Genomic DNA, 72089 nt, shown 5'->3' on the forward strand with positions numbered 1-72089 from the left:
TCAAAACTAAAAGATATCCTGAGGTTATTTCTGGATTAGTTTTACTTTCCGGTGGGTAAAGTTTCATTCGCTAAAGTCTCCATTTGGATTCCTATTCCTAAAACTTTTGGTATCATCAAAATTTAAGTTACAATGTTCCTAACATAATACTTCCTCCAGGGGTCAGTTAAGGGGAGTAAAAGGAATTGAAGGACGATCATCACCTCTGGACTATCAATCTTCGGGTTTAGAATCTGGTCGACGACCCTTCTTTCCCACTCTGACCTCTTCCCATTGCTTAGCTAGATTGGTTTCACTAGCATTCGTGTAATCAATTGATTGATTCATTGCTTCCTCGTATGTATTGGGCGGATGTAAAATCATGTCTTGGCATAATTCACCCGCTATCAGTGAGGAATTGAACATATTGATTGGTATTTTGTCATCTATCAACTTTACTTCGCCCACTTCATTTTTCCATCGGTCTAGGTATTGCGACAACGGTTTTCCATCTCTCTAAAAGACACCATTCAAATGGGTGAAGTGTCTCCAGGTTCATTTTGAGGTCGTGAAACATCTGGTTAAATGTCAAGAGAATTCAATGAAACTTCCAATCAAACATGGTTCCAACATCTTGAACCATTCCTCCATACGACCGGTCAGGGTGGAGAAAGATGCCCTATAGATTATGGCATCTGAAACTCCCATCATTAGCATATTACCTTAGTATGAGTTGACATATTCCTCAGGGCCTATTTTGCTACTGTAATTTCGACTACCAGGTACACGCAAATCATTCATATAGACCTCTCGCATGATTTGGGCCATGAGTGGGGTAGTTATTAAGAGATCTACTGGCTCTACAGGTTGTGAAGTATGATGTAACACTCCCGATTTTAGGCATAATTTAAAACCGTTTAAGCTTAAGAAAGAGATAACAACTAAAAATTAATCATAAAAGAAAGCGGAAGCTAATCTCATAAAACCGGCAAGTGCTATGCCACACCTACAACTATAGATGCACATGCTAAGTCTAACCAAATCATCAATAACCAAAGTCATAGTATTCAAGGCACACAGGCCACAAGTCTAACTAAGGAAGTCGTAAAAGAGCTATGCTATCTAATCCATCTTCTAGCGCACTCGGGGGACTACTCATCACCTGAAAACACAAGGGTAGCACCCGTCAGCGAATAACGCTGGTAACCCACCAATACACGTTAAGTATCATATAATATAGGTATATAGAAAAGCATTTGAGACTTTGGAGTACAATATACAATCCTTTAAAAGTGATGAGGGAACAACATAAGACTCAACAACAATTCACTCTCAATCAAAGACCAATTCCAATGGATTACTCAATAATCAACAAGGACGACAAAAGCAACATGCTCAACAACAAGATATATCAACGATAATCAATCAAGAGACAATCATAAGTGTAACACTCCTAAATTTTAAGATATTTAAAACTTGTAAAATAAAGGTGAATCTAACATTTAAATCCCAAACAGAGCATAATCTATTCATAAGTGTCAGGGTGTTATGCCACACCTAGGTTTGAGAACCTAGGTGCACATGCTAAACTAATCAAGCATGGTCAATCCATAATTCGATATCCAATTACAACCCAAGGCACGCAGGCCATCACTACGCTAGAACTAACTAAACTAAGTCCACGACTCTGACTAACGCGCTCCGTAGCTAATGCCCATCACCTAAAAAACATTCGGTGTAACAACCGTCAGCGAATAATGCTGGTAACTCACTCCAATGCGTTAAGTACAATATAGGTAGATATAAGAAACTCATTTTGAGACTGGAATACATATATACTTACGAGACTCTAATTTAAATCCAAGATCAAGACTCAAGACACATTAACAGACTCGACAGAATAGAATAATCATAAGGACTAACATGCATCCTAAGAACGCAATACAAGACATAACATGTAGATGAGCATACAAATAACAATTAGAGGCAGCGAAGGCATTCAAGACAATCAATTAGCAAGTAGTCATCAAAGCACACAATTCATCCTCCAACCTTATACCAAGTTCCAACCTTGTAGCTCCCCTCCGTGCTTATATCAGTTCCAACCTATACCTCCAGGCCACTCTTATATCACCACCCCTTATCCCTCCGGGTAACTACATGCCCCCACCGACAAACCACCTATCAACTACCAACATATCAAGATGGTGCCACAGTGTCATTCACATGATCCGCACCTCCAATGCCAATATCAAGGGGTTAGCGCATATAGCTCTAACATGACACCGCAGCACTTATAACATGACCCATGCTCAACGGCAAGCAAGTCTAAGGTGGGTTTGTGCCTTCAGCACAGAAAACGCTATGGCATGTACCTTTAGTACAATGACCGGGCACAAGTGGTCTCAATCTCCAACAATTCATTTCCACCAATCACAATCTCATCATCATCATCATTCACACCGGCCATTGCGCAATGACCACGATACTCATCTCCATTCAATCAATCAACACATAATCAAATAACAATCAAGAATTCAAGACACAACAACACCGACGCGTATTACACATAAATTCCTAGAACGATACCTAAAACACCAAACGAGACTCGTACACGACAAACGGGGTACAACGGGACACGGAGAAACATCAAACGGGGAAAATCACCACGAACCACACCCCCTTTCTAGCGGGTAAGTGGCGGGTGGGTGACACCCGTCGGCGGCCACTTGTCATTCCAGCGGGTGGTCGGCGGGTAGAGCTGTCAATGTGGGCTGGCGGGGCGGGGCCCGCCAAAGCCTGCCTTTTGGCGGGGCGGGCTAAAAAGCCCGCCAAGAATACGGGCCTAGGTAGGGGCAGCCCGCCCCGCCCCCCCTTAGGCCCGCGGGCCCCGCCAAAGCCCGCCAGTTTTTTTTTTTTTTAATCATGTGTGATGTCCCTAAAATCTAAACTCTAATGTGATTATGTTAATAACTTAATTGCTATCTACTTAAAACACTTATTCATAAGAAAATAACATAAATTCGTTCATCACAACATGACAACAATAACACCAATAGGGATAAGTATAATTATCGAAAAACCGATAATCGATAACCAACCGACCGATAATTTCAGTTAACGGTTATAAGCGAAAAAAATTGATTATTCGACTATTCGGTTATTTATCAATTACGAAGCTGTAATAACCGCGATCACCGAATAACCGACACTATAATTTATATTATTATATTATATATATTAATTATATATATATATATATATATATATATATATATATATATATATATATATATATATATATATATATATATTAGTTACTTTACAGTAACTAATATATATACTAGTTACTTACAGTAACTAATATATATATTAGTTACTGTAAGTAACTAATATATATATTAGTTACTGTAAAGTAACTAATATATATATATATATATATATATATATATATATATATATATATATATATATATATATATATATATATATAATATAAAACTTAAAAAAAAAAAAAAAAAGGGCTGGCGGGTAGCCCGCCAAGTCCGCGGGTTAGGCGGGGCGGGTAAAAAAGTCCGTTTTTAAAACGGGCTTCAAAAACATGAGCCCACCCTGCTCTTTTAGCGGGCGGGGCGGGAAAGCCCGGCGGGCTAAACCCATTTTGACGGCTCTATCGGCGGGTAGACCACCGCCCGCCGGCTGCCCGCTGTAACAGTGCTTTCGGGCAGCGGGTAGGTGGCGGGTAGTTAAATCCCCCCCCCCAACCTACCCCCACTGGTACACAGGAAACTTTTCGGTCCCGGGATCCCTCGTGGAACCTGAAATCATGTCCAGACACATTCAAACGCATATTGACAACACCACGGATTCAATTAACGGAATTAAACCAAGAATTTATACCAAACACGTTCTAACACGATTCCTAAACATGCCAAGACCCAACATTAATCATATAACGGTTCGGGAGCATCCGGAACCTCAAGAACATCAAGATATCTATATGCAAAGTTCTAAATACAAGTCCTAGGCTAGACTCAACACCCGATCATGCATAATCCCACCCAAATATACCAAGAACATCATAATACGAAATTCACGATATAAACCCTAGGGCTCTAGACATAATTAAAATACGAGATCATACATATTTTCAATCACAATATTAAGAACATCAAGATTATCAAATAAGCACAATATAAATCCTATGCAAGGGCTCTATCAAGACTCAATCACCGAATTACACATACGATTATCAAAGGAGCCAATAAATAAGATATAGCGAGGAAAATAGGTTTTGTTAAGACATGGATTACCTCTTAGCCCTAATCAATATCTTTAGCTACTAAGGTTCTTCTCTAAGATTTCCCTCTAGTGGATTCCTCTATGTTTGGTGGCAGGGGCATTCCTCTGTAGGTTTCCCTTCGGGAATATCTTGTGTGATAGAATTAACTGTGGTAGGGTTTCTAAATGCTTCCTAAGTCCCTATATATAGATTTAGGAGTCCTAACTAGGACCTAAATGGTAAAGGTCCACTTTTCCTATTCCTTATAAAATTAAGGACTTGGTTAAAGATAAGGGTCCATGGTCCATTGTGGACCACACTAATTAATTAATGGGGGATTCTTGTCTAATTAAATCCCTCTTAACTATATGGTAATATAATTAATTAAATAATTAATCCGGATACGGAGGCCATAACACGGGGTGTTACACCCTTCCCCCCTTACAAAGAGCTTCGTCCCCGAAGCTCGGGTACAGATTACTCTTTTCGCTCCTAGGTGTCATGCAAATTGGTCTTCTAATTAAGGAAATGTGGCCCAAGATTGCCATTTAACGTGTGTAGTGTGGGGTTTGATTAGGTTGGTGGTATGTGAGGTTTGAGATTTCGAGTATACCTTAGTTTCCCGCTCCTGAGCTTGAAGCTCCATGTGTGCCCAACATGGTCTCGATCGTAGCCACCCTCCTGTCCAATGAGCTCATCGCGAGAATCAAGGACGAGAATCCGTCATCCATCATCCGATTCTGCCTTGTGAGCTGCGCGAGAATGTACTCATTGATGGACCTCTCATCGCGGTCCTCCAAGTTTCCCCTTCCCTGTGTGGGTTCAGGCTAGCTAGGCTCGCTTTCTTCTTCCTACTCCTCCTGCTCCTCGCTTTCTTGCATTGCCCGTCTTATTTTTCTTGTTTGAGATCTCCAACTGATCTACCAACACTCGCCGTTCTTCAGGGGATTTCAGGCAAACCTCCTCGAGGGTGATGTACTATCCCACTCCGACATGGTAGATGTCATTGCGGCGGAGGTTTTGGGTGTTGAAAACCATCCCGCTCATGGGTCTGGCCTCAGTCCGGCTTATGTCCACTCCCTTCTTTTCCATGATCTTGCTTAGGATCATCCCATAGGATAGACTAAGCGGTGGTTGCTAAATTTACAAAATTCCATGTGCTTCAACATAAGGGCGGGCAGATTGAACTTGATCTTATGCTTAAGGAAATAGGCAAAGGTGCATTCCAAGCTCCCCACATCGTTGCTCATGTTGTTAGTGGGCAACAAGCTGTCGAACACAATCATAACTTGCAGTTTCTGTTCGACGATTAGCAACTTCTTGATTGGCCTTGTGGCCGAAGTAAAACCGCCTTCTCTTCTCAATAAATACCTGAGATAGTCTGCGTACCCCGTGTCTCGGGTACTGACCCATGCTTTTCGGTCATAGTCTGACACACCCGTGGTGGTCAATTTCAGGAGTTTAGCCAAACGGCCCTCGGAGAACACTATCTCCTTGCCTCGGACCTTGGAGGTGATCTCCAACTTGTCCCCCCGTTTGGTAGCCACCAAATGGAAATAGAACTCCTTTACCAATTCAGGATACGTATCCCCTTTAATCGTGAGATAGGTATCCAAAAGGCGTTGGAATCTAAGCATATCAACCAACTCCGGAGAGAATTGGTCGGGTCAAGCGCTTTACCTCTGATCACCGTGTAGTCGGCATCGTTCCACTCCGGGACTAGGGTACCGGTGGGCTTCTTCGGCATTGTTTGGAGTGGTTACGGATGGGGCGGTTTTCCGGTGACTCTACGGCGGGAGTTCCGGCGAGCTTGGCGGCGGTGCGATGCGGCGTGGGCGTTTACGGCGGGGTTCCAGGTGTCACGTCGTCTGGAGGGCGGCGGCGATGTGGCGCTTGTCCGAGGTTGCGACGAATGGGGTGGCGGACTCTCGCGGTCGGTCGTGGCGCGATGGTGGGGGCGTTGCTCCGTCCAGGCGGCCGGCTGTACGGCAAGAGGTGGTGGCAGCGAGCGGTTGGTCGGGCGGTGTGCGGGGCGCGACTGGGTGGTCGACGAGCTATGGGAACTTCGACTGGAGTGGCATATATATTATTTTAAATATTAATAAGAGTAATGCATATCTAATTTTAAATTAATTAAATGCATATATATTATTTTTTGTTGTAGCTACTAATTTATTTAATTTAATAAGAGTAATAAATTGGCGTACATACTTTTCATCAACAATAATGAAATCATTGATTTTTTTTTAAATTAATTTTCGTTGTTGAGACCAATTGTTTTGAGAGTTTGTCAGTGACAATTGTTACAATACTGTCAATAGAGGATGATAATAAATAATTCAAAATATATAGTTACAATAGATATTGTTATAATGATATAGTAAAAATTAACTTACAAATTTCTTTAGAAGTTTTCATGCATGATAAAATTCTAATGCGTAAACTTGTTCAATTGGAACCAGTGAGATGTCAACATTGTCAATTTTTTGAAAAATGGTCCTACTATTTTAGAGCAATCATTATTGCATGGACCATTGCCCACACAATTGTGTGGATCATAAATAAAAAGTACATTTTTAATATACTAAGTGTACATGATGAAATGCGATTCTATTCCAATCAGTTACAGAGAGAGAGACTAATACTATAGATAAACGCTACACGTAAAAGTCTCCTGACTAATAGACTATTCTAAGCTGACTAGTCTAACACCACATATTAAATAACTTATTACAAGAGGAATATAACATAATATTAAACATATTATTCACACACCCCCTCAAGCACAAGGTGGGTGTGCTACCACATTGAGCTTGTCACGAAGAAGCTGGAAGCGCGGACCTGGCAGCGGCTTGGTGAAAATATCTGCAAGTTGATCCTTAGTGGACACAAAATTAATAACAAAATCTCCAGATGCGACTTTGTCTCGTACGAAATGATAATCTATCTCCACGTGCTTTGTTCGGGCATGAAAAACTGGATTAGCACAGAGATACGTGGCGCCCAGATTATCACACCACAGAGTAGACGGCTGACCAGAGTGCAAACCCAGTTCCTGTAAAAGAGACACAACCCACGTAACCTCTGTGGAAACATCTGCAAGGGCTTTATACTCTGCTTCAGTAGACGATCTAGCAATTGTCCGCTGTTTCCTGGATAACCATGAGATGAGATTGGTACCAAGGAACACAGCATAACCACTTGTACTCTTTCTGTCAACTGGACACCCAGCCCAATCCGAATCTGAGAAGGCATGAAGAGCAGTCGATGTAGACGGAGACAAACGCAAACCATAGTCCTGAGTATCTTTAACATAACGGAGAACTCGCTTCAGAAGACCCCAGTGATCGTCTGTCGGTGAGAGCATGAACTGACACAGCCTATTAACTGCATATGATAAGTCGGGCCGTGTGATTGTTAAATATTGCAAAGCCCCCACAATACGACGATACTGAGTCGGATTTTCATACGGTTGATAAGAAAGAGAGACAGCTTGAGTGACCGCGGCAGGTGTGATCAACGGCTTACAGCCACTTATACCCGCACGTGTGAGAATATCACCCATGTAACGACGTTGTGATAGTAGCATTCCTCCTTTTACCTTCACTGTTTCAATACCCAAAAAGAATCCAGGTGTCCCTAAGTCTCGAATCTTGAATGTCGTGGATAACTGCTTGAGAAGAGTGTCAATAAGCGCATAATCATTCCCTAGCATGATTATATCATCCACATACACTAATAAAAAAACCCGAGCTGTACCAGTGGTATAGTGAAAAAGTGATACATCCGTTTTGGATGCTAAAAAACCTGTAGAGAGTAAGAAGTCATGCAACCTCTTGAACCAGGCCCGAGGTGCCTGCTTGAGGCCATATAAGAGCGCTGGAGATGGCAAACATAATCCGGGTGCGTGGGATCCTCATACTCAGGTGGCTGCTTCATGTAAACAGTTTCAGCAAGATGCCCATTCAGAAAAGCATTATGAACATCAAGCTGCCGTAAAGTCCAGTTATATGACACAGCAAGAGAAAACAACAACCGGACTGTAGTCGGCTTAACAACGGGACTGAAAGTGTCGAAAAAATCTTCACCGGCGACCTGATTAAACCCCTTGGCAACAATCCTTTCCTTATATCTCTCAACGGACCCATCTGCATTGCGTTTAGTTCTAAATACCCATTTGCACCCAATTATGTTCATATGTGATTCTGCTGGGACTAGCTGCCAAGTATTATTGTGAAGGAGTGCATTAAACTCCTGGTCCATGGCATCACGCCAATGTGGGTGTCCAACGGCTTGAGAGTAGCACGTTGGATCTATAGTGGCACTTAGAGCATGAAATTCTTCATCCGAACCTTGTGTCATACGTCGTAGGCGCATAGTAAGTGGCACGAGTGGAGCCGCTGGCTTTCTTCGGCGACCCCTTGCCGGTGGCCTGATAGCCAAGGGTGCGGGTTCACTAGCCAAGGGTGCGGGTTCACTAGCCAAGGGTATGGGTTTCGGCTCAACAGATGGTGCAACCACAATCGGTGGTATAGGTTGCGGTACTAAGGGGCCAGCTGCCCAAGGTGCCAAGGGTGCAACTTGTTGCGGTGCGTGCTGCACAACTTTATCTGAAAAAGGAAAAGTAGTTTCGCCAAACCGGACATGACGACAGATGTAGATTTTTCCAGTTGTTAAGTCCATTCATCTATATCCCCTATAGGACGGTGGGTAACCTAAGAAGACACATGGTGCGTAGCGATACTCTATCTTGTGGCGATTATAAGGCCGTAGGTAGGGATAGCACCGACACCCGAATACTCGTAGAAAAGTGTATGGAGGGGACATATTAAAGAGACGGGAGTATGGACTTTGGAACTGTAGAACGGCAGACGGCATGTAGTTGATTAAAGTGGTGGCAGTTTCAAAAGCATAGTCCCAGTACTGTAGGGGGACTTTACTTTCAGCGAGTAGAGCTAACCCGATTTCAACTATGTGTCTATTCTGGCGCTCTACCCTTCCGTTCTGTTCGTGCGTGTAAGCACATGATTGTCTATGGTTTATACCTAGGGATTGAAACGTGTTATGTAATTTGCGATATTCGCCCCCAGGTCGGATTGAATGAACTTGATAGAACGCGAGAATTGCCGTTCTACCATGATTCGAAACGACTCAAAACATTTGTATACATCCGTCTTTACCCGTAAAGGATAAAACCAGGTAAAGCGGGAATAATCGTCTACAAATAAGAGAAAATAACGAAAGCCAGTACTAGAAATAACGGGAGATGGTCCCCAAACATCTGTGTAAAGTAAATCTAATACATTTGCACTACTAGAATTGACCCTATCTAACGGGAATCGACAAGATTTCCCGAGATGACATGCGGTGCAAACGCCCATTGCTTTGGATTTATTGTCAACCGGACACGTTTGGAGAATTTTATTTAGGACACGATTATGTGGGTGGTCAAGTCTGCGGTGCCACATATCCGGAGTGGTTCGGGAACTTATGAATGCGAAACGTGACCAAGACAGCGAAAGTGTGTATAGCCCTCCAGAAGTGGGCCCTTTAAGCAGGGTTGCCCTGGTTATTGAAAAGCAATCTTTGTGAAATTCAAAGAATACATTATTTTCGTTAGTAAATCTTTGAACCGAAAGTAATGGGACAGATAAGTCGGGAACATGTAATATATTAGACAATTTAAGAGGCTTAGACACGGATGGAATAGATGCAGAACCAACGCGTGAAATAACCAAACCTGTGCCATTACCGACTCTCAGAACGTCATTCCCGTTGTACTCATCAGACTGAGACATCATTGACGTGTCGGGCGTGGCATGAGCGGATGCTCCGGTATCCGGGAACCAATTATCAATTGCACTGGTTGTGGATTCATCTCCGGCGACCGTGAGATTGGCCTGGGGAGGCGGCGGAGCATTGTAACGCTTGAAGCAGTGTACAGCAGTGTGGCCGAGAGCCCGACAGATCTAGCATCTCGGCGGATTTCCACGACCATTGCGGCCGCCACGTCCATTCCCGCCACGACCTCCTCGGCCGCGTCCACCACGGGAATTTCCCTCACCATTGCCGCGTCCGCCACGAGCAGTGTACAGACCGGAATGCGAGACTCCAGAAGCCGGCGCCGGGTAATCATCCGCAAGTATGAACTCTTGCGCCTGTAAAAAATCCGACAGTTGCGGGATGGTGATCGGATTACCTGAAACTGTTAGCGAAGCCGCCATGGCCCTGAACTCCGGGCGTAGACCCCGAAAAATGAACAAATTCTGTTCGTCTAATGATACCGGCCGGCCAGCGAGTGCGAGGTCTTCGACTAGAAGCTGCGCACGGCCTAGGAACTCCGCCGGGGAACTGTTGCCTTGACGCAACGATTGGAACTGCCCGAGTAAATTCATGCAACGCGCACGCTTCGACGAACCGAGAGCAACGGTGATGGACTGCCAGACCTCCCGCGACGTGTTCCGACCAACAGCCAAGTACATCACCTCTTCTGATAGTGATGAAATCAGAAGAGAGAGGATGGACTGATCTTGCTGTGTCCACAACCTGTACGCTGGATTCGCCTGAGGTACAGCCGTGGTGGCGCCGGAGTCGTCGGACGGCGGAGGATCAATCATCGGCAGCGGGCAGGGGGTTTCTCCGTCTACGTAACCAAGCAGACCCTGTCCCCGGAGAAAGGGCACGAGCTGTGTGCGCCAAAAAAGGAAATTCCGGGAGGTGAGTTTGATGGAGACGAAGTGGTGGGCTGTAGATAGGGTGTTTGGGGTGGTGGCCGGCGGTGGTGCGCCGGTGGTCACAGTTCTCTCAGAGGAGTTTGTCGACATCGGAGATGGAAAAGGTGGTCGACGGTAGGGAGATGATCGACGATAGGGAGGGAGAGAAAAGTGGAGGATCTAACCTACGGCTTAGCTGATACCAGATGAAATGCGATTCTATTCCAATCAGTTACAGAGAGAGAGACAAATACTATAGATAAACGCTACACGTAAAAGTCTCCTGACTAATAGACTATTCTAAGCTGACTAGTCTAACACCACATATTAAATAACTTATTACAAGAGGAATATAACACAATATTAAACATATTATTCACATACATTATTTATGTACGTATGGTACATTTTTAAAAGTACATTTTTAATATACTAAGGGTGCATTATTTTATATAATGTACCTTCAGTACAAAATAATGTACATTCAATACAAAAATAATGTACTTTTAATATATTAAAAATGTACCTGATATTCATGGTCCATACAATTGTGTGCATGGACCATGGTCCATGCAATAATTGTCGTTTTAGAGTCCAGGTGTAATTGTATTTATGATCAACAACTTTGTAGTTAGGTCGCGCAGGTCTGACAATGATGTAAGAACAATTTTGTCTGATAAAAAAATAATAGTATAATATTTGTAAAGTAATGTACAATTGTACCATTAAAAAAATACATACAAAAAGTTAATATCATAACAACCTAAATCATACCAATAATGTAAAAATATAATTGAAATATTAAGTTTTGTTCTGATCTAAATAATAATAATAAAAAAAAAGATTAATTAAACGGAAAAAAAAAAAAACTTAACATAAATTTATTTTTTTAAAATGCATAAAAATTAAATGATTTTTAAAGTTCTTGATTTATAATATTTTATGCTTAACTTTGAATGTTATGTATTTAGTCGGATTAATTATTTGACCAAAGTTTATGTTAAATTTTATATTATATATTTTTTAATACATTTTAATATATTCGTAGTATATGTTTAACAATTACTCTCACTATAATTGGGATAGGGTTCGAACCTAAGATCTTTCTTAGATAAATTAATAAGTTAAAAATAATTAATAATTAACGGAATGTTCCGTTACTAAAGTTTATACTAACAGAATTTAAGTTATTGAAGGGAAGAAAATAATATAATAGTGGGTAAATAAGTAAAATTATTAAAAATAATAAAATATTAAAATCAAAATAATATGAATCATTAAACAATACTACCGACATTTTCTTGTTCTAGTTAAGGGCCTAACATTGTCAATCGTTATACCCTGCACCACAGTCCTAAAACGATGTCGTTTTGGTAAGTTATGTAGAGAGTTGATGCGATTATGTGTATTTGTTTATAAATTATGTGTATTTATTTATACAATTATGTGTATTTATTTATACAATTATGTACATTTTTTACAATCATGTACATCTTTTTTATACAATTATGTACATCAAAAACAAGAAATTTATGTGTATTGTGTTAAGAGTTGATGTTTATTATGTTAAAAGTTATTGTATATTATGTATTATGTTAGATTATATGTATTATCTTTTTAAAAAAAATGTGTATTTTATTATACAATTATGTACATTCATGTATATAATTATGTGTATTCTAATATACAATTATGTACATTCGTGTATATAATTATGTGTATTCTAGTATAAAATTATGTAAGAGATTTTTTTTAAAAAAAAAAATAACCGCCAACATAGGGTAGCGAAATTTCAAAAAAAAAAAAAAAAATGAAACGACGTCATTTTGCATCAGGGCGCATAATGTAATGCGCGCCCTGATGCAAGATATAAATTGCCTAACATTATTGACTCTTATTAGAATTGTAGAATGTAGAATCGTAGGTTATAGATTATAGATATAGATTTAGATTTTAGAGATAGCGATTAGAGATACAAAATTTAATGCAAATTATAACTTAAATAAACAAGGGATGTTTGTCAAAGAGATGTATACAGCTCTACGCCTATGTTGCTATCAGCATATATTAAGTACAAGAATATGAACTTTTTATTACTAGACCTTGGTATAAATATATACATGTATGTTCGTATATGTATATAGGGACAAGTAAATGTTAAACATAGGCCAAGGCTCGCAGCGCAATTCATGCTGGTAAGAAATATACTGTTAAGATTCAGAACACGTTTTGAAAGTACACAAATTCATATTACATTAAGACTATAAATTTTAGGATTTTGGAAACATTTTGTGTTGTCTGAGAGAGATGCAGAAGTGGCTATGGCTTACCATATCAGTTGTGGTTGCCTGTATCTTCTGGGCCGCATTACTGGTACAGGGCTATCCCCGTTACCTGGAAATTCCCAGTTTGCGATGACACCATCCCACGAGGAGCTGATTAACATGGGTAGGAAAGGGTGCCAATTGCAGTCTCGTACGGGTGCTTCGTGAAAGTCTAGCCTTGCAACTCGTGCACCACTCACCTACAAGACAAGCAAACATTTAGATCCATGAATTCATCAACTCCACATGACATTCACACGAACTAGGTTGGATAGAAATTAGTATGAATAGGTACCAAGGGTAGAAAATTAGGATATCAAAAACCTCGGGCATACCAGGTCATAAATATAAACAGAAGAATCAGTCGATCCAGTGTAGACATACTTTTGCCCCGTGCTGTAAAATTAGTAGACATTGAAACATGTTATCATTTACATGTCGTCAATCATTTGGCAAACTCCCTCTTGTAGAAGATAAAAACTAGACCTTTGGCATTGAAATGCAAGAGTTACTAAACATCATTAAAACTGTGCAGAACTGTAAATTATTATGTATGCTTGAGCCAAGGAAGGGGATGGAAAACAGCTAAGCCAAGAACACATTCATGGCAATGTTTCAACAACTTTCACATCTCAAATATATTACAACAAATTTAACCTTGAAGCAATAAACAACTTATCCAAAGAGCCTTGACCCAATTTGAAAAGGGGACTTCAGGCCTAGAACTTGGGCAATTAGCAAGAAGTTGTGCAGTGTAAATTGGATGGTCAACAAACAATTTTCATGAGCTAATCAAGAGTTATATTCAAATTAAAAATACAGAGTAACAACTGATATGCATCAAGGCACTGGATGGGATGAAACTCAAGAGATGAATTAGAAGCAAACAAGAATCACTTTATGATTTTTGCACAAAAATTCATTGCTCTAAAATGAGAATATAGAACAATCATCAGAACTGCCATTAAATACCTATACGCTGGAGAAAAGTAGCAGCGTATCAGTGTACGCAAGACTGAATGCCCTTTGTATGTAGTCAATGACAGGTCATGAGGATGTCTCTTATTTCTTGCATGCTCAGGGTAGTCCATCCATCTGTAATCCCAATCATACTTTCGAGGCCTAGGAGTGCTACAGTGGAAATGCATTTCTTTAAGAACTAAGCAATGGACTCCAAAAAACAATGAGATTTTAAATTAGACATACTAATTCACATTAGAAGACATTTTTCTGATATCCCAGAGCTTGATTGCCTGATCTTTCCCATTTGAGATAAGATAACGGCCATCTCCACGAGTGTCTATGAATGTTACGCCTTCTAGATGGCCTATGAGGACCCCAGCTGCTTTCTGTTCAGAAGCAAAGCAACGTCTATCCCAAACCTGAATGGAGCATAGTATTTATTATAATAATAGTATACTCTGCAATCTTTTAATTTACAGAGTATATGCTTTATATGTCCATAATAGCAGAAATATTTGCAATCCAACAAAATAATGCAATAGCAAATGGAGAATACCTATCATTGCCTCATTGGGCAATAGATCTACTAAGACTTAATTCCCAAGGCCCTACAGACCTCCAAAGAAGACAGGTTTGATCCGTGATCTATAGTCTACTACTTAAACAAATGATGTAGCCGTGTAGATTTTCCATATGCATAAAATTAAAAAGTCCATGAAAAATATTGCAATGGAAGTATCATTCATCACCCGACTTCTACTGAGTCCAATCTCATCAAATTAAACGCCTAAACGGAAAACTAATTTAACAAAAGTCTAAAGTGCCAAACAAAAGTTAATCCTCAGCACTTCTGGTGATTCACATCTACTCATAATTGTGTCAAAAAATGCCATTGCAGTGAGGCTGAGGATGTGTTCAACTGTTGAATAAATATGCAAATTACTCTTATTAGCCGGTTGAAAGTGTAGATATAATTAAAATGTGCATGAGAAATATGCAACAAAAGTATCACCAATAACTTCACTCAAACCAAAGTCAAATGCCATCAGACAACATGGAAAAAATAATTCAACAACATGCTTTACACACCACACAAGATTTCATCCTCAACATTTATATTTGTTGAAACCCTATGCCCCCATTAAGTTAATCGTTTATTCCTGTATAAATAGTAGGTATCTGTACAGTTCTTTACATCGAATACAGTGAATCATTTATTCTTCACATGGTATCAGAGCCTAAACCCTAAATAACCTTTTCTTTCCTGCTGCCGCAGCCACCACCGGAGTGCCGTGACTGTTTCTTTCGTTCCGACGTCTGCCTAGTGGTTCTTTTCCCAAACCAACACCACAGGCCTACCCCGAACCTCGTCGCGAGCCTGAGGCTGAAATCCGGTCGCCTTACGCCGCCACGCGACGGCGGAGCTTCCTACTATTTCCCGGCCAAATCTCTCTCCTCAGATCTCCGATCAAGGTGCCGCTACCTCCATTGGACCACCTGGGTTTGTTGCTCAGGGGGAGTCTGGTTTGGTATGTAAACTTCATTGCTCCCTATATGGTTTAAAGCAGTCTCCATGGGCTTAGTTTGGGAGATTTAGCTTTGTGGTGTGTGAGTTTGGTATGACCAGAAGTGAAGTTTATCATTCTGTTTTCTATCGTCATTCTAATGGGAAATGCATATACCTTGTAGTGTATGTGGATGACATTGTTATTACAAGAAGTGATCAAGAGGGCATATCTCAATTGAAAGAGTATCTCTTCAGTCGATTCCAGACTAAGGATTTGGGCAAGCTAAAGTATTTTCTCGGAATTGAAGTGGCCTAATATAGCAATGGTATAGTCATTTCTCAAAGAAAGTATGCCTTGGATATTTTAGAAGAAACTGGTATGTTGGATTGTAGACCTGTAGATAATCCAATGGATCCGAATGTTAAACTTCTACCAAGACAGAGGGAGCCATTGCCTGACCAAGAACGATACAAGAGACTAATTGGAAAATTGAATTATCTCACAATCACACGACCAAATATCTCTTTTGCAATTAGTGTATTAAGTCAGTTTCTTGAGAACCCTTGTGATACTCATTGGAATGCTATTGTTCGGGTACTAAGGTATATCAAGAGAGCACCCGGTCGAGTACTAAGGTATATCAAGAGAGCACCCGGGCAATGTTTACTATACGAAGATAGAGGACATGCTCAGGTTGTTGGGTACTCTGATGCAGATTTGGCCAGTTGTCCATTTGACAAGCGCTCTATTTCGGGTTATTGTGCACTCATTAGTGGTAATCTTATATCTTGGAAAAGTAAGAAGCAAGATGTTGTTGCCAGGTCCAGTGCTAAAGCTGAATACCGGGCCATGGCCCTTGCCACCTGTGAGCTCATGTGGCTGAAGCACTTATTACAAGAGTTGCAATGTGGCAATGTTGCTCAAATGACACTGATATGTGACAACCAAGCAGCTCTACACATCGCCTCAAATCCAGTTTATCATGAGAGAACCAAACACATCGAGGTTGATTGCCACTTCATCAGAGAGAAGATTGTGTCAGGGTGTATAAGTGTATTAAAACTAGCTTTGTCAATTCTGCAGATCAGTTAGCTGATATCTTGACAAAATCCCTTAGAGCTCCTAGAGTTGGGTATATTTGTAACAAGCGTGGAGAATATGATTTATACTCTCTAGCTTGAGGGGTGGGTGTTGAAACCCTAAGCCCTTTTAGGAATGGGACCATTAGGTTAGTCGTTTATTCAATTATTCCTGTATAAATAGTAGGTATCTATACAGTTCTTTACATCGAATACAGTGAATCCTTTATTCTTCACAATATTGACTCACATTGGCTGATAACTAAGTCATAAAATTTCACTGTAGTGGCTTTGAGTTTGTTTTCAACTCTAACTAAATTATGCAAACAACACTTTTTAAATTGGTCACCAGTATATCATTCCATCGACTCTAAAGTGGCAATGCAATTTACCTTACAAAGGTTATCATCACTCCCAGAATATATGAGGTGGCCGGTTTCATCAGCAAAGCATACAGCATTAACATCAGACTGCAGGAAAAGAATGCAATATAAACGTTCAACATATTTGAACATCTGTAAACACTTGTCCCTTGGATCTGATAGACTTTGTAACCCATTTAACTTATTTTTGAGCATATAAAACATCATGAAGAATTTTAGAGATAATAAAGCATCATAAGTAAATGCTTAATAAGAAAAACCTTATGAGCATCGATTCGAAGGCTTAGTTTTTTTGTTTCAAGATCATAAACATAGATTGAATCATCACTGCTGCCAGCTACAAGTTCTCGCCCATCTGTTGAAAATTTAACAGAGAAGATTCCAAAAGAATAATCATCATAGTCATCAACATCTGAAGAAAATTCTAGACCTTCATGAATTTCCTGCAGAAGACAAAAGAGAAACAAATAAATACAAACTCTTTAGTGCATCATATGACAGAGATACAAATAGCCACAGACTTTTCAGTGTCATCATATGACAACTTGCAGGGAATTTATTTCTTCTGGAGTATATTTTCAAAATGACAACCATAACTTAAATATGTCTGGTGTTGTAATATTCACTCAATTTTAGTACTATAACCTTCGTTCAATGGACTAACTGTAGCTTAAAATCTGCTCGCACAGCTCCTGCTCAAAATCACAAGCCCTATAGTGTGAACTAAGCGCAGGCCAGCAGCATGAGCCGTGTATTAAGAATATATCATTTTTGTCCATACTAAAGCACTGTTTATTGGAAATCAAGTTAAACACGAAAAGGGAATGATACACTCATACACAATTTATATAATTTGTCAGACATTTTCAATTCTAAAACAAGAGGATTTCAGTGCTTTTTCCCAAAGTAAACATTTAAACTAACAATGCATACCGTAACATTAGCGACAGACTCTTTTGTACCGGATCCAACATCAACAATATGAACAATAGGTGAGATACTAGAATAAACCTGCAGTTAGAAACTTAAGACAAGATTAGAAAGCTAGAATTGGGAAATACATAATTAAAAAGAAAAGAAATAAATTGGAAGGACAAAACAGACTATGATAGCGTAAAGATGTCATGAAAGCTGAAAGAAACAACTGCTTGCAAGAACATTATAGGGCAGTTCAGACACTGTCAAGTTTCACGAAACCCCATATACAGAATAGAAGGTAGAGAAGAGAGCTAATTTAAATTCCCTTTTTGAAATACTAGTTAACACATCATATATATTGTCAGAAGTTCATTATAAACTCTCACTTCTCAGCAGCAAACTTGGGTAGCTGTAAAAGTAACTATCAGAACAATAGAAGTTTAAAACATCAATTACCCTAAACGAACCAATACTTCACAAATACCAAGCAATTAGTTTCATTTTTTATGGTGCTGGATTGGCAAACAACTACTCCCTGTGTCACTTTCTTCACTATCAATGGAAAACTCTTCCCACACCCCCTCCCTTTTATTTCAAGAGACGTTCCTCCCAAAACGCCCCCCACCCAAAATAAATAAATAAATAAAAGAATAAAAAGCAACTATTAGAATAGTCTTAATTATCATAACCCCAAACACTAAAAGCCAATTTGGTTATAAGGAAATTGAGATTAAAATGGAGTGGAATAGATAGTAATATGAAATATGTATCTTTTTACAATTGAATCAAAGACAATATAAATATTATTTTATTTTTAAATTTGATTTTTTGTGTAGATAGTAGAAAATTATGAATCAAAAAATTATTTGAAATTAAGACAATATAAATTCAAAACTGTTATATTTGTAACTGTCCATTTTAGCAATAAATTGTCTTGTTATATTTATTTATTCTAATTCTTATTTATTTACTATCTAGAGAAAAAAACTTTATAATTATATTTCTTTCATTTCAATTATGAAAATACATTTTATTTTTAGACAAGAATTGTAAATCAAGTTGAAATATAAATTCTTCTTTTCCATTGTTACTATTTGGGAAAAAAAAATGAATTCATACTTATACTATATCCATTGCAAATATTAAAATACATTTTAAAAACCAAATGTCAAAGATAAACTGCATCCATATTTTCCTCAAATTGAAGCTTTTCACTTCTCTTACAAAAATTTGATCCAACTTGGTATAGCATTCCAATTCAGTGTGAAATATCCATGCACCCCACCCCCCCCCCCCCCCCAGTGATGATATAGTGACAAAAAACAATTAACAAGCCAAAAGCATGAGATAATCATTTCACTAGCAATTCCAAAGAAAGAAACTAAGCCAATGACATAAAATGACAGAATATAAAATTAGGGGGAAATTTTGAACACATGAAGTAGATATGATTTATAATTCTCATGCTAGGGGTTATTCATGAACAGTCTAATAACTATAAACAAACATACAAGAAAACGTTGATCCGGCGAAAGTGATGTATCTGTGACTGTCCATCGCAAGCTCTTGGCACGGATGACCTTCTGAACTTTCCACCCACGATTAACATTATATATTTTAATATCGCTATCCTGTATGAAGATCAAAAAATTTATACCATAATTGAATGAGATTTATATGGTGCTCTTGCTCAGACTAATGCACCAATAAAACCATACCTGAAAACCTGCGACAAATAGAGAACCATCAGCAGAGAACTGTGATACATATGCGCAACTTCTCATTTTATCTACTACTGAAGGACCATAAACGGGCAAATACCGGCTTAAAACATGACAGCACTCAGCCGAAGTGAATCTACCTCTCCCATTATAATTTACTTCCCTGCCTCCTAACATTTTCACTGGTGAAACATGTAAAGTCACCTTGCCAGGTCTGGCCCCACAGAGCCCCGGATGGGGACTAGAACAAACCCTTGTGAGTTGCACAATTTCATGATCAAGACTATCCATTCCATCGCCACGCACTACTCTATCTCTATTTTTATCTTCACAAACATCAAAGCACCTTCTAGAACTACTCATTGCCAATACTTCGTTTTATCGTAAACTATACAAACATTCCCTCGACTGCAAGATATAACACTGATTGACCGAAATCAACTAGATTAACCCTGCAAATATGGTTTCAAATATAAAGTTCAAGGTACTTCCTCAAACATCCATCAAATCATATGTCGCAGATATTCAAGAAAGTTCGCAGACAGATAGTTAGCTAAAATAAGTTCAGAAAATTCGATAACCCCAGGTTGGCATAATAAAACCATAAAGGGATGAAAACCCAAGGAATGTGAACGCCCAAGGAATCGGAAAATTAATGAATTGAATTACAGGGCAGAATGTGGACGCCCAAGGAATCGGAAAATTAATACCTGTGATTCTTTTAATCGAGAACGCTTTGAAATCTCAGACTTCACCTAGCGAAAATTGTCTGAGAGGAAAGTGAAGTGTGGAGAGTGTTTGATATTTTCGCTGTTGAGAGAGAGAAAGAGAAGGATTGAAAATCTTATTTTGGACAGCAGGTGGAAAAGGGGAGCGTTTGGTGCGCATTAAGTACATTATATGTTATATATTTATATATGGTGGTAGGCCAGAGATACGTGGAGTGAAATGGTCTACTCATTATTGTTTAGTCAGTCATCTGACACTGACAAGGGATAACATCTTTTGTGAAACATCTGGATCATTTGAATAAGAAAAACATTATTTCGTCGACCACTTCCACACTCCTAAACCAAGTAATTTTGAATCTTAATTTTTACGGTGACCATTTATTGTTCAATTCATGTTAAAAGATTTTTTTTTTATTGTAAAACATGTATATGTGTGTTTATGTGTCTCATATTATGCAATTACGTATTTAGAATAAAATCTATACTATATATAAAAATAAAATCCTGAAATTTTAACTTCCCGTCCAATTTCTAAAAAATCTCCCTCTTCCTATAAAATATATTGATTTCTACTTTCCCATTCGTTGCGTTAAAATTCTATTCTAATCTATATATTCTATATATATATATAAAAGTAAAATTCTCCTAACAAATTTTCCCCCCAAAACTTTAGTAGTAAAACTTATTTGGTAAGTAAATGTCAAATGGAAATTAAATAAAATCTCTTAATTGGTAATATTATATATGGTATTATATTCTATAATATAATATAATTGATAATATTATTGTTCAAGTATAAAATAAAATTAAAATAACAACAACAACAACAACAATAATAATAATAATAATAATAATAATAATAATAATAATAATAATAATAATAATAATAATAATAATCCAAACCAAACTATATACAAAATAAAATTAAAATTAAATTTTTTTTTAAAAAAAAAAAGAAGACAAAGGTGGCTCCCATTAGTAAATGATGTGGGATCATTTTGATCCCACATTGAAAATGTTTAGAAAGAGGAGATCTAGAGCTCTAGATCTCCTCTATATAAGAGAAGCAATGCTCTTCTTACAACCACACAATTGCTTGCCCATCAATGTGGGCAAGTATTGAGAAGTCCAAAGGCTTTTTATAGTACTATTATTGACTTGACAAATTATGTTGTGGAAATGTGTTCACCTTGCAAGGTAGATATGGTTCAAAAATAGTTCATAATTATGAATATAATAATCAATATATAGTTCAAAAATTATGAACATATAGTTCTATAATTATGAACATAGTGTTGTGAACATAATTATGAACACATAGTTATCTAATTATGAATATAGAGATTCAATAATTATGAATATATATTTTTATAATTATGAACATATAATTCAATAATTATGAATATATATTTTTATAATTATGAACATATAATTCAATAATTATGAACATAGAGTTCTATAATTATGAATATAGAGTTCAATAATTTTGAATATGAAGTTCAAAGATTATGAATATATAACTTTAAAATAATGAACTTATAGTTTAGTATTTATGAACATAGAAATGCAAGGTGGACACGGTTCCACAATCTATTAAAACTCAACGTGTCAAATGGCTCTTATATAAACAAACTTATCTTAATGGATTCTTATTTTTTTTAATTTTTTTTAATTTTTTAATTTATTAGGGTGTTTGGGAAAGATTAACCAAAAATGTATATGAGTTGTTTTAGTTTTTAGCCGTTTCAAGCAAATTGTTAAGTTATTAAATAATATTTTTGGTGTTTTGATAAATATAAAATGTTAAACAGACGAATTTCTTAAAATTCTAACGAATTTGCCAAAAAATCAAATAACAATAACAACAACAACAACAATAATAATAATCCAAACAAAAATATATACAAAATAAAATTAAAATTAAAAAGAAAAAAGAAAAAAAAAATAGACAAAGGGGAGTCACGGGCTCCCTTTGTAAATGATTTTGAGATCATTTTTATCCCACATTGAATGATTGAAAAGAGAGAGCTCCTCTATATAACAGGAGCAATGATCCCCTTACAAACATAATTTCTTGCCCATCAATGTGGGCAAGTATTGAGATGTCAAAAGCTTCTTATTTAAGAAGCCTCAACTTTGTCTTCTTATTTTAGTTTGTATTTATTTGTTATTAATGGGGGTTGTGAAAGATTAACACAAAATGTATGTGTTGTATTAGTTTTTAGCTATTTGGAGCAAATTAGTGAGTTACTATATAATTTTTTGGGGGTTTTGATTAAAGTTAAAATGTTAAAATGACGAATTTGTTAAAATTTTGACGAATTTATCAATAATCAAATTAAAAAAAAATAAAAATAATAATATAATAATAGTAATCCAAACAAAACGATATACAAAATAAAACTAAAACTAAAATAAATATGAAGAAAACAAAAGGGTGCCATGGACTCCCCTTTGTAAATGATGTTGGATCATTTGATCCCACATTGGTAATGTTTAGAGAAGGAGCTCTTGAGCTCCTCTATATAAGAAGAGCAATGCTCCTTTTACAAACATAATTGCTTGCCCATCAATGTGGGCAAGTATTGAGAAGTCCAAAGATTTTTTTTTTTTTAGTACTATTGACTCGATAAATTATGTTGTGGAATTGTGTCCACCTTGCAAGGTAGACACGATTCTAAAATTGTTCATAATTATGAATATATATTGTTCAACAATTATGAACATATAGTTTTATAATTATGAACATAGTGTTGTGAGCATAATTATGAACATATAGTTATGTAATTATGAATATAGAAATTCAAAACTTATTTGGTAAGTAAATGTCAAATGAAAATTAAATAAAATCTATTAATTGGTAATATTATATATGGTATTATATTCTATAATATAATATAATTGATAATATTATTGTTCAAGTATAATAAAAATATTATTGTTCAAGTATAAAATAAAATTATAATAATAACAACAACAACAACAACAACAATAATAATAATAATAATAATAATAATAATAATAATAATAATAATAATAATAATAATAATAATAATAATAATAATAATAATAATAATCATCCAAACAAAACTATATACAAAATAAAAATAAAAATAAAATTAATTATAAAATAAGAAGAAGACAAAGGTGGCTCCCCTTAGTAAATGATGTGGGATCATTTTGATCCCACATTGAAAATGTTTGAAAAGAGGAGCTCTTGATCTCCTCTATATAGCCATACAATTGCTTGCCCATCAATGTTGGCAAGGATTGAAAAGTCCAAAGGCTTTTTATAGTACTATATTGACCCGACAATTATGCTGTGGAAATGTGTCCACCTTGCAAGGTAGACATGGTTCAAAAATAGTTCATAATTATGAATATAATAATCAATATATAGTTCAAAAATTATGAACATAGTGTTGTGAACATAATTATAAACACATAGTTATCTAATTATGAATATAGAGATTCAATAATTGTGAATATGAAGTTCAAAAATTATGAATATATATCTGTATAATTATGAACATATAATTCAATAACTATGAACATAGAGTTCTGTAATTATAAATATAGAGTTCAATAATTATGAATATGAAGTTCAAAGATTATGAATATATAGCTTTATAATAATGAACTTATAGTTCAATATTTATAAACATAGAACTGCAAGGTGGGCACGGTTCCACAACCTATTAAAACCCAACGTGTCAAATGGCTCTTATTTAAAAAAACTTATCTTAATGGATTCTTAATTTTTATTTTAATTTTTTTTTTAAATTTATTAGGAGATTTGAGAAAGATTAACCAAAAATGTATATGAGTTATTTTAGTTTTTAGCAGTTTCGAGCAAATTTATTAAGTTATTAAATAATATTTTTGTTGTTTTGATAAAATATAAAATGGTAAACAGACAAATTTCTTAAAATTTTGACGAATTTGTCAAATAATCAAATTACAATAACAACAACAACAACAACAATAATAATCCACACAAAACTATATACAAAATACAATTAAAATTAAAAACAAAAAACAAAAAAACAAAAAGAAAAAAAGACAAAGAGGAGTCACGGGCTGCATTTGTAAATGATTTTTAGATCATTTTTATCCCACATTGAAAATGTTTGAAAGTAGAGAGCTCATCTATATAAGAGGAGCAATGATCACCTTACAAACATAATTTCTTGCCCATCAATGTGGGCAAGTATTGAGATGTCAAAAGCTTCTTATTTAAGAAGCCTCAACTATGTCTTCTTATTTTAGTTTTTATTTATTATTAATTATTAATGGGGGTTGTGAAAGATTAACACAAAATGTATGTGTTGTATTAGTTTTTAGCCATTTGAAGCAAATTACTGAATTACTATATAATTTTTTGCGGGTTTTGGTTAAAATTAAAATGTTAAAATGATGAATTTGTTAAAATTTTGGCGAATTTATCAATAATCAAATAAATAAATAACAATAATAATAATAATAATAATAATAATAATAATAATAATAATAATAATAATAATAATAATAATAATAATAATATAATAATAATAATAATAATAATAATAGTAATCCAAACAAAACGATATACAAAATAAAATTAAAATTAAAATAAATAAGAAGAAGATAAAAGGGTGCCACGGACTCACCTTTGTAAAAGATGTTGGATCATTTGATCCCACATTGAAAATATTTAGAAAAGGAGCTCTTGAGCTCCTCTATATAAGAGAAGCAATGCTCCTTTTACAAACATAATTGCTTGCTCATCAATGTGGGCAACTATTGAGAAGTTTAAAGTTTTTTTTTTTTTTAGTACTATTGACCCGATAAATTATGTTGTGGAATTGTGTCCACCTTGCAAGGTAAACACGATTCCAAAATTGTTCATAATTATGAATATATATAGTTGAACAATTATGAACATATAGTTCTATATTTATGAACATAGTGTTGTGAGCATAATTATGAAATATAGTTATGTAATTATGAATATAGAGATCAAAAACTTATTTGGTAAGTAAATGTCAAATGGAAATTAAATAAAATCTATTAATTGGTAATATTATATATGGTATTATATTCTATAATATAATATAATTGATAATATTATTGTTCAAGTATAATAAAAATATTATTGTTCAAGTATAAAAAAAAATTAAAATAATAACAATAATAACAATAACAACAACAACAACAACAATAATAATAATAATAATAATAATAATAATAATAATAATAATAATAATAATAATAATAATAATAATAATAATAATAATAATAATAGTAATAGTAATAATTCAAACAAAACTATATACAAAATAAAATTAAAATTAAAAAAAAAAAAAAAAGAAGAAGACAAAGGTGGCTCACCTTTGTAAATGATGTGGGATCATTTTGATCCCACATTGAAAATGTTTGGAAAGTGGAGCTCTTGATCTCCTTTGATGGCCAAGTATTGAGAAGTTCAAAGTCTTTTTATAGTACTATTGACCCGACAAATTATGCTGTGGAACTGTGTCCACCTTGCAAGGTAGACATGGTTCAAAAAATAGTTCATAATTATGAATATAATAATCAATAATCAATATATAGTTCAAAAATTATGAACATATAGTTCTATAATTATGAACATAGTGTTGTGAACATAATTATAAACACATAGTTATCTAATTATGAATATAGAGATTCAATAATTGGGGATATGAAGTTCAAAAATTGTGAATATATATCTTTATAATTATGAACATATAATTCAATAACTATGAACACAGAGTTCTGTAATTATGAATATAGAGTTCAATAATTATGAATATATATCTTTATAATTATGAACATATAATTCAATAACTATGAACATAGAGTTCTGTAATTATGAATATAGAGTTCAATAATTATGAATATGAAGTTCAAAGATTATGAATATATAGCTTTATGATAATGAACTTATAGTTCAGTATTTATGAACATAGAACTGCAAGGTGGACATGGTTCCACAACCTATTAAAACCCAACATGTCAAATGTCTCTTATTTAAAAAAAACTTATCTTAATTGATTCTTAATTTTTTTTATTAGGGGGTTTGGGAAAGATTAACCAAAAATGTATATGAGTTGTTTTAGTTTTTAGCAGTTTCGAGCAAATTGTTAAGTTATTAAATAATATTTTTGGTGTTTTGATAAAATATAAAATGTTAAACAGACGAATTTCTTAAAATTTTGACGAATTTTACAAATAATCAAATTACAACAACAACAACAACAACTACAACAACAACAACAATACTAATAATAATAATCCAAACAAAATTATATACAAAATAAAATTCAAATTAAAAACAAAAACAAAAACAAAAAACAAAAAAAAAAACAAAAAAAAAAAAAAAGACAAAGGGGAATCACGGGCTCCCTTTGTAAATGATATTGAGATCATTTTTATCCCACATTGAAAATATTTGAAAAGAGAGAGCTCATCTATATAAGAGGAGCAATGATCCCCTTACAAACATAATTTCTTGCCCATCAATGTGGGCAAGTATTGAGATGTCAAAAGGTTCTTATTTAAGAAGTCTCAACTTTATATTCTTATTTTAGTTTTTATTTATTTATTTATTACTTATTTATTTATTTATTATTAATGGGGGTTGTGAAAGATTAACACAAAATTTATGTGTTGTATTAGTTTTTAGCCATTTGGAGCAAATTACTGAGTTACTATATAATTTTTTGGGGTTTTGATTAAAGTTATAATGTTAAAATGACGAATTTGTTAAAATTTTGGCGAATTTATTAATAATCAAATTAAAAAAAATAAAAATAATAATATAATAATAGTAATCCAAATAAAACGATATACAAAATAAAACTAAAACTAAAATAAATAAGAAGAAAACAAAAGGGTGCCATGGACTCCCCTTTATAAATAATGTTGGATCATTTGATCCCACATTGGTAATGTTTAGAGAAGGAGCTCTTGAGCTCCTCTATATAAGAAGAGCAATGTTCCTTTTACAAACATAATTACTTGCCCATCAATGTGGGCAAGTATTGAGAAGTCCGAAGATTTTTTTCTTTTAGTACTATTGACCCGATAAATTATGCTGTGGAATTGTGTCCACCTTGCAAGGTAGACACGATTCCAAAATTATTCATAATTATGAATATATAGTTCAACAATTATGAACATATAGTTCTATAATTATGAACATAGTGTTGTGAGCATAATTATGAACATATAGTTACGTAATTATGAATATAGAGATTCAAAACTTATTTGTTAAGTAAATGTCAAATGAAAATTAAATAAAATCTATTAATTGGTAATATTATATATGATATTATATTTTATAATATAATATAATATAATTGATAATATTATTGTTCAAGTATAATAAAAATATTATTGTTCGAGTATAAAATAAAATTAAAATAATAACAATAACAACAACAACAACAACAACAATAATAATAATAATAATAATAATAATAATAATAATAATAATAATAATAATAATAATAATAATAATAATAATCCAAACAAAACTATATACAAAAAAAATTTAAAATTAAAAAAAAAAATAAGAAGAAGACAAATGTGGCTCCCCTTAGTAAATGATGCGAGATCATTTTGATCCCACATTGAAAATGTTTGGAAAGAGGAGCTCTTGATCTCCTCTATATAACCATACAATTGCTTTCCCATCCATCTGGGCAAGTATTGTTAAGTCCAAAGGCTTTTTACAAATGAGAAGTTTAAAGGCTCTTAATTTTTTTTAGTACTATTGACCCGGCAAATTGTGTTGTGGAACTGTATCCATCTTGCAAGATAAACACGGTTGCAAAATTGTTCATAATTATGAATATATAGTTATACTATTATAATAATAATCATAGTGTTGTGAACATAATTTTGAACATATAGTTTAGTAATTATGAACATAAAGTTCTGTAATTGTAAATATAGAGTTCAATAATTATGAATATGAAGTTCAAAGATTATGAATATATAACTTTATAATAATGAACATATAGTTCAGTAATTATAACCATAGACTGTGTCCACCTTGCAAGGTGGACACAATTCCATAGCATAACTATTCGATTGACCCTGTTACATGTATACTTTCTCAACCTTTTGAAAATCTACGTGTCAAAATGCTTTTATTTAAGAAACCTTATCTTAATGGCTTCTTATTTTAGTTTTTTTTTTTTTTAATTTTTTTAATTTATTAGGAGGTTTAAGAAAGATTAACCCAAAACGTATATGAGTTGTTTTAGTTTTTAGCAGTTTGGATCAAATTGCTAAGTTATTAAATAATATTTTTGGTATTTTGATTAAATATAAAATGTTAAACAGATGGATTTCTTAAAATTTTGACGAATTTGTCAAATAATCAAATTAGAATAATAACAACAACAATAATATTAATATCAACAACAACAACAACAATAATAATAATAATAATAATATCAACAACAACAATAATAATAACAACAACAACAACAACAACAATAATAATAATAATCCAAAACAAAACTATATACAAAATAAAATTAATTTTTTTTTAAAAAAAAAGAGTCACGGGCTCCCTTTGTAAATGATCTAGGATCATTTTGATCGCACATTAAAAATGTTTGAAAAGAGAGAGCAATGATCCTCTTACAAACATAATTGCTTGCCCATCAATGTGGACAAATATTGAGAGGTCAAAATGTTCTTATTTAAGAAGTTGTAACTTTGTCTTCTTATTTTAGTTTTTATTTATTTATTTATTATTATTATTATTATTTATTTATTATTTATTATTAGTGGTGGGTTATGAAAGATTAACCCAAAATGTATGTGTTGTATTAGTTTTTAGCAAGTTGGAGAAAATTACCAAGTTATTATATAATTTTTTTTGGTGTTTTGATGAAAGTTAAAATGTTAAAATGACGAATTTGTTAAAATTTTGGCGAATTTATCAATAATCTAATAATAATAATAATAATAATAATAATAATAATAATAATAATAATAATAATAATAATAATAATAATAATAATAATAATAATAATAATAATAATACAAACAAAAGAATATACAAAATAAAATTAAAAATAAAAATAATAAGAAGAAGACAAAAGGGAGTCACGGACTCCCTTTGTAAATGATGTTGGATCATTTTGATCCTATATTGAAAATGTTTGGAAAGAGGAGCTCTTGAACTCCTCTATATATTACTTCTCTTACAAACACAATTGTTTGATCATCCATGTGGGTAAGTATTGAGAAGTCCAAAGGCTCTTATTATTATTATTATTATTATTATTATTATTATTATTATTTATTTATTTTTTTTAGTACTATTGACCTGAAAAATTATGCTGTGGAACCGTGTTCACCTTGCAAGGTAGACACGGTTTCAAAATTGTTCATAATTATGATTATATAGTTCAAAAATTATGAACATATGGTTCTATAATTATGAATATAGTGTTGTGAACATAATTATGAACTTATAGTTATGTAATTATGAATATATAGAGATTCAATAATTGTGAATATGAAGTTCAAAAATTATGAATATATAATTTTATAATTATGAACATATAGTTCAATAATTATGAACATAGAGTTTTGTAATTGTGAATATAGAGTTCAATAATTATGATTACGAAGTTCAGAGATTATGAATATATAGTTTTATAATTATGAACATATAGTTCAGTAATTATGAAAATAGAATTGTGTCCACCTTGCAATGTGGACACGGTTTCACAGCATAACTATTTATAAATAGTCAATGAAAATTAAAAATGAAACAGAAATATTAGGTAAAAATATCATTGCATCTATATTCTAATTGACTAATTGACTAAAAATAAAAAAGAAATATTGACTGAAAATGAATCTAATATTACTAATTGACTGAAATTATAAGAGGAAATGAATATTAATAATTGACTGCAAATAAAAAATGATCCATAATTGACTAAAAAAAAAAAGAAATGGTCAGATCATTGCATTTTAATTAAAAATGGAATGGAAATTAAAAATTGGATGGAAATATTTCAATAATAATATTCTACATTATCAATAGTAAATGAATATTTTAAAAAATAGTAAAAGTAAATTAAAAATAGAACGGAAATATTTCAATAATAATATCTACATCATCAATTAAAAATGGAACGAAAATTATGTAAAAATATCACTGCATTTGATATTCTAATTGACTAATTGACTGAAAATATAAAATGATAACTAATTGAGATTCTACCATTATATATTTTCACCCAAGTAACCTGTCCTGTTGGATTGAAGGTGTTAGCTCTAGATGAAGATGAACAAGATTGTGTTGCCACTACCAATGTCGTCAAGAAAGAGGTTTCAATAATGTGTAAATATAATTGGTGATATTAAGTTTTTTTTTTAAATGAAAAAATTGTTATATATCTAGACAAAAAAAATATCTTCCATACAAATGAATAAGGATAGCCATACATTTCGAGCTGTTAGAGTACGAGCACATTTGCCTAATTTATGAAAATACTAAACAATGATAAATAAAATCTTTAAAGTTATAGCACCGCATGCGTACATCTAGACATTAGCTATTAATTTGAGCAATTATTTGCACAAATTCAAGAAATGATATCATCAAAATATATAAACGATCTAAACCATATCTTTAATTGCACTATATAATATTTGATGTTCTAATTTAAATAATTATATATAAATTCATATATTATTAACAAATTCATTCCGTGCATCGCACGGGTGCAAATACTAGTATTATAAAATAGTGTAATACAATCTATACTATAAATAAAAATAAAATCCTTAAATTTTTACTTTCCGCCCAATTCCTAAAATATCTCTCTTCCTAATAAAATATATTGATTTCTACTTTCACATTCGTACAATAATAATTCTGCGTTAAAATTCTATTCTAATATTACAAAATAATGTAATACAATCTATACTATATATAAAAATAAAATCCCGAAATTTTAACTTCGCGCCCAATTCCTAAAACATTTCTCTTCCTAATAAAATATATTGATTTCTACTTTCCCATTCGTACAGTAATTCTGCGTTAAAATTCTATTCCAATATTATAAAGTAGTGTAATACAATCTATACTATATATAAAAATAAAATCCTGAAATTTTAACTTCCCGCCCAATTCCTAAAAAATCTCTCTTCCTAATAAAATATATTGATTTCTACTTTCCCATTCATACAATAATTCTGCGTTAAAATTCTATTCTAATATTATAAAATAGTGTAATACAATCTATAGTATATATAAAAACAAAATCCTGAAATTTTAACTTCCCGCCCAATTCCTAAAAAACCTCTATTCCTAATAAAATATATTGATTTCTACTTTCACATTCGTACAGTAATTCTGCGTTAAAATTCCATTCTAATATTATAAAATAGTGTAATACAATCTATCTATACTATATATAAAAAACAAAATCCTTAAATTTTAACTTCCCGCCCAATTACTAAAACATCTCTCTTCCGAATAAAATATATTGATTTCTACTTTCACATTCGTACAATAATTCTGCGTTAAAATTCTATTCTAATATTACAAAATAGTGTAATACAATCTATACTATATATAAAAACAAAATCCTGAAATTTTAACTTCCTGCCCAATTCCTAAAAAATCTCTCTTCCTAATAAAATATATTGATTTCTACTTTCACATTCGAACAATATTTCTGCGTTAAAATTCTATTCTAATATTATAAAATAGTGTAATACAATCTATACTATATATAAAAACAAAATCCTGAAATTTTAACTTCCCGCCCAATTTCTAAAAAATCTCTCTTTCTATAAAATATATTGATTTCTACTTTCCCATTCGTACAATAATTCTGCGTTAAAATTCTATTCTAATATTATAAAATAGTGTAATACAATCTATACTATACATAAAAATAAAATCCTTAAATTTTTACTTTCCGCCCAATTCCTAAAAAATATCTCTTCCTAATAAAATATATTGATTTCTACTTTCACATTCGTACAATAATTCTGCGTTAAAATTCTATTCTAATATTACAAAATAATGTAATACAATCTATACTATATATAAAAACAAAATCCTGAAATTTTAACTTCCCGCCCAATTCCTAAAACATCTCTCTTCCTAATAAAATATATTGATTTCTACTTTACCATTCGTACAGTAATTCTGCGTTAAAATTCTATTCTAATATTATAAAGTAGTGTAATAAAATATATACTATATATAAAAATAAAATCCTGAAATTTTAACTTCCCGCCCAATTCCTAAAAAATCTCTCTTCCTAATAAAATATATTGATTTCTACTTTCTCATTCGTACAATAATTCTGCGTTAAAATTCTATTCTAATATTATAAAATAGTGTAATACAATCTATAGTATATATAAAAACAAAATCCTGAAATTTTAACTTCCCGCCCAATTCCTAAAAAACCTCTCTTCCTAATAAAATATATTGATTTCTACTTTCATATTCGTACAGTAATTCTGCGTTAAAATTCTATTCTAATATTATAAAATAGTGTAATACAATCTATCTATACTATATATAAAAAACAAAATCCTTAAATTTTAACTTCCCGCCCAATTCCTAAAACAACTCTCTTCCTAATAAAATATATTGATTTCTACTTTCACATTCGTACAATAATTCTGCGTTAAAATTCTATTCTAATATTACAAAATAGTGTAATACAATCTATACTATATATAAAAACAAAATCCTGAAATTTTAACTTTCTGCCCAATTCCTAAAAAATCTCTCTTCCTAATAAAATATATTGATTTCTACTTTCACATTCGTACAATATTTCTGCGTTAAAATTCTATTCTAATATTATAAAATAGTGTAATACAATCTATACTATATATAAAAACAAAATCCTAAAATTTTAACTTCCCGCCCAATTTCTAAAAAATCTCTCTTCCTATAAAATATACTGATTTCTACTTTTCCATTCGTACAATAATTCTGCGTTAAAATTCTATTCTAATATTATAAAATAGTGTAATACAATATATACTATAAATAAAAATAAAATCCTTAAATTTTTTACTTTACGCCCAATTCCTAAAATATATTGATTTCTACTTTCACATTCGTACAATAATTCTGCGTTAAAATTCTATTCTAATATTACAAAATAATGTAATACAATCTATACTATATATAAAAACAAAATCCTGAAATTTTAACTTCCCGCCCAATTCCTAAAACATCTTTCTTCCTAATAAAATATATTGAATTCTACTTTCCCATTCGTACAGTAATTCTGCGATAAAATTCTATTCTAATATTATAAAGTAGTGTAATACAATCTATACTATATATAAAAATAAAATCCTGAAATTTTAACTTCCCACCCAATTCATAAAAAATCTCTCTTCCTAATAAAATATATTGATTTCTACTTTCCCATTCGTACAATAATTCTGCGTTAAAATTCTATTCTAATATTATAAAATAGTGTAATACAATCTATAGTATATATAAAAACAAAATCCTGAAATTTTTTAAAATTCTATTCTAACATTACAAAATAATGTAATACAATCTATACTACATATATAAACAAAATCCTGAAATTTTAACTTGCCGCCCAATTCCTAAAACGTCTCTCTTCGTAATAAAATATATTGATTTCTACTTTCCCATTCGTACAGTAATTATGCGTTAAAATTCTATTCTAAAATTATAAAGTAGTGTAATACAATCTATACTATATATAAAAATTAAATCCTGAAATTTTAACTTCCCGCCCAAATCCTAAAAAATCTCTCTTCCTAATAAAATATATTGATTTCTACTTTCCCATCTACTTTCCCATTCGTACAATAATTCTGCGTTAAAATTCTATTATAATATTTTAAAATAGTGTAATACAATCTATAGTCTATAGTATATATAAAAACAAAATCCTGAAATTTTAATTTTCCGCCCTATTCCTAAAAATCTCTCTTCCTAATAAAATATATTGATTTCTACTTTCACATTCGTACAGTAATTCTGCGTTAAAATTCTATTCTAATACTATTAAATAGTGTAATACAATCTATCTTTACTATATATAAAAAAACAAAATCCTTAAATTTTAACTTCCCGCCCAATTCCTAAAACATCTCTCTTCCTAATAAAATATATTGATTTCTACTTTCACATTCGTACAATAATTCTGCGTTAAAATTCTATTCTAATATTACAAAATACTGTAATACAATCTATACTATATATAAAAACAAAATCCTGAAATTTTAACTTCCCGCCCAATTCCTAAAAAATCTCTGTTCCTAATAAAATATATTGATTTCTACTTTCACATTCGTACAATAATTCTGCGTTAAAATTCTATTCTAATATTATAAAATAGTGTAATACAATCTATAGTCTATAGTATATATAAAAACAAAATCCTGAAATTTTAACTTCCCGCCCAATTCCTAAAAAATCTCTCTTCAGAATAAAATATATTGATTTCTACTTTCCCATTCGTACAATAATTCTGCGTTAAAATTCTATTCTAATATTATAAAATAGTGTAATACAATCTATACTATAAATAAAAATAAAATCCTTAAATTTTTTACTTTCCGCCCAATTCTTAAAATATCTCTCTTCCTAATAAAATATATTGATTTCTACTTTCACATTCGTACAATAATTCTGCGTTAAAATTCTATTCTAATATTACAAAATAATGTAATACAATCTATACTATATATAAAAACAAAATCCTGAAATTTTAACTTCTCGCCCAATTCCTAAAACATCTCTCTTCCTAATAAAATATATTGATTTCTACTTTCCCATTCGTACAGTAATTCTGCGTTAAAATTCTATTCTAATATTATAAAGTAGTGTAATACAATCTATACTATATATAAAAATAAAATCCTGAAATTTTAACTTCCTGCCCAATTCCTAAAAAATCTCTCTTCCTAATAAAATAAATTGATTTCTACTTTCCCATTCGTACAATAATTCTGCGTTAAAATTCTATTCTAATATTGTAAAATAGTGTAATACAATCTATAGTCTATAGTATATATAAAAACAAAATCCTGAAATTTTAACTTCCCACCCAATTCCTAAAAAATCTCTCTTCGTAATAAAATATATTTATTTCTACTTTCACATTCGTACAGTAATTCTGCGTTAAAATTCTATTCGAATATTATAAAATAATGTAATACAATCTATCTATACTATATATAAAAAACAAAATCCTTAAATTTTAACTTACCGCCCAATTCCTAAAACATCTCTCTTCCTAATAAAATATATTTATTTCTACAATAATTCTTGGTTAAAATTTTATTGTAATATTATAAAATTGTGTAATACTATTCCTATTCTAATCAATATCTATTTTATATATCAGTGTTGCAAAAATCGTGTCGCTGGCCGCGGCGAGGAAGGCAGGAATCGGCCTCCTCATCTGCCGCCTCGCCGGCTGAACCGGCCTTTAATTTTTTTTTTTTTAATTTGTAAAGTGTCAAAAGTTCGGCACGGCGTAGCTTTTGACTCCGTTGTCCGTTTTGGACAAATGTTTTTTTGAAATCGTGTATTTTTTTGAGATCTATCCACCGCAAATTGCCGTAGGCGGTTTGGCCCACCAATTTCTAAAAAAAAATACTTTATTAAAGAGTTTCTAAGAAAAAACTATGAGAATCTTATGTTTTATTAATGAATTTTTAAAATTTTTAATTAAACAATTGTCTCGTGCATTATTTAATAATCTTTTTTTATAATTGGTCAAATTATTTAATTATGGTAAATTTGGAAATAATTAATGATGGTAATATAAATCTTAGAAGAATATAGAATTGAACAATATTTAATTATTGTTATATTATTATTGTGACTCACGGAACACAAGAGTTAATGCCATTTTTGGTCCTAGACTTATAGGGGCATTGACACTTTTCATCCTCCATAATAAAAATTGTCACTTAGTAGCCACTGTTATTGATCGTTGGACAGTTTTGATCCTCCGTCAATGACGCCGTTTGTTGACCGTGAATTAGAAGGGTTTTTTTTGTCTTTTTATGTTCTAATCCTTGTATTTCTCCATCCATTGGTCACTGCTAGATCCATTTCTTCAAACTGAGGTTATCCGCTTTAGTCTTTTCTAACATTAAGAAACCATCTTCACCCAACTAACAATCACGAATTTTACATTTGACATCAATCTCAAGATAATGGAAACAAGTGCAGTTGGAATAGAAAGGGCGTTAGTCCAGTCCTGTGAAAATGTTGTCGAGCATACAACATAACTAGCAAAGTTAGGAATATCACCCAACCCCTCCCTTAACCTTTCTGCATCAACTATAATAGGTATGCCCCTACTCTTTGCCTCCTGCACTACAATCAAAGCAGTCTCATGCAGCCTTCCATCTAAGTAGACAATATTTACTCCAAGCGTTGAAGACAATTTTGATTTGGGTATGTAGACCCTCAGATATCATGGGTGGATATCCTGGAGTGAAAATGCACGTGCAAGTTTTTTTTTTGGTTGTCAACAATGACATGTGTGAATGGTGAGTTTCCTCCTTTGGACACCACCATAAAAGATGTATCAACACCATCCCTTTCAAGCTCATCAAGTATTATTTCGTCATGCGAGTCATCAGCAACCTTAGATATGATCCTTGGATTAAGACCAAGACGAATTTTATCATCCGGGTTTGTCAAAGCATTGCCAGTGTTACCACCTCCTTGAACCTCAAAGCTGGTGCTCCGAATTTTATCATCCGGGTTGGGGAATGAAGCTACAGCAGCCAGGAAGTCAACACCGGCCATTCCAACACCTCAGACAATGCGATTTTTGGGGAGCGGCAGATTCCACATTTTCAGCTTGAAACTTCAATGAATTTCAGGTAGAATAACAGAGTTTTTGAGGTTGTGCACCAAGTAGTTGTGGTCAGAGAGAGAGAGAGAGAGAGAGAGATGGGAAGGATATTTGTGGTCAATATGGAAGGGAGGACTTACAGGTGCAAATTCTACATCACGCCATCTACAACTACAACTGCTATTTACCATAGGAGGGTTCACCGACCTGCTGCCCTCTCTGCTTCACCGGAACCAAAAACCACCGGTGAAGGCCCCAACCTCGCCGGATCTGTTGCTGCACTGCCAGATCTGCCTTATTGGTCCGTCGCCGGAAGGAGTTACTGCCTCGTATGCTCGCCGCCGTACCCACAACTCGCTGGAGAAGAACCTCACTGCTACTCACTACCGACGGTTACTACTTAGCCGCCAAGTCTTGCCATCTCGCCTCACAGGAGTCACAGCAGCGCTGGTCTAAACAAGATTAGAAGAATAAGACATAAAAAGACAGAAAAATCCTTCTAATTCACGGTCAACAAACGACTTCATTGACGGAGGATCAAAACTGTCCAACGACCAATAACAGTGTCTACTAAGTGGCAATTTTTATTATGAAGGATGAAAAGTGTCAATGCCTCAATAAGTCTAGGATAAAAAATGGCATTAACTCAGGAATACAATACAAGAATATTTAATTATGGTTATATTATTATTGTGCCTCACGACCATTATATACTAACAGTACTTGAAAGAAACTAATAATAATAATAATAATAATAATAATAATAATAATAATAATAATAATAATAATAATAATAATAATAATAATAATAATAATAATAATAATAATATAATAATAATAATAATAATAATAATAATAATAATAATAATAATAATAATAATATAAGTGGTAATAATAAATCTAAAAGTAATTAAGTGTTAATAATAATAGTAAGAATATTAACGTAAGAGTTGTAACATAGAATAAATTGTAATAATTAATAACTATAGTCTAGAATTAAATTTGGAATTGTCAGGAAAGATAAACGACCTCTGCTGAAATCAACTCTTAAATAATTATATATAGATTTAAATATTCTTAATATATTACAACAATTCCATTCCGTGCATCGCACGGGTGAAAATACTAGTAAATATAATATGCACTTTTGTGTCTTGTGTTATGTATTTTTGTGTCTTGTGTTATGCGTTTTCGTGTATTACGTTATACAATTCTACACCTTAATATTGAACTAAAGTAAATAATATGTATCTTGTCTTATGTGTTTCTGTATCTCATGTTATGCATTTTTGTACCTTAAGCATATGAATTATATACTTGAAATAGATTAGTGGTTGTGTAACACACAATATTTTGTGTGTCTTATTTTACGAATTTATGTCCTGTATTATGAAATTATGTATCTATGGACATAGAGAAAAATGTTCAAATTGGCCCCCTAAGTCAAGTAGATAGTGCAATTTGGTCCCATATGTAAAAAAAAAAAAAAAAAAAAAACTCTATTTAGATCCCCTAAACCTATAAAATTGTTCAATTAAGTCCAAATTGATCTATTTAGCAGGTTATTTCTTCAAAAATTTGACACGTGTCTTTTTTAAACAATTTTTATTTTTTAAAAAAAGTTTAAAAATTTTGACATGTCTTCCAGATTTGGACATCAAACTTGAGGTAGACCAAGAACGAGGGTGGGGACCGCGTCCATGGCCGCTGCCCTCGTTCCAGATGGCCATGGCCGTCATGCTTAGACAGCACCAATTATCCGGCGAGGACAGCCGGTGTTGTAATTTTTTTTTTTAATTTTTAATTTTTTTTTTTGGATTTTTTAATTTTTTTAATTTCTAATAAATAAATTTAAAATAAAAATTATTTAGAAAAGACGCGTGTCAAATTTTTGAAGAAATAACCTACTAAATAGGTCAACTTAGAATTAAGTAAACAATTTTACAGGTTTAGGGGATCTGAATGAAGCTTTTTTTACTTAGGGGACCCAATTGCACTATCCACTTGACTTAGGGGGCTAATTTGACCATTTTTCTAGACATATATTATCTACATAAATCAGATTTGAGAATACATAAATAATCAACATCGGCAATTGGTTCAATAAATTTAGTTAAAGCACTTCCTCCACTTAGCGACGAGGTGCTTTAGCTTCTGTTTTGGTTTCTTTTCGTCGGTTTGGTTCCAGTGCATCACCAGGAACCAAAAAACAAAAACATAAGAATATAGTATTGATAATAAACAGAGAAAAAAAAAACATGGCTCAACCACGTGAGATTCTGTTGTTGGCCGTGGCTTCCTTGTTGGTCGTGTCGGCAATGGCCGGCGTTCCCCGGAACGTGACATATGACCGGAAGTCGTTGATCATCGACGGGACCAGAGAGCTTCTCTTCTCCGGCTCCATTCACTATCCCGTAGCCCGCCGGAGATGTGGCCGCAGATCATAAAGGAAGCTAAAAAAGGCGGCTTGAATACGATCCAGACATACGTGTTCTGGAACCTTCACGAACCAGTGGAAGGGCAGTTCAACTTTGAGGGCAACAACGATTTGGTGAAGTTCATAAAGCTGATCGGAGAGGAAGGGTTGTACGTCACGCTTAGGGTCGGACCTTATCTGGAGGCGGAATGGAATTTCGGAGGGTTCCCTTACTGGCTTAGGGAGGTTCCTGACATCATTTTCCGTTCATATAATGAACCTTTCATGGCCCACATGAAGAAATACGTCACAATGATCATCGATTTGATGAAAAAAGAAAAGCTATTCGCCCCACAAGGTGGCCCATCATTATGGCCCAGATCGAAAACGAGTACGGAAATGTGCAACTGGCATATAGGGAAAATGGGAAGAAATATATTAAGTGGTCAGCAGATATGGCTGTTGGTCTATACAATGAAGTCCCATGGATCATGTGCAAGCAAAAGGAAGCCCCTCATACTGTGATCAGCGCATGTAACGGAAGGCACTGCGCAGATACATTCCAAGGCCCTAATGGCGACGACAAGCCTTTGTTGTGGACGGAAAACTGGACGGCTCAATATAGGGTTTTCGGGGACCCTCCGTCTCAAAGGGCCGCCGAAGATATTGCGTTTTCCGTCGCTCGCTTTTTCGCCATCGGCGGCAGCCTCGTCAACTATTACATGTACTATGGTGGAACAAGTTTTGGTAGAACAACCTCAGCATTCGTAGCCACTAGGTATTACGATGAAGCACCCCTTGATGAATTTGGTTTGAGGAGAGAGCCAAAATGGAGCCACCTAAGAGATGTGCACAGATCAATTAAATTGGCCAAGAAGCCTGTGCTTTGGGGAAACCGAACTGTGGAGAAGGCTAGTAAGGATATTGAGATCATAGTTTATGAGAACCCAGAAATGAACATTTGCGCCGCCTTCTTGACCAACAACAACACAAAACTCGACCACCATTGATTTCAGAGGTGCCAAGTACTACCTGCCCGAAAAGTCCGTCAGCATTCTCCCTGATTGCAAGACTGTCGTTTACAATACTCATACGGTAGTTGCACAACACAATGCAAGGAACTTCCATGCTTCAAAAGTTGCAACCAATCTGAAATGGGAGATGTACCAAGAAAGCATCCCAACCGTTGAAAACTTGCCAATCAAGAACCAGGTCCCACGTGAGCACTACACATTGGCAAAAGATACCACTGATTACGTCTGGTACAGCACTAGAATTGATTTAAGCCGCCGTGATTTGCCCATGAGGAAAGACATCCTTCCAGTCCTCCAGATTGACAGCCTTGGCCATGCATTGCTAGCATTCGTCAATGGCGAATACATTGGGTACAAGCATGGAGACTTCATTGAGAAGAATTTTGTGTTCCGGAATCCTATAACCTTGAAGCCTGGGCATAATGACATCACAATATTGGGCACGACAGTTGGACTCCCGAATAGCGGAGCCTACATGGAGAAGAGATTTGCTGGACCAAGATTCATAATACTCCAAGGTTTGATGGATGGAACCCTGGATATAACCCGTAACCACTGGTCCCATTCGGTGGGTCTTTCGGGAGAAAAGCTCGAGTTGTTCACAGAAGAGGGCGCCAAGAAGGTGACGTGGACTCCATTTTCGTCGAAGAAATCCGGGGCCCTTACTTGGTTCAAGACATCTTTTGATGAACCAGAGGGCAAAAACCCAGTAGCCTTGAGAATGGACGGCATGGAAAAGGGTATGATTTGGGTGAACGGCAATAACATCGGTCGTTACTGGGTCTCTTACCTCTCCCCAATCGGCAAACCCACTCAAATCGAGTATCACATTCCAAGAGCGTTCTTGAAACCTGAAGACAATCTGTTGGTTATCTTGGAGGAAACCGGTGGGAACCCAGAAGCCATAGTGGTCCAGACAGTGTACCGGGACACGATCTGCAGCATGATCCCGGAGTACGCGTCGCCGCCCGTGAAGTCTTGGGAGAGAAACGGGAACGAGTTCCGGCCGGCGGTGGAAGATTTGAAACCCGGCGCACGTCTGACCTGCCCCGACGACAAAATTATCAAGAAAATTGAGTTCGCCAGCTTCGGTGACCCTGACGGCGCGTGCGGAAACTACTTCGCCGGAAACTGCACTTCGCCCAACAGCCTTAAAGTTGTCGAGGAGAAGTGCCTGGGGAAACGCCGGTGCACGGTTTCAATAGACAGAAATGCGTTTGACGAGGAAGGCAAGGATCCCTGCCCCGACATTACCAAGGCTCTGGCTATTCAGGCAAGCTGCGGACGGGATTAATCGAATCGCTCTAAAGAAATTGTCAACTTTTACCGATTTCCAAATTAAATTAAATGCATATTAAACAAAAATGTAGTTTGTACTTTTGCCGTTATTTGTGACCTGTTATATGTTGTGTCTCAGACACTCATTTAAGGAAACTTTATTATATATATAATATATATCCATTTTTTGGTTCAAAAAAAAAAAAAAAAACATAAATATATAACATGTGTATGTATCTTCTGTTTTGAGTTTTTGTGTCTCGTATTATGAAATTCTGTACCTTAAGAGTATTGATTCTATACCAAGAATAAATTAAAATTTGTATTGAAACATGAGAAATGTAAAACTGTAGAATCTGTTAAAACTTAAATATCAAAATGAGAGCGTTTTGATCCAGGGTCCACAATGCTATGTGGACCCTAGTCCACGATATAAATTGGCAAAAATCATGTTGCCAAAAAAAAATTCAACCACCCACATTAAACTATTAAATATCACAATTAAATTCTATTATTATACAAAATGGTCCAAGAAGACCCGGTGGCCCAAGGTGAAGGACCATGACTAGGCGACTTGGACAGAGAGACTCGAATGAGGCTACCCTAACCGGGTGGTTGGACATAAATGTGAGGACCCGGTACCCAAGTCCGGGGTCTGGGTGCCCCGCCTCCGGGGTCGAGGCTGTAACAACCCAAAATTGCATTTTATAAATCCGGTATTAAGAAATTTCAGAACAGCCTTTTTCACTCCATTAAAATTTTTTGCGATCAATCGGTGCTTGAATAAAATATTTTTAACACATTTTAAATTAATCCGACACCAAAATTTGTTTTATTTCAAAAATTTCTATATTTCGGGTACTTCGCGTACCAAGATTTTAATTGAGAAATTTATCTGAGTGAGACCGGGAGTATTCGAAAAGATTTTAAACAAAGGTTCATCTAAATAGATTTTCGAGAAAATTCATTTTCAACACCAAACTACTTAAAATAGCATTTCTAGTCTATGGTTAATGTTGCATGGTGTACCACTAGACATCCAAAATCCCTTTCCTGATTCATCTTCTAGCTTATGAAATTATTCCTTTGCCCTCAACCAATCATTGATGATTAACCTAGGATTTTGGACCCTATATAAACTCCATTATTCCATCTTGATTCCGTGATCTCTTTATTTTCCTCTCCACACAATTTGTTTGCCAAGAAAAAAGGGAGAAAACAGCATCACAGTAAGCTCATCTCCTTCTTCAATCCAAGCCTTCATTTATCTTCTAGTTTCTTTTAATCTTTGAGACTCTAGGCTAAGGTTGTATGGTGTTTGGGAAGTATAGGTGGCGAAGGAAGCACAAGCTAGATAGAGAGGAAGAAGAGATCCAAGCTAGAAGAAAGTCTACAAGAGGTATAACCCCATGGATTCCTCTTTAAAATGTGGCTCTGTGAAGCCTTAGCTTTGAGTAGAAATGAATTGAAATTATGAGATTTTGTTGTGTTTATGCTTGGAAGTGATTTAATAATTGTTTGTGAGTTTTTGAGATTGTTTGGACTTGTTTTTGCAGATGAAAAACCTTCTAGTGCACAACACAGTGTGCACCAGATCAGAGTCACGGCCCTAGCCGCGGCCCATCAGGAGGGCTGCCGGCTAGAGCCGTGCTTGCACGGGACTAGAGCACGGCCCTAGAGGAGGGCCGCCGCCTAGTCCCGGTGAAGCGACGGGATACAAGGGGTGGACTATGAGGTGTCCCGCCACAGGTCCATGACTTTGATTCTGAGAAGAATCTATGCAGTGCCCGGGCCGTTGTGGCTCAGCTACGTGTCGTTTCGGGCCGAGTGTTACGGGCCCTTGTGGCTCAGCTCTTCGGGACCGTCTTGACGCACGTTTTGACTTTAATTTCGTTTAATTTGGATCTAAAATGAGTATTTCATGAAGGAAAATGTGAAGCAATACTACACAGAGTATATATTTTGCTATGTACTGTATATGAGAAATTGTTATCTTTGTGATTTGTTTGATAGTTTTATTAAGTATAGAAGCATGATCATTTGAGAATGTGATTCACTTTTATAGCATGATTAAATTGTATTATTGGATTCAAGAGAATAGAAGTATATTTGTTAAGGTGAAATGTATAGAAGTTGCCTATTTGCAAATCGAGCATGACATTGTATTTTGAATACTTTATGGTATTTTATACATGATTTAGAAGCATGTTATAGAGCATTTTGGCATTTCACATATGTCATATTTCAAATATGCATAAGGGGCCAACGTGAGCCCGAGTATTATTTTCGAAAACCATGAGCATGTGTATAGCATTCTTTGATGCATAAGAGATATATCTATGTATTATCTATATTGGTGAGGTTTTGGAGGATACCGTCTGGAGTGTCGTCAGGACCTGGAGTGTCGTCATCTACGGATTTGACTGAGAGTCTGCGCCAGCTCACCCAGTTGACCCAGACCATAGGAGCTGCCGTACTCAATGGGAATAACAGTGGCGGTGATGTGTCCAGAAAGATCACGGGGCGCAATCCACCATGTTTCTTGGGTCAGGAGGATCCGGAAGTTTTTGAGAGTTGGATCCGCACGTTCGACAAGTTGTTTAACGTGGTAGGATGCCCAGAGGATCAGCGAGTAGAGGCTGTCGCATACTATCTACAGGGAGAGGCTGACCATTAGTGGGTCATGGAGGGACCGACTGTCCAGGCAAGGGAAGGTTTTGACTGGGGATGTTCAAGATGGTGTTGAGAGAGAGATTCTACGCAGAGCATGTCAAGGCTGCCAAGTATGAGGAATTCTTACATCTCGAGCAAGGAAGCTTGACCGTTCAGGAGTATCATGCCCGCTTTGTGGGGCTGTCTCGATTTGCCCCTACCTTGGTACCTGATGAGGCGAGTAGGGCTCGCAAGTTCATCCGAGGATTGCACTTTGATGCTCAGATATCCTTCTCCGCGTCGAGATTTGCTACATTGAATGAAGCTTATGAGGCAGCTGCTGGTTACTCTAGGATTCAACAGTTTCACCGCGACGCCATGCTAGGGATGAAGAAAAAGAATGAAAGGATGGAAGCACAGTCGAACAAGGGACACAGGTTCAATCCGACGAGCAGGTTTGACCATATAGGTGGGGAAAGAAGGAACATGACCATGAGACAGGGAGCTGGATCTGGAGGACCACCGAGAGAGGGGACTTCGGTATGTTTGAGATGTGGCAAGGATCATCCTAAGACCACTTGTGGAGGATCGCCTATAGTTTGCTTCCGGTGTGGGAAGGCGGGTAATAGAGTTGCTATGTGCCGTTCCCCGAGGATGGATGTAACACCCCCAAAAACATGCTAATTTAAAACCTTAAACATGCAGATAACTAAACCAAACACCAAACACAGCGGAAGACTGAAAGATAGATAGATATAAATAAACTGGAATACGGGGTGCTATGCCACGTTCACCAAAGGGATGAACGCACAGACAACATCTGCATTGTTTAAAACTAAACCAAATGTCTCATTGTTCTACATCTAAGCTGGCTCACAGGCCACACAACGTAAGGGAGAAGCTATACTAGCAAGCACTAGACCGCGCACTCGTTTAGACATCACCTGAAAGAACACAATAAACATGAGATGACGCCCGGTCAGCGAATAATGCTGGTAACCCACCAGTACATGTGAAATATCATACATAGGTAAGATATACATTTGTAAAATCATTTGCGAAACGGAATACATATATATATAAGTCAAAAACCAAGAGTAATAGTCAACACAAGACTCAACACTCTCAACAAGAACACAGGAACACATCCTAAGACCACAAAGAACAACAACGACTCACAAGATGTCTCAAGGTATGGTCTATCATCACACAATAGACCAACACCCGACATGCATAACTCAAAGGAATAAGACACAACAAACGGCAACACATGCCAAGGCAACACATGCCCTTGTGACTACACACGTCAAAAGAAGAGAACTAACTTACAACAACGGCTACACAAGCCCTCGTGACATCACCCATCATGAGTTGATATGCCTTCCTTATGCCCGGTTCCAACCTTATGGCTACCCCCAACCTTGTATCGTCTTCCAACCATTACCTCTAGGACCCCTGTACTTCTTAGTCCAACCTTTTCTCTCCTGGGACCGTCGTCCCCCATCAACAAACCACCAACAAGACCACCAATTTCATAGTACACGAGGGTAACGATCACACACATGGCAACACATGCAACCCAAGAAATACGTGGACCCATCACTCAGGCCACAAACTCCATAATCACGTCATGGCCACCACGAGGACCACTGCAATACCTTGGTGACTAGTGTCCCATACCACTAATCGTGCAATCCAGGTAAAGCCATACACGCATCACACCACACAGGAATCAATCAACGGATCACAACGAAGATATGAAACCATACTCAATCATGGAATGGATCACAGTCCAACAACAACAACGATGAATAACACAAGTTATCATCAACCAATAAGAAGGTACAAACAACACACACGCTAGCATTTAAACACCGAACGAGCATGCTTATCAAATCTAGGAAAATGCCAAGCAATGGCACAAAAGAACCCTAAACACAAGCTCTAGATATGCAATATCACAAGACAAATGCATAAACCCTCACATTTCATAGCAAAACTGTAACACCCCCCAAAAACAAGACCTAAAAACAAGTCTTAACACATGCAGATTAACAACAAAACTAGCACAGCGGAAGATAAACGGAAACTGGATAAAAGAAATCCAAACAGGGGTGTTATGCCACGTATACCACACTAGGTAACGCTAAGGCGACAATCTGCAAGTGTATCACACTAACCCAAAACATCAGTCTAAAAACAATCTAAAACCATTGGCGCGCAGGCCACAAAAACACAGCGGTGCTAAAGATACAGGTGCTAAGCTACCAAGCTCTAGACATTGCGCTCGACTACTCAACACCTGAAAGATACAAAGATAAACATCGGGGCAATGCTCGGTCAGCGAATAATGCTGGTAACCCACCAATACCGTTAAGTATCATAAATAGGTAGATATAAGATATAAAAACCATTTTCGAAAAGGAAAACATATATATAAGTCAAAAGCCAAGATCAAAAGACAACACAAGACTCACCACTCACTAGGATAACACCGGGAACACATCCCAACCACAAAGGTTAACCACACACAAGGATAAAGACTCACCCAACGGCAACACATGCCAAAACACCACAAGCCTCCGTGACTACACACGTCACGAGAGAAGATCACACAACACCGGCTTTAAAAGCCCTCGCAACATCACCCATCGCGAGTTGGTATGCTTTCCTTATGCCCTGTTCCAACCTTATGGCTACCCCCAACCTTGTATCTTCTTTCCAACCATAACCTCCAGAATCCCCTGTACAACCAAGTCCAACCTTATTCCGTCGGGACCGTCGTACCCCACCAACAGACCACCAACGAACCACCACCAATCACGGCAACACATGCCCGGATAACACAATGTTATCCCCCAATCACGTGAACGTTTCTCAAAGGAACACAACTCCATAATCACGTCACGGCCACCACGAGGACCGCTGCAATACCTTGGTGACTAGCGTCCCATACCACTAATCGTGCAATCCAGGTAGAGCCACACATGCACCACCACTCACACGAATCAATCAACAGATTGCAAAGAAGGTGTGAAACACACTCAATCAAGGAACGGGTCACAGCCCAACGACAACAAAAATGAATAACACAAGTTATCATCAACCAAAACAGAAGGTACAAACAACACCCACGCTAGCATTAAGACAATGAACTAGCATGCTTTCACTAAACTCGGGTAAGTCTCGGCCCTTATGGCGAGAAACCCATCTAACAAACCTTGAAACTTAAGCAAATCCAACAAGGAACTTGAAAAAAATTCCGGATCAAAAGCTTTACCTTCAAGCACAAGGTAGTGGGCATCCACCCACTCCGCTTTCCTAGCCAAACTTGACCTTCTAGGCATGGTAGGAGATGATCCAAAGCTCAACAAACAAAACCCACAACTTCTTCTTCTACGCTCACGCTCTCACTGCTCCTCTCTCTCTCTCTCTCTCTCTCTCTCTCTCTCGCGCTGCCCGGCGACGCGGCTACAGCAGATCGGCGGCGGCGGTGCGGCGATGCTCCGGCGGTGGCGAGACGGTGGTGCGACGGGCAGGTTGGTGGTGCTGGGTTGCGAAGGGAGAAACAGGGTGGGGTGGCGTTGGGTAGCTCACGGGTAGGGAGAAGGAAAAAGGAGAAGAGAATTTGGTGAAAGAAATTAGGGATTTGAGTGAGATTGGGGAAAAGATGATTAAATTTGGGGATTTTGAACAAAGTGGAATTTAAGGTTTAGGTGGAATTAAAATTGGTTAAGTTTCAAGAAAGACATTTGGCTCAAGTGGTTTAGAGGTTGGGTAGGAAAAGAAATAGGTTAGGGTTTGAAACTCAAAGGCTACAATTAAACATTAGGCTTGACTTTTAAGCTACACAAGGAAAAATTTTGGTAGGGATTTGCTATACACAAGATAACTCAAGGATAGATGGCTACCACAAACAAGATACCAACTAAAGAAAAACACTTAGCAAGAAAAGGGTCTATACCAAGCATCCAACGAAATACTAACAAGGAAAGCATGCCAAAGATTGCCAAACAAGGACAACTACGAAACACAAGATAGCACCCAAGGCAACAAAGAACACAACGCTCTCGAGGACACAAGGGTAGGCTCGAAAACAAGGGTTACCAGCTAACTCCTCCTCCACCAGACCCTCCGACTCTGCCTGCGAACAAGCCATCACGAAAACTCTCCCAGGCGGCCTAGCTCCGACAGCTCCGCGACCTGAACTCCCTCCTGGTGCTCCTCCGGCTCTCGGGGGTGGCTCAATCAAGGAACGGGTCACAGCCCAATGACAACAACGATGAATAACACAAGTTATCATCAACCAAAACAGAAGGTACGAACAACGCCCACGCCCCTTCTGGCCGCGGGTAGGTGGCGGGTCCCCTACCCCCCATCTACCCCCCACTGACTCTTTATACACAAAACGCCCCGGGAACCATTGTGGAACCCGAAACCATGCTTAGACACTTTACAACGCAATTAAGGATCAACACGTAGACAATTAACGGATCAAATACGAGAAACGTACGACACATAACCTATCATGCTTTTCTAAACATAATTGACACCCAAACATGCGATTTCCCCACCCGATATACCAAGAATAATATCATACGATTCAACCTAGGGTTCTAATCACTTTTATACCAACAAGAATACGATTCGTCTTCTAATTACAAGATTCGGTAAGAATATCACATAAGTATCAAGAACATCACACAAGCATCAAGAACGCCAACAAGAACATCAACCTAGGGTTCTAATTACTTTTACATCAACAAGAACACGGTTCGTCTTCTAATTAAAAGATTCGGTACAAATAACACATAAGCATCGAGAACGCCATACAATTATCAAGAACAACATATAATCATCTAGAACTCCACATAATCGTTAAGAACGCCATAATTATCAATAATCTCCCGATATCAAGATCACCCATGGAAGTATCCCATCAGTCATCAATAATAACATCACAAATCATCAATACACAATAATATGGGGAAATCCTACGGGGGAAATCATAGCTATGAAAATAGGTTTTGTTGAGACATGGGTTACCTCTTAGCCTTAATTAATTCCTTGGCTATGAAGGGTCTTTCATTAAGCTTTCTTGCTTTCTTGATTTCTTCTAAGGGAATTCTTGGAGCTCTTTGGGGTGGTGAGTCGTTTATTGTGGTGGTGGTGGGGGGGGGGGGGGGGGTTCTAGGTGCCTCTTAAGTCCCCTATTTATATATTTAGGAGTCCTAATTAGGAACTAATATTATAGGCTTGCTAATTCTATTCCTTTTGGAACTAAGGATTGGGTTTAGGGATAAGGGTCCATGGTCCATAGTGGACCATATTAATTAATTAAAGAGAATCCTAATCATAATCTGAATAGTAAAAGGCCTACTTCCTTTATTCCTAATAGGCCTAAGACTCTCATTCAGGCAAGGGTCCACGGTTCATGGTGGACCTCCTTAATTAATTAAAGGGAAACCTTACCGAATTAAATCATATTTAATTATTATTAACGGGATTAATTAAATAATTAATCCGGGATTGAAGGCCGTAACACGGGGTGTTACACTCTCCCCCCCTTACGAGAAGCTTCGTCCCCGAAGCTTAGAAATCATTGCGGGGGTAACGAGTCAAAGGTAGTACGGTGGTCCTATAGAGAAAGTATTTTGCGGGGAAACTGTATAATTGTATGTCTATGTGTGCTGGGTTTTTGGGAACGATTAGGTTTAAAGGGCTAAGAGGGTGAGTTTCAAACCTAAGGACAAAGTGAATTTAGGAATTAGGATCAAAGTTTTCAAGGTTGCAACTTAGGGCGTGAGGTTGCCACCTTGTTTGGATCGTTAAAATAGGGAATCAAGAATGTGGTTTGAAGGGTAGAAAGGGTTTTTAAATAAGGAGGGGGCCGATTTCCCGAGGGAGGGAAAGGAATTCGGCTAGGATGGGTTAAGTGTTCTCGATTTTAAGTGACTATTCTGGTTTGATGCTTTGATCCTGACGTATTGACGGACTGATGATCCTTCTTCCTTGGTGTTGGCACTTGCTTGACTTTAAGATCCTTGTTAGACCTTGCTTCCCAGGATAAAGTTTTATCCTTCTCTCCTATCTTGAGGGAATCTCCCGTGATGATTTAACACTTACTTCGTTAATGCGTCCAAGGTCTTTGACCAAGTTTGGTCAACCAAGCCGATCTCTTAGGGCGCACTTCCCAAATTCTTCCCAAAGTCTCTTGGGAGTCGATAAGCTTTGGGTTGAATTTTTCTTATTGAATTTCATCTCTTCTTTAGTGAGTGAAATTCTTAGTGAGACTTCATGTCTTCTCCGAGGTTCGGCTTGTTGTGCCCTTTTGTGTTACTTTTAATGATGAAGGTGTCCTTGCATGCTCTTTTTCTTCTTGAAGCGCAATTGGTTACCTAATCTTGTTGTGGAATGACTTGTTGAGTTTATGAGTCATCTCATTTCCTTGTGGGTCCTTAATGACCCTTGAGATCTTGGCACAAATGTGGTCTTTACTTTTTGCCTAGCACCACGGGCTACGTCGTTCTTGATTCCATACAACTTGTAAGGAGTCCTCTGATTTGCTTGAACGATATCCATGGTTTGGAGTAGTCCCGATCCATCCTTAGCATTTTGACTTTTAAGGCCTTTGTGAGTCTTTAGCACGAGTTCCCAACTCGTCTCCTTGGTCTGCACAATCCTTTATGCCAATCATCCCTAGTCGGTTGCATTGTAGAATCCAACTTCAACTCCACGTGTAATGCAATTGGTTGTGCTTTTCCGACCGTGTCTTGCATGTCAAGGTCTTTTACCGATGACACCGTGTTTGGGCGACCCATGGTTCCTTACCCAAGACTCGCGTTCATCAATCGAGGCACACAAGTGCGCCACGAATCAATAAAACGAGGGGTTAAGAAATCAGCACATTGTACCAGTGGGCGCGAGGTGGGCGGTTGTCCGCCTGCCAAGCTCCTGTTAGGGACCCGTCGAGGTCCCGCCAAGGTCCCGTCCAGGACCCGTTAGGGTCCCATCAAGGTCCCGTTGGGGACCCGCGGGAAGGTGACTAGGAAGAGTGAATTTCTTCGGGAAAAATCCCAAGAATGCACCGATTCAAGTCCCGACAAGCCCCATGCCCATGTGCATAATAAAAAGGTACTTGAATACATAGGATGACCCATCGTATAGTTTTATTGATCCTTAAGTACGAGTTATAGATGAGTCAAGACTCTCGCATGTTCTTTCCATTCAGTAGGTCGAGTCCGATTTCCAATTAGCAACCTCGTCACCTTCACCGGGAAGTTGGTTATAAGCCAACTTTGTCTTTTCCTTGCTTGATTGATGACAAGCCTTCTTGGTTTTCCTTGGAGTTCGGCTTGTCGCTCGTTCTTTGTTCAATCCTTTGGTGACCAAGTGCTTGGTGATGCGTTTCTCTTCCTTGGAATGCATTTGATTGACTGCCCTTTGACGTCACATGGTGTTTTGGCGATTTTGTGTGTTACATGTACTTCTTACGGTGCCTTAAAACCATCAAGGTCCTTGTTCCAAGGTAAGGCCCTTATTGCCGAGAGGCTCTAGTTGTATGATGCTTTCTATGCGTCTGTGTAAATCTTGTATTGCACTCCGTATAGGTAATGCCTCTAAATTTTCAGTGCGAATACGATGGCGGCTAGCTCGAGGTCGTGGGTGGGGTATTTTCTTCGTGAGTTTTGAGTTGCCTAGATGCGTATGCTATTACTTTGCATTAGCACGCACCCCAACCCCTTTTTGGACACGTCACTGAAGACCTCGAACCCTCCCGCCCCGGAGGGGATGGCTAGTACGGGTGCCGTGGTTAACTTATCCTTCAATTCCTGAAAGGCTACAACGCAGTTGTCATCCCATCGGAAAGGGGTCTCATTTTTCATGAGTTTAATGAGAGGTCTTGGTAAAGTCGGGTACACACCTCCTGTAGTAGCCAGCCAAGCCCAGGAAGCTTCGGACCTCTGAAAGTGAGTTCGGTGTGGACCATTCCTTAACGGCCTGGGCTTTGGTGGGGTCCACCTTAATTCCTTCTTTGGTTATTACATGGCCCAGGAAGGTCACACTGTTTTTCCAGAATTCGCATTTGGAGAACTTAGCGTATAGCTGGTGCTCTCTTAGAGTTTGTAAGGTTATGCGGAGGTGCCTTTCATGTCCTTCCTTGTTTCTAGGATGTCGTCAATGAAGACGAAGTCATCCAGGTGGGGTCGGAATACTCGGTTCATGAGGTCCATGAGTATGGCGGGTGCGGGGTGGAGTCGTCCTTGAAGCCATGCCCCTAGGTACTCTTAGTTGAACCCTCGGTTGTTGCCCATAAGTTCTTTGTGGACCTATCAAAGATCAACCTCGTGTCTCGAAGTAGGACGAGACTATCTCTGCGTGGCGTTCCTCTGGGCATTCTCCTAACCCGAGGATTTTGTTGAAGGTTCGGATTCATTCTTCGAGGAGTGTGGGATCCTTGACGGTCTTCTTATTGGTGCCATGCTGCTGGTTTTCAGGGTCAATATTTATTGTAATGATGAGTTAGTGTGCTGCACCCTTACCTTGGTGTGGTAAGCGCAGGGGGGAGTTCTTTTAGAGAGGGATAAAGTGAGGGGAGGTTATGTGTAGGTTTCACAATCTCACCGCGCGTCCTAAGATTCCTGAATCCTATGTTCCTTAATACCTAGAGTTCAAGCCTAATGTCCTAAAGTCCGGTCTTAAGAGTCTTATCCTAGGGTCAAACTTAGGCTCTGATACCAACTGTAACACCCCGAAATTTCAAGATATTTAAAACTTATAAAATAAAGGCGAAATCTCCTTAAATTCCAAAACGTAATACAAGAGTACGGGGTGCTATGCCACACCTGAGCTAGAGAACTTAGGTGCACAGGCTAACTAACTAATATCCTTAATAGTGTAAATGCATAAGCATGGCACGCAGGCCGAAAGGGAAACTATCTACTTCTACGCTCCAATTTCTAGCGCGCTCCAGTGACTTATTCTTCTGTGCCTGAAAGCCAAATATATCTGTTCAGCGAGAGATGCTGGTAACCCACTCCAACGCGTTGAAATACAATACATATAGATATATATAGATATACGAAAACCATTTTGATCATGAGGATACATCCTACGAACTCTAGCTTTTAAAACCGGGAATGACTCGACAGATAAGGCTAGACACAAGCAATAGTTATAAGAAGCGTATACAATCCACAACAGGCAAGACAGATAAAGCTGAGCACAATTAATAATCATAACCCAACATAAACAATGCCCAGCATAAATCCCATAGTCACATCCCCCAAGATACTCATAATCACAACTCATCCATATCTCATCACATAGCACACTTTGTTGGCGCCACAGGACCAATCGCATGCCCATACATGAGGGTCAACGCATATAGCTCTGACACGGCCCCGCAGGACCCTGCCCCGTATCGCAACACGGAGGGGTCGATCGCAACCGACCGATGAACCGCAGCTCATCATAATGTTTGATCGCAACCAAACAGTGGACCGCAGCCCAAGAGAATGTCATCTGACCGCAGCCAGGAAATATGAACCGCAGCTCGTGTAGAAACGTTTGATCGCAACCAAACGGTGGACCGCAGCCCAAGAGTGTAAATCTGACCGCAGCCAGCTTTTGAACCGCAGCTCAGGAATAACCAATCCGATCGCAACCGAATTGGGGTGTCATGCACACATAACACATAGCAAGCACATGCAACCCACATTAACACATTGGGAAGGGGAGAAAGCGTATAACAAAACCTATGCGTGATCCTTCACATACTAAGAATGGTCCTAAGGGATTCATACTACTTCCACCTAGGTCAACAGGATACCGATTCAACTAGCATGAAATATATAAGACTCATAAACCTACGAACGGTACCCGAAACATTAAACTAGACACGGCACGATGAACGGAGTCCGTTGGGACACCACGGGGATCGGGGAAACATCAAACGGGGAAGCCGGGGTCCCGAATGGGGGAGATTTCCAGCGGGTAGCCGGTGGGTGGGGGGCCACCCGCCGGCTGCCCGTCGGTAAACACTGTTCCGGGCAACGGGTCGCCGGCGGGCAGCTTCCCGCCCGCCGGCTGCCCGCTGCCGGAGACGCCCCTTCTGGCCGCGGGTAGGTGGCGGGTCCCCTACCCCCCATCTACCCTCCACTAACTCTTTATACACAAAACGCCCCGGGAACCATTGTGGAACCCGAAACCATGCTTAGACACTTTACAACGCAATTAACGATCGACACGTAGACAATTAACGGATCAAATACGAGAAACGTACGACACATAACCTATCATGCTTTTCTAAACATAATTGACACCCAAACATGCGATTTCCCCACCCGATATACCAAGAATAATATCATACGATTCAACCTAGGGTTCTAATCACTTTTATACCAACAAGAATACGATTCGTCTTCTAATTACAAGATTCGGTAAGAATATCACATAAGCATCAAGAACTTCACACAAGCATCAAGAACGCCAACAAGAACATCAACCTAGGGTTCTAATTACTTTTACATCAACAAGAACACGGTTCGTCTTTTAATTACAAGATTCGGTACAAATAACACAGAAGCATCGAGAACACCATACAATTATCAAGAACAACATATAATCATCAAGAACTCCACATAATCGTTAAGAACACCATAATTATCAAGAATCTCCCGATATCAAGATCACCCATGGAATTATCCCATCAGTCATCAATAATAACATCACAAATCATCAATACACAATAATATGGGGAAATCCTACGGGGGAAATTATAGCTATGAAAATAGGTTTTGTTGAGACATGGGTTACCTCTTAGCCTTAATTAATTCCTTGGCTATGAAGGGTCTTTCATTAAGCTTTCTTGCTTTCTTCTAAGGGAATTCTTGGAGCTCTTTGGGGTGGTGAGTCGTTTATTGTGGTGGTGGGGGGGGGGGGGGGGGGGGGGGGTTCTAGGTGCCTCTTAAGTCCCCTATTTATATATTTAGGAGTCCTAATTAGGAACTAATATTATAGGCTTGCTAATTCTATTCCTTTTGGAACTAAGGATTGGGTTTAGGGATAAGGGTCCATGGTCCATAGTGGACCATATTAATTAATTAAAGAGAATCCTAATCATAATCTGAATAATAAAAGGCCTACTTCCTTTATTCCTAATAGGACTAAGACTCTCATTCAGGAAAGGGTCCATGGTTCATGGTGGACCTCCTTAATTAATTAAAGGGAAACCTTACCGAATTAAATCATATTTAATTATTATTAACGGGATTAATTAAATAATTAATCCGGGATTGAAGGCCGTAACACGGGGTGTTACAGTGAGCTTTGTTAGGAGCTTGGTGAGGTGTTAAGTGAAGGTTTTTGTCTACAAGAGGTAACCCATGCTCTACAAAATCTATTTTGCTTACCTATATGAATATTTCTTGGATTCTACATGTGTTTTGCTATGAAATGTGAGTGTTTATGCATTGTCTTATGAAAATGCATATCTAGAGCTTGTGTTTAGGGTTCATGTGTGCCATTGCTTGGCTATTCCTTTGATTCAAGTCATTTTGTTGTATTTGGTGAGATTAGGCATGTTTTGGACTTGAATTTGAGCTTGGTGATGAAAATCCCCGAAGGGATTATTTTGGTACAGGTGTGTACCCGCCGGCGAAACGGCGGGTAGGAGGTCCACCAGTCGCCCACCCGCGGGGTACATGTTGCTTGTGGGTTATGTACCCGCGGGCGGAACCGCGGGGTACACTGTTGTGTATGATGGGGATTTGTTCCCCGTGATTCTTTTGACTCGGTATTTGGTCTTTTGACTTCCCGATGTTCTTTGGTGGAACTATTTGCGCGTCTTCTTGATGTTTCGTATGTCTAGAACTATATGGTAGGATTCCATGTAGGTTTTGGTGTCTTGAATCGTGCTAAGTGTTCAACATTGTGATTCGTTGAACCGTGATGAGTCTCGTGTGTTCCTCGAAACTACGTTTGGTTTACCCGTTTGATAACCATGCTAGTTCGGTGTTTAAATGCTAGCATGTGTTTTGTTTGTACTTTCCTAATGGGTGATGATAACTTGTGTTATACATCATTGTTGTTGTTGGACTGTGATCCATTCCTTGATTGAGTATGGTTTCATTTCTTCGTTGTGATCCGTTGATTGATTCCTGTTGTGGTGTGATGTGTGTGTGGCTTTACCTGGATTGCACGATTAGTGGTATGGGACACTAGTCACCAAGGTATTGCAGTGGTCCTCGTGGTGGCCATGACGTGATTATGGAGTTGTGGCCTTTGTGTAAGGTTCACGTGTTTTTGGGAGAGGCATGTGTTGCCGTGTGTGTGATCGGTACCCTCGTGTACTATGAAATCGGTGGTTCTGTTGGAGGGACTGTTGGAGGGGGAACGACGGTTCCCGGAGGAATAAGGTTGGACTTGGAGTACAGGGGTCCTGGAGGTAAAGGTTGGAACTAGACATAAGGTTGGGGGTAGCCATAAGGTTGGAACCGGGCATAAGGAAGGCATATCAACTCGTGATGAGTGATGTCACGAGGGCTTGTGTAGCCGTTGTTGTGAGTTCTCTTCTTGTGACATGTGTAGTCACAAAGGCATATGTTGCCGTTTGTTGTGTCTTTATTCCTTTGAGTCATGCATGTCGGGTATTAATCTATTGTGTGATGATAGATTATACCTTGAGACTTCTTGTTAGTCGTTGGTGTTTTTTTGTAGCCTTGGGATGTGTTCCCGTGTTCTTGTTGAGAGTGTTATGTCTTGTGTTGACTATTACTCTTGGTTTTGGAGTTATATATATGTATTCCGTTTCGAAAATGTCTTTACAAACTTATAGCTTATCTATGTATGATATTCCACATGTATTGGTGGGTTACTAGCATTATTCGCTGATCGGGCGTCGTCCCATGTTTTATATGTTCTTTCAGGTGATGCTTAGACGAGTGCGCGGTTTAGTGCCAGCTAGTATAGCTCCCCTCTTATGTTTTGTGGCTTGAGCGCCAATTTAGACTTAGTACTTTGTTATGATGGTTTTAGATGTTGAACAATGCAGATTTAGCCTGTGCGTTCACCCTTGGGTGAGCGTGGCATAGCACCCCGTTTCCTCTGTTTTATATATTTCCTCTTTCAGTCTTCCGCTGTGTTTGATGTTTTGGTTTAGATATCTGCATGTTTTAAGGCTTTAAATAGCATGGTTTTAAGGGGTGTTACAGTTCATACATCTTCCACATAGGCCAACGGGATACCAATTCAACTAGCATGCAATACACAAGACTCTTTTATCCTACGAATGGTACCCGAAACATCAAACTAGACTCAGGCACGACAAACGAGGTCCTTTGGGACACCGTGGGGGGAAACATCAAACGGGGAAAACCACCAATCCACACTAGGATTTCCAGCGGGTGGCCGGCGGGTGGAGGACAACCCGCCGGCTGCCCGCCGGCGGCGAGCTGCTGGGCAGCGGGTGCCCGACGGGCAATCGCTTGCCCGCCGGCGACACCCTTAGGGGTAGCGGGTAGGTGGCGGGTTCCCTTACCCCCACCTACACCCCACTGACTCTTTTGCAATACTTTGGTCCCGGGATCTTTCATGGAACCCGAAACCATGACTAGACACTTTTAAACACAAACCACGACACCACGTAGTCAAAAAATGGATCAAAACCAAGAATCACATTTAAATACATCCTAACATGACTTCTAAACATAATTAACACCCGATTATGCGAAATCCCACCCAAATATACCAAAAATATCACAATACGAAATTCACGATTTAATCTAGGGCTCTTATCATATTTAAATCACAAAATCATACTTTATCTTTAAAATCAAGAACATCAAGATTTATCAAGAACGACACGCAATTATCAAGATCTTCGCATAATCATCAATATTATCAAGATCAACACGTAAGATCATCTCATCAACATTAAGATCATATCATAATCATCATAAAAGATTTATCAAGACACAAGCATAGAATTGTATATCAGAAGGAGCCAAAGAAGAAGATTATAGCAAGGAAAATAGGTTTTGTTGAGACGTGGGTTACCTCTTAGCCTTAATTAGAATCCTTGGCTATAAAGGTTCTTTCTCTAAGATCTCCTCTTCTTGATTTCTCCTACGTTTGGTGATAGGGGGATTCTTGGGAATTCTTGTGTGGTGGAATCTATTGTGGTGTCAATTCTACGTGCCTCCTATGTCCTTATATATATCTAAGAGTCCTAATTAGGATCTGAATGGTATGGGTTTACTAATCCTATTTCCTATAGGACTAAGGGTTTGGTTTAGAGTTAAGGGTCCATGGTCTATGGTGGACCCTTCCTAATTAAATAAGGGAATTAATTCTCTTTTAAGGGTAAGTAATTAAATAATTAGTTTGGGTTAGAGGCCATAACACGAGGTGTTACAATTATAAACCCTGAATAGGAAATATAAAATTGGTTAGTTCACAGTAAGCAAGCAATAATAAATTAGAGCAGTAAGTAAAATGCACGAGGGAATTTATAGTGGTTCGGAGGTGGCGTAATCCTCCTAGTCCACTCTTCTTCTTTCACTCCAAGGAGGAAATTCACTATCTCGTTCACCCAGATACAAATAGTGAATTAAGTGCTACACATGCACTTTCTCGAGTGTCTTGCACACAGCTACACTCAATTCCGAGTATATCGCACACAGCTATACTCCTACACCAACTAAGTGTCTTGCACACAGCTACACTTAGCAACCACGAGTGTCTCACACACAGCTACACTCAACAACTACGAGTGTCTCGCACACAGCTACACTCAACAGGGTAGTGCCTTGCACATAGCTACAGTTAACCCTCTTTCTACACACAGTAGAAAATTGTTTTACAGAGAAAACAAATTTCTCTTCTGGACTTAGAGAATGCTACGTGATTAGCTCAAAGAATTCACTCTATATGTTGTTCAAAATATTGCTCTTCTTCGATCGTGTGTATTGCCTCTACTCCAACTCTTCAACTCTTGCCAGTATTTATAGCCGAAGGAGGCTATAATGCCGTTGTAAAATATTAAATCTTGGCCGTCCATCTTGATGAAATCATCAATAATGTTAGTAGCTTTTTGTGATTAGATATGAGGAATGGGCTTCTTCAGAATGGTTTGAAAAACTCTTCTAATGCTTCTCCAAAAAGTCATAGATTGCGGCTTGCCAAAAGATTTCTTCAGAATTAAAAATCTTCAAATCTGACTTGATGTAAAATAACTTCTTATAAAAATCTTAATGTGACATTTACTTGAATAGAAGAGAAAAAATAATTCTAGCCAAAACCTCTGCCTTCTTCTTTCGAAATGAGCAAAGCGTGACCTGAATCGTGCTAAGGGTCCAACTTTGTGATTCGTTGGGCTAACATGAGTCTTGAATGTTCTTTGGAAGTAATTTGGTTTACCCGGTTGATAAACATGCTAGTTTGATGTTGATATGCTAGTATGTGTAGTTTGTTCCTTATTATTATGATTGGCAACTTGTGTTGACAATCATTTGATGTTGGATTATATCCTTCGTTGTTGAGTTATGTCTGATGTCTTTGTTGTGATCTCTTAATTGATTCTGGTGGTGTGATCTTATGCAAATCATTGTACCCTTTGTTGACACTTGATTGGGCCATTGATGGGCCTTAGTTTTCTTGATGATATGATGATTATGTGTGACTATGAATGTGATTGGTGGTGAATGACTTGAGCTTTGCTCACATGATTGGTGGTGTGTGATTATGAAATTAATGGTACCCTCGTGTACTGAGAGTTCGGCGGTGAATGATTGTCGGTGTAGGTGGGTGGGCGACGGTCCCGACAGTATAAGGTTGGACTCAGAATTACATGGTGGCACTAGGAGGTAACAGTTGGAACTGTGATAAGGTCGGGGGTAGCCATAAGTTATCATTGGTCGATTTGAATTCCTTGCTTATGAGCATGTCTTGATGTATTCTACCTTGTTAATGGGAGAATGTATCCCGGGTTGTTGTCTTTTATGTTTGTGGTTTTGTTGTTGTTGTTGTGAGGTTGATGATCCTCGTTCTTATTGTGAGTGATTGATGAGTCTTTGCGGTTGAATTCCTTTCTTTGTTTTAAAATGATATATATTGTATTCAGTTTCAAATGGTTTTGATTATATCTATCTATACTCTGCTATTAACGCGTATTGATGTGTTACCAACATTATTCGCTGGCCGGGTGTTATCCCTTAATTTTAAAAGGTTTTGAGTAGATGCTGAGCGCGCTAGATGTCAACCCTAGATAGTATAGATTGTGACACCCCGTAAATCCAAGTTCTCTTTAAGGATTAATTAGATAATTAATCCTAGCTTAATTGATAATTTATTCCTAAAATCCTGAAAATTCAATAGTCGGAGGACTAGAAATTGACTAGACAATCCAAGTCAATGGGTTGTACTCCATGCCTTATGAATTGTTCCCTTGTATCCTTACACTTCCCACTTTAGTAAGGGTAAAGAAGTCTTTTTCACCTTATGTTTGTGTCCCAATTAAGCTAACCTAGAGTCATCCTTCATTTCATTTCCCTAACACCCTACACACAAAAGCTCCACCTTCTCCCTAGAAAATTGGTAGCTTCTTCTTCAAGCCATGTTTTGGGCAATCCTAGATTTGTCAAGTTGGTCTCCAAGATTCAAACTTTCTTGACCTTGAGCATAAGGGAGGGTGATAAACATTATTTTTAGTGTTATTGTTAATGATATTTTTATAGTTAATTTGAAATAATTGATTAATTTATATCAATTTTTATTTATTTATGCTATAATTAATTTTTAGTAATATTATTTAATTTTAACTTGTTTTAATTATTAAATTTATTTTATTATTTAAATTTTGTCAATCTAATAATTCATTGATCCTAATTTAATAATAATAATATTATTAATTAGTTTTAGTAGTACATAATCAGTAGGAGTTTAATAAGTGTAGATATATATGGTCTCTAATAAAGTTTATTATTATTATTATTATTATCATTATTATTATCATTATTATTATTAATGAAGGAATCAGACTTCTTCTCGGTCATAGCTACGATCCAATTATCTAGGAGAAGAATTCTCCATGGCTCCGTAGAACTTAGCGGAGAAGTGGCTTAGCTTGGCGGGAACAATATAAAAGGAAGCCACGATGCATCATTAAAGATCGTCAATTTAGCTCCGGACCAATTCCGGAGGCTTCTGATCGGTGACTGATTCTGGTGTTCGGCGGTGACGAATTCTTCCGGTAGCAGCTTCAAATTCTTCCTTTCAACGGCGGACGTCTGTAGTGTTCGACGGCAACAATCAATCTGAGCATTAAAGTTGGTTGGTAGCAGCGTTAATTTATAGAAGGCAATAGCATTATTCTGATTAAATTCTTTTGCTCTTTAATTTGAGTTGCAATAATTAGTAATTACCTTTCCAATTCATTCTGTTAGTGTGAAATGCTAATGACAGTGATTAGTGCCTAATATTTGATTACAATATTAAGTTTAATGTTTAGTGCTTAATTATTTATTATTTACTATCGCCCATTCCTTTAATGTAACTGATTAATGTTCTTAGGCTTTTCAAATTTGATTGTTATCCGATATTCTTTCCGGGTAATTCATTTGTTCATTTTTCTTAATGCTTAGCTAAATTATTTTCCCTACGAATATGATGATTTTGCTATGAAATCTCTGCAGCAGTTCTAGTATTAATTTTGCCACTTATATTTTATCTTACGGTTAGTATTGAGATTAATTGAGTTAAATTTGGCATTTTAGCTTTTATTCCATGCTTTTTAATTTAGCTTTCATCACTTAGCTTCTTGAATTTTAATTCAATTCTCTTGCAATTGAGTTGATTCTTGTCTTTGATATGTGTTCCTGGCACTTTAAACTATTAATTTAATTGTTTTATCCTAATTTTGACATTTGATTCTAGTACTTTACATTATCAAGTTCATTATCTCTCCATTTAGTTATTAAATTGCATACTATCAATTCCCTGTGGGATCGACCCTTGCTTTGCACGCTAAAACTACAATTGACTCGTGCACTTGCGAGGACATAAATAATAAAATTGTCCATCAGAGGGTAAGACCATTGGTCCCTTAGTGTTTTTAATACCTTTTTAGGTGTCTTTTCTAAAAGATAGAATCTTTGTTGTCTTTTGGTGTGTTCTTGAAGTTTAAGTTGAAGGAGAGCTTTAGGAGAAGCTTTAAGGGTGTGAAAAGTGAAGGTTTATGCTACAAGAAGTAACTAATGCTTTACAAAATCTATTTTACTACCTATATGATGACTTCTTGACTTCTACTTGTGATTTTGCTATGAAATGTGAGATTTAATGCATTGTCTTGTGAGAATGCATATGTAGAGCTTGTTATTAGGGTTCTTGTATGCCATTGACTGGCTATTTCTTTGATTCAAGTCATATTGTTGTATTTTGTGAGATTTTGGGTGTTTTGGACTTGAATTTGGACTTGGTCTTGAAAATCCCCGAAGGGATTATTTTTGGTACAGGTTGGTACCCGCGGGTAGAACGACGGGCAGGGAACCACCCGCCGCCCCACTCGCGGGGTACACAGGTTGTGGAGGTCCACCTGTGGCCCCACCCGCAGGGTACACGTTTTGGGTTGTTTGGGGATTTGTTCCCCGTGATTCTTTTAACTTGGTAATTGATGTTTTGACTTCCCGATGTTGTTTTGTTGGACTATTTGAGTGTCTTATTGATGTTTCGTATGTCTATAACGATATGTTAGAAATCCATGTAGGATTTGGCGTCTTAAATCGTGCTAAGTGTTCAACCTTGTGATTCGTTGAACCATGATGAGTCTTGTATGTTCTACGGAACTATGTTTGGTTTACCCGTTTGATAAGCATGCTAGATTGATGTTGAAATGCTAGCGTGTATGGTTTGTTCTCTCCTATTGTGGATGACAACTTGTGTTGATCATCGTTGATGTCGGATGGTAATCCATCCTTTTTGAGTATGGTTTCATACCTTTGTTGTGATCCATTGATTGATTCCTGTGAGGAATGTGTGTGTATTGGTTGTACCTTGATTGCACGGTTAATGGTATGGGACATTAATCACCAAGGTACAGATGTGGTCCTCGTGGTGGCCATGAAATGATATTGGAGTTGTATTTTGGGCTTCAGGCTCATGGGTTTCAGGCTCACTTGTTGGTGGTTGTGTGATTGAAATGAACGGTACCCTTGTGTACTATGTGTTGGTGGAGATGTTGGTGGTTGTTGGTGGGGGAACGACGGTTCCCAGAGGTATAAGGTTGGACTCAGAAGTACAGGGGTTCTCGGAGGTAATGGTTGGAACTGTAATAAGGCCGGGGGTAGCCATAAGGTTAGAACAGGGCATAAGGTTGGAACTTGTGACATGAAGTGTCACTGTGGCATGTAGTTGCCAATGTGTGTATGTCTATCCTTTTCTAATGAGCATGTCGAGTGGTATTCTACTTTGTGATCAGTGGAATACACCTCGAGCTGTACTTGTTATTGTTGTCGTCTTTGCCTTGATGTTTTCCTACTTTGTGATCAGTAGATTACATCTTGAGCTGTGTTGAGTTGTACTGTTGTTGTTCTTGTCTTGATGTTGTCTTAGGATGTTGATTCCCTTTGTCCTTTTTGGAGAGTGAAATAGAGTCTTTGCAGTTGACTTCTCTCTATGGCTTTGAACTGATATATACTGTATTCCGTTTCAAAAATGATTTTGTATGACACTATCTATATATGCTATTTAACGCGTATTGATGGGTTACCAGCAATATTCGCTGACCGGGCGTCGTCCCATTTCTTTATGTGCTTTACAGGTCCTGAGTTGACATGGCGAGAGCGTTAGCCATTGGTAGTTTAGCTCCCTTGAACAATGTAGTTAGTGTTTTGGCCTATGTGCCACAGTTGTTGAACAAAACAGTTTGATGGTTTTAGACTTGCCTGTGCATTCACGTTGAGGTGAATGTGGCATAACACTCCTTGGTTTTCCCTATTTTTATATTAGACTTCCGCTGTGCTTACGTTTAATGATATATGTTAGTTACCTTACCTTACGTATTTAAGTTTTAAAATGGCACGAAAATCGGGGGTGTTACATAGATCCCATGCTAGACGTTTGTCTTTTGTGGGCTTGTGTGCCTTAGAATTATTACTTGTTTTGTTAGATTGTTGTTGACTACCCTGTGCACCCATGGTTTATGGGTGTGTCATAACATTTTTTGATTTTTATATAGCTTTCGCTTGATGTTTGTTTTGATGATTAGATGTTTATCTTTGAAATTAAGCTTTAAAAATGTGGTAGAAATCGGGGGTGTTACACCTAAGATCCTTCTTCAAGGTCATTTTCCAAACGATCTTTCCTAAGCTTGGTGATGGGGAATTCTTTGACTATGTTTTGGGGAGGGATTTTCGAGTGAGGGAATAGGGATAGGTAAAAAGGGTTCTAAATTCTTTCTAATTCCCTTTAAATAGGTTTAGGATTTCCAAATTTGTAACACCCCGTGTTACGACCTTCAATCCCGAATTAATTATTTAATTAATTCCGTTAATAATAATTAAAAGGGATTTAATTTTATTAGGATTCCCTTTAATTAATTAATGTGGTCCACCATGGATTGTGGACCCTTGCCTAAACTAGAGTTTTAAGCCAATTAGAAATAAATAGGGTAAACCTTTTACTAGTCTGATTCTAATTAGGAATCCTAGACCTACATATCTATTAGGAATAAAGAAAGTAGGCCTTTATTATTTAGATTATGATTAGGATTCCTGATTCTATAAATAGGGGATTAGAAAGTAATTAGAAACCTTACCACCCATAGTTATATTACACGAAAATATTCCTGGGAAATTCCCCGCCACCGAGTCTAGGGAGATCAAGCAGATGGAAATCTTAGAGAAGAACTTTAATAGCCAAGAGAGGATTAATTAATGCTAAGAGGTAACCCATGTCTCAACAAAACCTATTTTCCTTGCTATATTCTCCCTCTTTGGCTTCCTTTGTATTATGATGTTCTTGATTTATACTTGGGCGGGAATTCGCATGTTCGGGCATTAATTATGTTTAGAAGTCATGTTAGGATGTGTTCGATATGATTCTTACTTTTGATCCATTAATTGCCTACATGGTGTCATTATTTACGTTTAAAAGTGTCTAAGCATGGTTTCGGGTTCCACAAAAGATCCCGGGACGCGTATTTGATGAAAGATTCAGTGGGGGGTAGGGGTACCCGCCACCTACCTGCTGCCCGAGAATCACCGCCAGGCAGTGGGCAGACGCCTGACCGCCGGCCACCCGCTGCCCGGAAGACCATCCAGCCGGCGGGTGACCCCCACCCACCGGCTACCCGCTGGTCTGTTACCCACCCCGGGTTCTCGGCTTCCCCGTTTAATGTTCCCCATTCCCCGTGGTGTCCCAAAGGACCCCGTTTGTCGTGCTTGAGTCAAGTTTGATATTTCGGGTGCCATTCGTAGGTTAGAAGAGTTTTAAGAACTGCATGCTAGTTGAATCGGTAACCCGTCGACCTAGGTGGAAGTTTTATGAACCCCATAAGACTATTCTTAGTATGTGAATGATCACGCGTAAGCTTATTTATATGTCTCCCCCTTTCCAATATGTTATTATGTGCTGCAATGTGTTATGTGATGCACGATTCCCCAATTTGGTTGCGATCAAATTGGCTATACGGGCAGTTGGGTGGGTTGAGAACCATACCAACTGTTAACCAGGCCGGTTGAGATCGGTTAGGTATATAACTATTATATAGGGTTGCGGTCCACTGTTTGGTCATACATGAGCTGCGGTTCATTTTCCCGGCTGCGGTCAGTGATTCACTTCTTGGGCTACAGCCCACGGGCCTCGTGTGCGGGTGGTTCACCGACTGGACGCGCCAGCGGTGTGTAGGGCCACCAGCCTGAGGAAGACCATAGCCCACCGAATGAGTGATCAGGCGGTGTGTAGTGCTATGGTTGGCTACGATCCACCGAGTGAAGGGCCAGCGGTGTGTAGGATCGTAGTATCCGAGTATCTTCGCCCACCGACTGAGTCCCTCAGCGGTGTGTAGGGCTTGATTCGCTACGATCCACCGACTGTGCTCATCAACAGTGTGTAGGGTCGTAGTCCCCATAAGAGGATTGCAGTCCACCGACTGAGCGCGTCAGCGGTGTGTAGGGCTGTGATCTGCCGTCGAGCTTTCGGCAGTCTGTACGGTTGGTTGCGATCAGCCCCCTCATGCAGCGGTATGAGGTAGGGTGCTGCGGGGCCATGTTAGCGGTATACGCACTAACCCGCATGTTCGGGGCTTGTGATTGGTCCCGCGGCGCCACCAAAGTGTGCTTATGTGATTTGAATGATGATGATTTGAATGATGATTCGAACGACGAACGAATGATGATTGAATGATGATGTGGATGACGTGACAGTAAACTGTGACCTTGAGTATATGTTCATTATAATGTTGTCTCTATATAATTGCTTATCATGATTGAATGTGCTTACCCCTTCTTGCTGAGTCTATCCCTGATTTTAAAGCTAGAGTCCCCTAAGTATATCTCTTCCTACTTCAAAATGGTTTTCGTATATCTATATATACATATCTACTTATATTATATTTCAACGCGTTGGAGTGGGTTACCAACATCATTCGCTGAACAGATATATTTGGCTTTCAGGCACAGATGAGTAGACACCGGAGCGCGCTAGAGATCCGGGGCGTAGATTAGTTAGTTTCCCTTTCGGCCTGCGTGCCATGATTATGTATTGACATTGCTTTGAGGATATTTAGTTATTTAGCCTGTGCATCTGAGTTCTCCAGCTCAGATGTGGCATAGCACCCCGTACTCCTATGTTTGATTTTGGGATTTAATGAGAATTCACCTTCTTAAATATATTCCCTTAAACTTCTATTATATATATATATATATATATATATATATATATATATATATATATATATATATATATATATATATATATATATGTATATATATGTATATATATATGTATATATATATATATATATATACTACACTTACACGCAAATTATTATTATTATTATTATTATTATTAATATTATTATTATTATTATTATTATTATTATTATTATTATTATTATTATTATTATTATTATTATTATTATTATTATTATTATTATTATTATTATTATTATTATTATTATTTTCATTATTATTATTACACCATAACCCTAATCACCTTGCCTAAATCCCAAATCTTCCATGGTTGCGTCATATACGGTACGTCCCTATATGCTTATATATATATATATATATATATATATATATATATATATATATATATATATATATATATATATATATATATATATATATATATATATATATATATATATATATATATATATATATATATATATATATATATATATATATATATATATATATAAACTTGTGAGCCCATAGAACATCCTCCCTTATTCATACGTATTCATATAAACTGTTACAATCATATTAAATACAATAATATCCCTAGCCCCAAACCATACACATGTACCCTAGCTATGATAATCTTATATGCATCCATGAGTTTGCACTTAGCATATCCTAGCCCTAAAATATCATTCCGTACAAAGTACAGTACTCTTATATATACACATACACATATCTTGAGATAGCCCTAATTCTACTTTTCCCCCCTCACATGACCTCCCTGTTACCACTCCTACCTTCCCTAAATAATTAAAAACTTTATCCTCGTCATCAGGTCGTCAATTAATTAGTAATCAGGGGTCATCAATTCTAAATTGTCTAGGTTTTCTGGGCTTCTAGTGATAAGAGTTATGCCTACCAAAAATCTATTTACCACCGTGATAAAACTAATTTTCCTAAGTACTTGTGTGATCAAATTCTGTCAAGATTTCTCACGATAAACCTTTTAGCATTTGAAGACTTATGCTATTTTACTCGTAATTATTAAAGAATATTTGTGTGCGAATTACATGCTCCAATTATAGGTGAAAATTTATATTTTCATATGTAATGCACATAGCTTGCATTTCTACGTCAAAACGCACACTTACACGCATTCATGTATATATACAAAGCATGTTAGACAAAACTATATGTTATAAGGCATTCCACTATGCATATATACAATAGTATTAATTACAAGCAACCTACATATAAGTGCCAATACTTGTTATGTGATCACCCACCATTATCCATGATATGCAAAATAAAGATCCTATTCCTATTATCTCCCCAAAATTTATTTACCCCATAAGAAGCAAGAACCTTCCTCCTAATTACTTACATTCTTTTCCTCAAAATCTGATTTTCGCTATTTGAATAGTTGTTATATGATTTATGACCTTCCTGAATTTATGTGACAAATGTTTGGTTATACCACGATATTGAGTACGTGAATTTAATTGTTAATCATGCACTAGTTTAACATGTTGAATAATACACATATGTGCTTTATGATTTCATAGGACTAGTTATTATTTAAGACTCAAAATAGGTTCACATGTCTTCATACTCTATGCCTATAAACTTAAGAAATTGCATATTTTGCATAATTACGACTGTATGCATACAGGCATGCCAACTTACAGGCTCCACATATAACATAATAATTAATTACCATACGTGTTAGACTTGTTATTTTGTAACTATGAGTATTTGGTATAACCTGCTAAGCACAATGATTAGGCATAGATCCTAAATATATGGCATTTTGGCTCGCGACATGCTACACTACATATTAAACATTTGCATCCATTCGTAAACGAGGATTCGCCTGTGTTGGCATATGTGCGTATGTCCCAGGATACCGTCATCCGACTGCAGCCAGGAATTCCCATCTGACTGTAGCCGGCTTCTGAACCGCAGCTCAGGATAACCAATCCGATCGCAACCGAATTGGGGTAACACGCACACATAACACATAGCAAGCACATGCAACCCACATTACACATTGGGAAGGGGGATAAAGCGTATAACAACCTTATGCGTGATCCATCACGTACTAAGAATAGTCCTAAGGGGTTCATACTTCTTCCACCTAGGTCAACGGGATACCAATTCAACTAGCATGCAATATAATAGACTCATAAACCTACGAACGGTACCCGAAATATCAAACTAGACATAGGCACGACAAACGGGGTCCGTTGGGACACCACAGGGATCGGGGAAACATCAAACGGGGAAGCCGGGGTCCCGAGGGAGGGAAAATTCCAGCGGGTAGCCGGTGGGTGGGGGTCCACCCGCCGGCTGCCCGCCGGCCATCACTGTTCCGGGCAGCGGGTGCCCGGCGGGCAGCTGCTCGCCCGCCGGCTGCCCGCTGCCGGAGCTGCCTGAATTGCCGCGAGTAGGTGGTGGGTCCCCTACCCCCCACCTACCCCCCACTGACTCTTTTCACCACTTTTCGTCCCGGTAACCATTGTGGAACCCGAAACCATGCTTAGACACTTTTCAACGTAATTAACGACAACACATAGACAATTAACGGATCAAATACGATAAACGAACGGCACATAACCTATCATGCTTTTCTAATCATAATCAACGCCCAAACATGCGATTTCCCCACCCGATAATCCAAGAATAATATCATACGATACAACCTAGGGTTCTAATCACTTTTATATCAACAAGAATACAATTCGTCTTCTAATTGCAAGATTCGGTAGGAACAACACATAATCATCAAGAATACCAATTAATCATCAAAAACATCATAATCATCAAGAACAACACATAATCATCAAAACCCCAATTAATCATCAAGAACATCATAATTATCAAGAAACTCCCAATATCAAGATTATCAAGGTTCCTCATGGAATCCTTATATCGACATCAATAATAATCATCATCAATCGCCATTTACAACAATATGGGGGAAACCCTAAGGGGAAATCATAGCTATGAAAATAGGTTTTGTTGAGACATGGGTTACCTCTTAGCCTTAATTAATTCCTTGGCTATGAAGGATCTTTCTTTAAGCTTTCTTGCTTTCTTGATTTCTTCTAAGGGAATTCTTGGAGCTCTCCTGGGGTGATGGGGCGTCTAGGCGTGTGGGAGGGGGTTCTAGGTGCTCCCTAAGTTCCCTATTTATAGATCCAAGGGTTTATTTAGAGTTTATTCCTATTGGGTTTAGGGGTCGGGTTTATATAATTGGGCCCATGGGCTATGGTGGCCTTTTTCCCTAATTAACCATTTTATTCTTTCTCCTGGGTTATTAATTAATTAATTAATTGATCAGTTGGTTTTAGGATCCGTAACACGGGGTGTTACAAAACCTTTTACTAGTCAGATTCTAATTAGGAATCCTAGACCTATATACCTATTAGGAATAAAGAAAGTAGGCCTTTATTATTTAGATTATGATTAGGATTCCTGATTCTATAAATAGGGGATTAGAAAGCAATTAGAAACCTTTCCACCCATAGTTATATTACACGAAGATATTCCTGGGAGATTCCCCGCCACCGAGCCTAGGGAGATCAAGCGGATGTAAATCTTAGAGAAGAACCTTAGTAGCCAAGGGAGGATTAATTAAGGCTAAGTGGTAACCCATGTCTCAACAAAACCTATTTTCCTTGCTATATTCTCCTTCTTTGGCTCCCTCTATATGCTTGTGTCTCGATGAATTCCTTTATGATAATCGTGATATGATCTTGTGATTGATGTGATGATTTTATCTGTGATCTTGATGATCTTGATGTTAAAAGGAGGTTCTTGATATTTATGTGATGATTCTTGACGAATCTTGATGATTCTTGATGATAAAGATAAAATATGATTTTGATAATTTGGATGGTATTAGAGCCCTAGGTTGGGTTGGGAATTTGTATTATATTGTTCTTGATTTATACTTGGGCGGGAATTCGCATGTTCGGGCGTTATTTATGTTCAGAAGTCATGTTAGGATATGTTCGATATGATTCTTGCTTTTGATCCATTAACTGCCTATGTGGTGTCGTTATTTACGTTTAAAAGTGTCTAAGCATGGTTTCGGGTTCCACAAAGGATCCCGGGACGCGTAATTGATGAAAGAGTCAGTGGGGGGTAGGGGTACCCGCCACCTACCCGCTGCCCGAGAATCACCGCCAGGCAGCATGCAGCCGGCGGGCAGACGCCTGATCGCCGGCAACCCGCTGCCCGGAAGACCATCGTCGGCAGGCAGCCGGCGAGTGACGCCCACCCACCGGCTACCTGCTGGTCTGTTATCCACCCCGGGTCC

General features: G+C 37.0%; 2 protein-coding genes and 1 pseudogene across 2 annotated transcripts; 1 reads left to right on the forward strand and 2 right to left on the reverse strand.

Annotated features, from left to right (window-relative positions):
• Nucleotides 1–10230: 10230 nt before the first annotated feature.
• Nucleotides 10231–11085, reverse strand: LOC109168300. Its single transcript, XM_019317316.1, has one exon. The coding sequence runs from the start codon at nt 11083–11085 to the stop codon at nt 10231–10233; it is 855 nt and encodes a 284-aa protein (XP_019172861.1).
• A 1961-nt stretch (nt 11086–13046) lies between these two features.
• On the reverse strand, nt 13047–20744 carry LOC109168332 (LEC14B homolog). Its single transcript, XM_019317343.1, has 10 exons — nt 20581–20744; nt 19868–20322; nt 19661–19780; nt 18165–18242; nt 17492–17674; nt 17241–17318; nt 14505–14680; nt 14271–14429; nt 13634–13694; nt 13047–13498 (listed from the first exon to the last, which is right to left on the reverse strand). Exons 2-10 carry the CDS (start codon nt 20231–20233, stop codon nt 13301–13303), a joined length of 1419 nt encoding a protein of 472 aa, XP_019172888.1. The 5' UTR covers nt 20234–20322; nt 20581–20744; the 3' UTR covers nt 13047–13300.
• An 18850-nt stretch (nt 20745–39594) lies between these two features.
• Nucleotides 39595–42402, forward strand: LOC109168217 (annotated as a pseudogene).
• Nucleotides 42403–72089: the final 29687 nt, after the last annotated feature.

This window comes from Ipomoea nil, unplaced genomic scaffold (genome assembly GCF_001879475.1).
Source record: "Ipomoea nil cultivar Tokyo-kokei standard unplaced genomic scaffold, Asagao_1.1 scaffold3195, whole genome shotgun sequence".
Taxonomy (NCBI): Eukaryota; Viridiplantae; Streptophyta; class Magnoliopsida; order Solanales; family Convolvulaceae; genus Ipomoea; species Ipomoea nil.

Excerpts from the sequence above, each read along its gene's own strand:
- LOC109168300 (XM_019317316.1), bottom strand. The coding sequence starts at position 11,085 with ATGTCGACAAACTCCTCTGAGAGAACTGTGACCACCGGCGCACCACCG.
- LOC109168332 (XM_019317343.1), bottom strand. The coding sequence starts at position 20,233 with ATGAGTAGTTCTAGAAGGTGCTTTGATGTTTGTGAAGATAAAAATAGA. Across the intron at positions 18,243-19,660 it reads CGCCGGATCAACGTTTTCTT|GTTTATTCTAGTATCTCACC; the intron begins GTATGTTTGTTT and ends TTCTAACTGCAG. Across the intron at positions 14,681-17,240 it reads GTGATGATAACCTTTGTAAG|GTTTGGGATAGACGTTGCTT; the intron begins GTAAATTGCATT and ends TGCTCCATTCAG.